Source organism: Malania oleifera, chromosome 10 (genome assembly GCF_029873635.1).
Source record: "Malania oleifera isolate guangnan ecotype guangnan chromosome 10, ASM2987363v1, whole genome shotgun sequence".
NCBI lineage: Eukaryota > Viridiplantae > Streptophyta > Magnoliopsida > Santalales > Ximeniaceae > Malania > Malania oleifera.
The window spans coordinates 92800991-92873079 of record NC_080426.1 but is presented as its reverse complement, the minus strand read 5'-3'; the positions used below and the strand labels follow the sequence as shown (position 1 = coordinate 92873079).

At 35.6% G+C, this 72089-nt stretch overlaps 3 protein-coding genes across 4 annotated transcripts in view; 1 reads left to right on the top strand and 2 right to left on the bottom strand.

Moving 5' to 3' along the window:
• The window catches only part of LOC131166887 (uncharacterized), a 10289-nt gene extending 6631 nt beyond the window's left edge, over positions 1-3658 (bottom strand). The window contains exon 1 of the mRNA XM_058125506.1: positions 3417-3658. Within this exon, the coding sequence (XP_057981489.1) occupies positions 3417-3584 (168 nt within the window). The 5' untranslated portion in view covers positions 3585-3658. The remainder of the gene's footprint in view (positions 1-3416) is intronic.
• Positions 3659-25395: 21737 nt separating this feature from the next.
• LOC131166044 (uncharacterized) lies at positions 25396-40783 on the top strand. 2 transcript variants are annotated; one of them, XR_009139720.1, is made up of 5 exons: positions 25396-25504; positions 25624-25695; positions 37083-37640; positions 37897-40199; positions 40314-40783. XR_009139720.1 is itself a non-coding variant. In XM_058124270.1 (4 exons), exons 1-4 carry the CDS (start codon positions 25469-25471, stop codon positions 38917-38919), a joined length of 1689 nt encoding a protein of 562 aa, XP_057980253.1. In that variant the 5' UTR covers positions 25396-25468; the 3' UTR covers positions 38920-40783. The 2 variants fall into 2 exon arrangements, 1 of the variants encoding a protein (XP_057980253.1); XM_058124270.1 differs by having other exon boundaries at positions 37897-40783.
• Positions 40784-64785: 24002 nt separating this feature from the next.
• LOC131166440 (pentatricopeptide repeat-containing protein At4g38150-like) lies at positions 64786-66123 on the bottom strand. Its single transcript, XM_058125005.1, has one exon. The coding sequence runs from the start codon at positions 66027-66029 to the stop codon at positions 65010-65012; it is 1020 nt and encodes a 339-aa protein (XP_057980988.1). The 5' UTR covers positions 66030-66123; the 3' UTR covers positions 64786-65009.
• Positions 66124-72089: the final 5966 nt, after the last annotated feature.

Sequence of the window (72089 nt, the reverse complement as noted above, 5' to 3'; positions counted from 1 at the left end):
ATACCTAGGGATGTTCTATAGTGGGTTTTAGAAAAAATGGTGAATGAAGTAGGTATACTAATGTCATTAAGGATATGTACGATGGAGTAATGACTAGTGTAAGGACTACAGATGGATATACTAGAGAATTTTCAATCACCATAGGTGTACATCAAGGATCTGCTTTGAGCCCTTATCTTTTTGCTTTAGTGATGGACCAACTAACTAAGAGTATTTAAAAGGAGGTTCCATGATGTATGTTGTTTGTAGATGATATTGTATTAATTGATGAAACTAGAGATGGAGTAGAGGCTGAGTTCGAATTATGGGGAGAAGCTTTGGAATCTAAAGGCTTTCGGATAAGTAGAAATAAGACAATTTTAGTAATGGTAGGAGGAATATTGGAGACAAAGTTAAACTTGATGATGAAGAAATAAATTGCACTTGTAGATTTCGATACCTTGGATCTATTATGCAAGCTGAAAGAGAAATTGAAGATGATGCAATGCATAGAGTTAAAGCAAATAGGGTAAAATAGAGAAGTGCTTCAAGTGTGCTCTATGATCATAGAATACCCTTAAAATTAATAGGGAAGTTTTATAGGACAGGTATAAGACCAACTATGCTATATGAATCAGAATGTTGGGCAACGAAAAAACAGAATATCCAAAAAATAAAAGTTGTCGAGATGAGAATGCTTAAATGGATGAGTAGTATAACATTAAAAGATAAATTAAGGAATGAACATATTCGCGGTAAGTTAGGTGTAACTCCTATAGAAGATAAGATAAGGGAATGACGACTCAGATGGCATAAACACTTGCAATGTAGGTCACATAGTGCACCAATGAGAAAGAGTGAGTTAGCTACTGTGGGAGACAGTAGAAGGGGTAAAGGCAGACCTAAAATAACTTGAGAGGAGATTGTGAATAAGGATTTAATATCCCTAAATCTGTCAAAAGAAATGGTCCATAATCACATAAATTAGCGAAAAAAGGATTTATATAGTCGACCCCACCTAGTGGGACTTAAGGCTTGGTTTTGTTGTTGTTTTATGCATGCGATAGAATGCTACTTCTTCTCGTCTCCACCCATTCCATTTGATCCCATACTTACTCTTTATCACCTTATGCCAAAAGGGCTCAATTTCTAAAGGAAATCTCCAAAGTCATTTACCACAATCCCAATGCCCAAACGCCTCAAACTAAGGTTTTCCAACCAAGCCCTAGCTAACAAGATGGTCACACCTACCTTCCCCAAGCCTTGACCAAAGGAAATCACATATCAACCTCCCTACAAATTTCGCCACTCAAGTGGGAAAACTAAACAAAGAGACGTAATAAACCGGGATGTTCGAGAGAGACACTAATGAGAGTAGCATGATCCCCAAGGGAAAAATAAGACCTATTCCATCCCTACAATCTCCTAGCCACTTTATCCAAAATAGGATCCCAAAAGGTTTCAAAGTTAGGGTTACCTTCATTTGTGTGGGGATGTGTTCTTGGATTCAATTTTGGAAAGAGCCATGGCTAAGGAATGATATTTTAACTAAATCCTTCCCTCGGTTTTTCATTCGAGCTCAAGGCAAGATAGCATGATTTTCCTTCTCTATGATTGACTCGGGCAACCCTCTATTGTCTTGGAACTTTCATTTCAGAAGATCTCTTTACAATAGAGAGTTGTTGGAACTTTCATCCTTGTTGTCGTTATTGAACAATTATCATCTTCTTCGGTTACGGATACTTAGTTTTGGGTTTTGGATCAGTTGGTGGTGTGTTCTTGCAAATCTTTTTTTTCAAATTTTTGACCCATTCCAATTCTTTTTTTCCTTTATTAATTTACATGGAAGGCCAAAGCTACCCCAAAAATTAAGGCTTTCATATGGCTACTTTTGCTTAATAAAATCAATACTAATAACCTGTTGCAGATTAAGAGACCTTTGAAGGCCTTATCCCTAGATGTTTGCATGCTATGCTATTTGAATTTTGAAACAATAGCTCACCTATTGTTATACTATGACTATGCTTGGAGAATCTGGAATAAATTATTTGGTGTGATGGGAGAATCTTGGGTTTGCATGAAGTCAGTGGAGGAATTGTTGTCTATTTCTTTTGAGGGGTTTAGTAGAAGGAAGAAGAGAGTTGCATAATGGAAATGTGGTATTTTTTGCAGTGTTGTGAGGATTATGGTTAGAGCGTAATGCACGGATTTTATCAAGGAAAAAATTGAATTGGCAGCTGGTATGGAAGTAGGTTCATAACCTGGCATATTTATGGTTTGTTGATTTCCATTGCTTTAGGGGAGTTAACTTTTCAGAGGTTCAGCAAGAATGCAGGAATCATCTTCTCTGAATATTATTTTTTTTCCAATTTTTTCATTTTATTAGTTTATTTTTTCAGGATTAATCCAGAGTTTTAATGGTAGAAATATTTTTCTCTATTTTGTAAATTCCACTCTTATCAATAAAATATCTTTTTGTTATTAAAAAAAAAAAGGGGCTACGTCCAAGGGGGAGGCCGAGATAAGTCAAGGGCCATAAAATGGACTCACAGCCCAGACTCAATTTGAAATTCTGAAGAGTCCTCTCATCCATGTTAATACTAGCTAAACCACTCTTAGACAATCTTAAGACCTGAGATCATCTCGAAGATTTTGAGCAACAATATAGCTTTCCTGAACTTTGCTAGACTGTCCTCAAGAAAAAGAAGGGAATCACCTCCACTTCCTCCCTCCCTCCCTCCCTCCCTATACACATGTAACACATGCCTCAGATCACTCCCCTAGCCTAAGCATGAAAAAACAACCTACTAAGAGTATCGAGTATCAACAGCTTAGGCGAACAGGAAAAGGCATAGAGAAAATTTCATTAGAATAATAAATTCATCGTTTCAGCTATTGAATCATTCCATTCCATTCCATTCGTATCAATGACTCAACTAATCCGCTATCAAACACATTCATATTTTGAGACAGTTGCCTCAAATTATAAAACTAATCCAGCACACAGCATCGACACACCTGTTGAAGCAGATCTGCCGCACAACCCAGCGCAATCGCTTGCACGAGTTTAAGCCTTCAATGTACAGAAGCACAAGTAGCTTTGGAATTTAAACTAATGAGAGGGTCAAAATACCCTAAAAACTAATTAAGTTAAAAAATATTTTAGAAGATTTAGAAGCTTCATATTTAAAATAAGAGGCAAAAAAGGGTTTAGCATTGCAGCTACATTTGGTGGAAAGTGCCGACCACTTCAAATCTATTGACTTCCAGAAAAATAGCTACAAATCAACACTCCAAATTGCATGAAAATTGCATATAATGAGGTAAATTCAGAGAAAACAATTGAGAAATTAAGGCACGTAGAGATCCACGATATCAAATGACAAAAAGATCATTCGAAACGTGTATCGGACAAAAGAGCAAAGAGAGAGAGGTACGAATTCTTTGACGATGCCCTTGTAGACGAAGACAGGGAGGGCGATGCCGAATAAGCCCACGAGGGCGAAGTTGCGGCGAGTCCATCGGAAATTGTGCTCAAGGTTCTCCCTCGCAGAGCTCCAATCCTCTATGAACCTGTTCTTGTGCGCTTCCATTCCTCCCCCCATCTTCTCTCTCTCTGCTCCTCTTTCCTGTCCGCCTCTGTTTTGTTAGTAGCCGCGGCCCGTGCAAAGCAAGCGAGTAAAGTATATATCTGTATGGCACGACAATGATAATATGAAAAATAAAAAGTTGGCTCTCACAGCTCCAATTTCAATTTCTGTAAATTTATATGAAATTTAGATGGTGGTTATGATAATGAAAATTTCATGACTTAAAATAAAGGACTAACCTTACTTTTACAAATTTAAATTTATATACATTTGAGCAAAACTTAATATAATTTTATATAGAAAAGTGTAAAGTGCACTCATGTTAACAATCACTAGCATTAGTAGCACAATTGTACTTGATTCCTAAAGCTTCTATTTACTCTACTTAATTGACTCATTTATTATCATCGATGAGGAAAATTGGATTTTTTTAGTTGACGAAACCATCCGTAGTGAAACAATTATGGACAATTAAAATACTCACTGCCATGACTCAATGGTAAGGGAAAGAGGTCCTCACTCTGATTCCCTTCTAGGTCTCCCTAACTTGCCTAGGGGCTGACTTATACGAGTGCAATCAGTTCCCTTTTAGGTTTTGTAAAGAGGGCTCTTCCAAGTTTCCCAAGGTATTAAGAAAAAAAATAGCAAGACACTCTTCATTATGCCTACAACATTTAACCAAAGTTCTTTCATCCTCTTTAAGAGAAAGGATGTTCCCTCTCTTCTTCCCACCTATAATATTCACCTAAATGTACATTACTCATCTCTACCAATAGAAACAATGCTGGAAAGAGCATAGCAATGGTTCGACAAGAGATTGTGATTCTAATATGTCAATGCAAAGGAATGACATCATTAAAGACATTGTAAACCGAAGCAAATTTAGTGGGACAACTGCATAAATTATAGGTGTAAAAAATACATGCAAAGAATGATCAGGTGACACAAGAAATTCAATAAAAAGACCAAGGATTGCACATAATAAAATAGGGTGAATATAATCATAAAAAAATTAGCAGGGGTAATGGAGGGGCATAGCCCTATATAAAAGCCAATAACCACACACCCCCCCCCCCAAAAAATATAAAAATGGAGGGCATTTATGCCAAAAGAAACTCACCTATATAAGAAGAGGTGGAGTTTGAGGTAAGGAGGATTCTATAAGACTCTAATAAACTTTCTAAGACTATAATTACAGTTACATATACTCAATCTAGACTTTGATTCGAGTGTTAGAGAAGGTCTCACAAAGGCTACTGTCGCTACCCATTTATGACCAAGTATATTTTTTAACTTCTTAAAATGCAATTCTTACTTTTAATTGTGCAGTGGAGAGGGTTATAGGCATTAATTTGCATTTATCATTGTTTTATTTGTTATTCTTGATAAGCATGGAATCATTTGTATTTCCAACCACCCTAAGGCTCATTTGGAACTTGAAAAATATTAGGGAAAGGAATGAAAAATATCAAGGAATCCACACTTTGATGTTTGGTTACCAAGGAAAGTGAGAAAGAAAAAATATATATATAAAATATATGAACGAAATCTTGATTTTATGCATCATTAATACTTCATTTTTCCTAACGTTTAGTCATGTTAAAACAAACATTCATTTTTAATAGTATTTTAATAGAGAATGAAAATAAAAGGAAAAATTAGTTTCTTATTTATTTTTATTTCCTTTATTTTTCTCAAGTAAAATTCTTGATCCAAACTGACCCTAAAATGATAAGGAGAAAATTTGTCTTGCCTACATTCTTAGAAATTGGAAATTTAAGAAGCCCTAGCTCCCTTATTATAAATAGGAGGCTAAGGGAGAGCGAAATGGGGCTTTCATTGAATATCTTAGGGCACACTCAAGGGGAAAGAAGAGTCAGAAACAAATCTCTCATGTAACGCCCTGACCCCTTAAACCCGGGTTTGACGCGTTATACCTGATAAAGTCCCTGATAATCTATAAGTCAACATATACGCAGCGGAAAACATAAACATAATCTCTATACAACATAATCCTATAATACCATAATTTCGTAATAGCAGAGTTTACTAATCCTATCTAAATTTCAAAATATCCATCCAACACCTGCATTTCCATAAATACACAAATCTCCAAAACATTTCAGTATATTCACAACAATTCCGTTCTCAACAGACTTAAAACATAAAGACATAAAACATAAATATTTACATTCCCCAAAGTATATCAAAATTATACCCTTTCTCTTTATACAATCCTCAAAAGGGTAAAAACCCTCGAGCTCTCTAAGCCTGACCTCGAGGATATCCTGAAGAAAAATAATCATATTCGGGTGAGACACATTTCAGTAAGAGAAGAAACATATATATTAAAACAGTGTGTGGCCAACATGAGGTATATAAATATCATTTTAATTACATTTGCAAATCATCACATAACATTGAAATCGTTTTCTAAACCTAAAAAATCACATGCAAATATTTAACCCACGAGATTACCCAAGGATAAGGGAGATTACCCAAGGATAAGGGTGATTACCCGCCCATACAAGTAGCACCCCTCTGCTCTGATACTTAGGCAACCCTAAGGTCACAACTAAAGCATACTAGGGCACTCACCTTACTCAGTAAGCCCTCAAGTGTTAACTTGATCTCGTATTCACATATTCAACAATAGTTTACCGACAAAGGCCCTAAGGATAGGGAAATCTACCCGCCCATACAAATAGATTCCCTTTGCTCTAGTACGTTATGCAGCTACTGCCACATCTGAAGCTACTAGTACACTCGTCTTTCTCAGCAAGCCCTCAGGTAAAGAGTTTGCCTCGCCCAACCGTAACATGTTCTACATATATAAATACTTCTAATATCATAATACATCATTATTTTTGTCTTTATTTAATCATACACATCCATTCATGTTCATAACTTAACATTGCATTGCATTTCACTTTAAGTGACTCTTTCCCATTTACATCGTTCACATTTGTCATTTCATTTCATGGTCATTTCATTGTCATTTCATTGCATAACATTTTCATTTCATTCATTCGTACTACAGCTAGTCTTTAGCCATCATTTGTTAGTCCACATAGAAATGCGCTAGAATCTACTACAGTTAGTCCACATAGAAATACGCTAAAATCTGCTAACATGGCTGTCTTTCAACTGTCTTACATTTACATGGTTGCATTTAACATACACAAGTAACATTGTTCATATCACATTTTATTCTCAATACTTACTTACTTAACCTGAATCTCGTACATTTTACATATATTTGCATAAAGTCTTATGCCACACAATTTAACAGTAAAATTCATATACATTCCTTACAAAATAAGTCATCCCATAATTAATATTTATATACTAAAAATACATTTCATTTCTTACTTAATTCTTCGGAAAATTCATTTCACTTTCATTCGTTTACTTTCACATGTACCTAGCTATATAAACAATCCTAGACTCAAAAAACATAAATTTCATGGTTGGCATTTTAAACTCACATAAAAGCATATATATACATAAGTAATATATAATTCTTTTTAATTTATGAAAAACATGATTTAATATATAATTTTTCCCCCTTACTTGAATTCTTGAACTACACCGACAGGAATCCCACACAGATGCCCGCGGCGCTCACCCGGACCCTAATTCAAAAACCCTAGTTTCATTAAATTATTCATAAATAAAATACTATTTAAATATTTCCTAGGGCCATAATTTTCAGATAAGTAGTTATACCCGCAAATATAACCATTTTGCTAAATTTTCCAAATCTCATTCTCGCTTTGGAGTTGGGCGTAGAAAACCTCAATTGGAAGTTTACCTACGCCAAAATGACGACAATCGCGACTAGGACCGCGTAGTGATACCTGATCGTCGATTTAGCGCAGATTTAAAGCAAAATTGAGGAAATGAGGAAAAGTTACCTTTCCTCATGAGTAGTGCCTAAGTCATTCCCACGATGAATCTGCTCCAATAGAAATGTCAGTGGCGGAGTTAGAAATCCAACGGCACCTTCTATTTCTCGATACACCGCAAACTCGTCAAGAAATTGAGAAGAGAAAGGAAAGAGACAGAGGAGATAACTGAGATTTGGAGAGGGAGCTGAGAGGCGCGGGCGAGGTCCAGAGAGATCAAGATTTCCAAATTGGAAATCTTATCCTCAAATTGCATTAAATGCAATCTTACCCATATTCCTTTAATATTATTATATTAATATTATATATATATATATGTCATTTTTTTATTTAATAATATTTTATTTATTTATTTAATAAATCCAATTTAATAATGTTTAAGTAATAATTATTATTTAATTAATTATTTAATTTATCTTAATTTAATTTTTTTTCTTTTCCACGCTATTCCTTTTATTTATTTATCTGTTATTTTATTTATTATTATTTTTTAAAATTATTTTAATCATTTTAAATTTTCGGGTCTTTAGATCTCATCTCCTACTCAAAGGTTCTCTTGACACAAAAGAGACTTGGGTTTCCCTAAATTATTCAATTCAACCTTATTTTTACTACATAAGATATGCTTTTAACCTTATTCATGTTAATTTGCCATGGATTGTTTAATTAATCCTAAATAAGATTGGACTTTTGCATGTAATCAAGCATATTTCTCTTTAGATTGCATTATTTACTTTAATACCATATGTGCCTCATGTTATTGTTGCTTAAAAAGTAGAACATGCTTGAATGCTTACTTTCGGGTGTTGTCTCTCCAAAATTATGACTTTTGTGGTATTTTGGTTTGTTGAATCTTAAAAAACACTATTTTGGTCTAACTTGAATGCATTAGGATTCATGATTCTACCATATTAGCTTGTCTTGGGGTGGATTACAACCATGGATGCACTAATAAGGACCAAGAGAGAAGCTTATAAAGAAAGATAAGGGAGAGAGAAGTATGTACTAGAGAGAGAGAGAGAGAGAGAGAGAGAGAGAGAGAGAGAGAGAGAGACTGGGAGTAGAGGAAGAAGGAGTGTGATGGTGCTTCGGGAGCTTGGAGTGGTTGAAAAATTCGTTGATGCCAGGGCGGTGAGGTCGTGGGCAGCCATGCTAGGCCTATAAGGAAGCTTAATAATAAAAGTAAAAAAAAAAAAAGGGAAATAAGTGTTTTGCACAGTATTTTTGGCAACCAAAGGTGGTCCATAATGTCACAAAACTGTGAATTGGTCGACCAATCTGCTCCTCCCCTTTTATTATTATTATTATTATTATTATTATTATATTGTAAACTCCTAATTTTGTTCTAATTGAAATTAATTGGAGAATAGAAAGAGGCTAATTGAAGTCTCTCTCCTCTTGTCCTAGGGCATTCTTTGTGTAATTCAAATTTGGGATTTTAATTGCATTTTTTAAGGCTTAATTGAGCTTTAATTTGGTTAAGTTAGAGTTATATTTGATAATGATCATCTTCTGTCCTTGGAAGAGCTATTTCTTGTTGTCGAAAGTCCATTTGAAACAAGGAACGAGTTTCCTTGTTCTAAATTTAAAAGGGCATTTTGGAAATTTAATGTTACGACAAGCTCCCTTAATTTTCTATAAGAAGCTAGCTATAGCCCTTGCCTAGAAGGAGGCACATGTTCAAAATAGAGGTACACACTTTGAACCACGTACGAAGGCACGTCCATCAAGTGGGGAGACATTCAATATAAGAATATACACATTTAATCCTAAGGAGGAGACCAAAAGAACACATGCGTCTTAAATTTCCCAGGCTAGACACGTTTAATCAAGGAGAAACTTTCAATTGAAGGAGGCACATGTTCAAGGGGGGACATTCACTCACTTTTGGAGTTGCAAGAGCAGAAACATGTTCACTCAAGAGAGTGAAGCACGAGGAGGAAGAACAACACGTTGGAGGCTTGAAAAGAATTTCTCCAAGCTAAAGACATTGTGGCCTACTCCATTGAAGGATTCAAGGCTAAAAAGAAAGCTTGAGGAGCAAGGTATACTTCTAAACACCCTCTAAATCATGTATCTTACATGTCTTCATGAATCTTTGGTGGAAAAATTTGAGAGCATGCACTTGAAGATGATGGTAGGAAACACCATGGATTCCAAGTTAATGTTAAGATTTAACTTTGATAATGCTTCAAGTTTCATTTTTTAAATGAGTTATAAAGTGTGTTGACTCAATGAAATTGTTTAGAAGTGTCTTTAGGATACATTTTCACTCTTTTAAAATTATTTTTTAGATTTAACCTATTTATGTGAATTTTATTTCATATCAGTGGTTATTAATTGGTTAAAAAAAATTGCAAAAAAAAAAAGATAAAATGCCAAAAATTTATTTGTTACTTTTTAGTTTATTTGGTTATTGGATTTTTATAAACATAGAATTGACCTTAAGTTGGTATAATAAGTATAAAAAAAAAAGGAGGGTTTGAATATGAAAAAAAGCTAGGGTTTTTAGGGTTTCTCTCGAGTGTTAATTAGGGTTTCTAGTTTTTTTTTTAAGTGGTAAAATAATAATAATAGAAAAAGGAAGTTTTTCAAGGCAAAAAAAAAAAAAAAATGAAAGAAAGAGAGAAAGTTTCCATGTTCATAAACTTGAAATGTTTCCTTATACATAAAATGTGAAATTTGTTTCTTTAACTTAGGAAATTCTTTTTAAGCATAGGTAAGTAAGATTTGTTGAAATATAACAGGCAAGCCTTTTTAAGAGAGAGAGAGAGAGAGAGTTTCTACGTATAAAAAGTCAAAATGTTTCCTTATACATGAAATGTCAATACATGAAATGTCAAATTTACTTCTTTAGCATAGGAATTTAAAAAAAAAAAAAATAGGTAAGTAAAATTAGTTGATATTGGGTAGCCTTCTATAGATATTTTGATGAATAATACATGAATTTGTTTCCTTAGTTAATGACATTCTTCTTTTAATATCCCTTGCTTTGGTAACTTTGGGTGCATGTTTTATTGCTTACCTTGGTATATTCTTCCATGGAACATCTTGTTTAGGCCTAAAAGACTTCAATGAATTTGATAATGGATTCCATAGGTGCAATATCACTCCCTATTGATTTTCTTGAGGTGAGGAAGTTTTGTGACTCACTCTAAAAATGAGCAGTTTAGAAGCTATCCAAAGTATAGGAGTTTAGTCGTGTAATAATTAGCCTAAGGGTCAGATCGTTTCCTCATGGAATGCAGTTTAATTTTAAACTTTGTGTAAACCCAAAAGAAAATAAGAAAAGAAGATTTTACTGAACATGGTTCAGATTCGGTTTCTTGGATTTACGAGATTTTTGCACTGAAACTTAAACCATAACTAAAAATTTAACACGCATAAAAATAAATGAGTAAATGTCAAATTCAATACTAGAATAATGAAAGAAATAAACCTGCAATCATTAAACTAAATAAATCTAACTATGCTAACTAATAATTAAACCCAAACTAAATAAAAGTACTAGATCTTATATTAAGATCAAGCAAAATTTAAATCCAACAAGATTACTGAATAATAAAAAAAACACAAACTTTACTATTAAAATACCCAAAGCAAATAAATTGAATACTTTTAAACAAAATTCTAAAGCACAAAGTAATTCAAAGCAGGAAATAAAAAACAAATTAAAACTTAATACTTCTAAAAAAAAAATAGTTTCAAAAAATAGAGAGAGAGAGAGAGAGAGTGATGCGAACCTCAACCGACACACGTTGAGACCCAGCAAACAATGTTGAAATGCTTGCCCAAGAAAGCTAAAATTTAGATTTTGATAGGAAACTCCGACCCAATGCTTACAAATGAAACGTGAACCGAAAGTATAAAGTAGCAAACCCCGACTCAATGATTATAGATTAATCAAGAACCGAAGGCATAAAATTTGAACGCCACAAGGAAGAGTCCTTGATAAGTTCGCAAGTTCTCTAAAGAACCAAAGAAGAAACAATTCCTCACTTTGCTTGATTTCTATTCAATGAATGTTTTTCTTACAATGAAAAGGTTATTTATAGGCATAGCCCAGGAGACAAAGCATTCAACACTTCAAACCACTCTCAACAACTCACAACAACTTACTAAGACTTCTTGCAAGATTACAAATTAGACTCAACAACTCTCAACAACTTACTAAGACTTCTTGCAAGATTACAAATTAGACTCAACAACTCTCAACAACTTACTAAGACTTCTTGCAAGATTACAAATTAAATATAACACAAAAGTCAAAGGTAGGCTCAACAATTTACTAAGACATGTGTAAGCAAAACAAGTTGTCTTGCATGATTACTAATTAAACATAACACAAAAGTCAAAGAATCAAATCCCCTATTTGAATAGCACACCATTATTAAGGAGATTAACACATTTAAGCTCCATCAAAAACTTGGATTAAGTTTAGTAGACCTTCATATTTCTTTGGGCCAAGCTTGGAGTAGCCCGTTTTTGAATAAGCTCAAATATCTTGAATTAGCCCATGAAGTGTTTCCTTGATTTTCTTGGATCTTGCTCTAGTAATAGGCCCATTTGGAACATGCAATGGATCTTTTAACGATGCTTGTTGATTCTCATCAGAGAGAATAACTGGAGAAGAGAGAAAGAAGTTGTTCGGGTTGGTGGAGAGTTTCAGCACAACAACTGTTCGGGTTGGCACAACAGCAAGCTGCTGTTCAGATTTTGACTCCTCAATGCCAGAAAGAGCAAAGATGCCAGAGAAGAACAGAGACGACGAGGGAACTGAGGGAATATGAGAGACTGAGAGAGCAAAGAGTTGAGAGATACGGCCGCCGGAACTGAGAAAGCTAAGAGCTAAGAGAGAACCGAGACCGAGAGAGATGAGAGTTGAGAAACTGACATCGGAGACGAACACCGGAGAAGACGAGCGAACTGAGAGACCTGAGACAGAGAGACTAGAGCCGAGAGTCGATGGTGGACCGTCGGAGAAGACAGCCACTGCTGCTGCCGGAGAGGTTGAGACACAGAGAGACGCAACCATTTGAGTCCTACACTAGGCTCCATGCGGTGCTGGAAACCAGGAAAAAAAGACCCCAAAACAAAGCTTTCAAAACCCTACCCCCCAAACAAAAGTTGTTGTCTCCTTTTATTGAAGACCTAGTGCCTCTCATGTGCACGGCCGAATCACATCAACCCCACATGGCTGGCCTTCTTGCTAGCTCACAACCCAATTCAATTTGAAGCCTTCTGCCCATTCATTTTAAAGCCTAGCTTCACAGCCGGCCTAGCTCTCTTTCCAATTCAGCCCAGCACGTGGTAGAGACCCCCTCACAACCCATTCACGCCTCAATACATATATATATATACACACACACACATGTATTTATTTTTCTTTTTGATTTTTCTTTAAATGTCCAAGAGGGTCTCTCTCGTAATCTCATTTGATGCTCACGTACATGACACCTCTTCATGCTCACGACCTACCTACATTCTAATCTCAAATTTATTCCCCATAATTTTTCCTATAATAATAAAATACAAAAAATCCATAAATTATTTGAAATAATATTAAATATTACAAATTGGGTGCAATGCTAAAATATTGAACATACTTACACATTTTATTAAAAATATAATCTCTAATGTACAATTTTAAATGCCTACATATGCAACTTTGAAACATAATCACACCCCCTAACTACCGTTTTGTTAGTCTCTAACAAATAACGTGAATAAAATCCAAGGCAGTATCCACAAATACTAATTTCAATGAATATTAAATGAATGCACATGCGACCCAAATATGTCATTTCACATACGGGAATATCACTAGATTACACGCAAGCTCATTCGTACACAATTCACGCAACTCCAAAGCAAGTAATTCATGCAAGTTTCATCATTATATAGTCATTAAGAACAATATACTCACATAAAGTTAACCATCAATTACAATTCAGAGTTAATGTAGTTATATAAATTTGAGTATAAGTAGGTGAAATCTAGAAGCATGTGTGATGTGTATGACTCGTTACACTTAGGATACTAGTGGACACATATAGAACGATTATTTTGACTCGGCCTAACTGGTATACCATAAAAACACTCAAAAAAGATGAGTTTACTCGTCATTTGTGAGGAGGAGTGTTATGATCAAACATCCCACATATTGCAAGGAACAAACTCTAAATGTATGAAGTGGACTAGTCTGAAAATGATCTAGCCTATTTGTGAGGTGTCGAATCCTTCACCCTAACATCTTCTCACCTACTCGCCATATCCAACCAAGACCACCCTAGATCAACTTATTCACAAACCAGACATGAATACATCTGAGGCATTAAGTGGTTGAAAAGTCTTCATATGTGGAGAACATGTGTCGCGTCCTTGATTTTTTAATTGAATTTAGCAGGTATTAATCTTTCACCTCACTCTAGTGCATTTCTATTTCTCTTTTTCTTTCTTCTGCTCATTCTTCAATTTCTTTCTTTTCATGGTTAGTTAGGACAATCATTACACTTCTTTTGTTGTCTTCACATCACCTATGGAAATTAAGCTTGAATAGGAGTCCATGAAATAATTCTATTTCTAGGGGTGGCTCAGCTTTCACATCTTGAGTAGACTACAAGACCTAGGTTTCAATCTCCTCACTAGATGTTACCTCTAGGCTAGCAAGTCAAAAACAGAGACTAGTGCATAAAGAATTATCCAGAAGAAAAGAAAACTGAGTTTCATGAACTTTGATTTGATGTTAACAACTCAAAAGAATGATAAATGGCTCAAGAATACCTCATAAGGTGTCATAGTCGTCGTGGGTGTTCTCTCAGTGCTCACAAGGAACCCAAATGCTATGAATCATGTGAATGTCTATATTCAGCCTCATAAGATACCATGTAAATACAAGAGTTTATATAACCAAATTAACACGAACAAACTACCAGTCAACCTTCATGGAGTTACAAAGCCATATAAAGAGAAACTACACGTAAATAACTTGAGTGTGTAACTCTAAAGTTATATACAAGTATGTGAAGGGTATAGGTAAGTGTTAATCATGGCATAATCATCCATCTTCAATACTCTTTTTTTTTAATAATAAAAATTCAGCAAGTGAAAGCGTACAATGTCACATGCAAATTCTCACCCCCTAACTAAAGTGGAACATTATCCTCAATGTGAAAGCATGGGGGAAACAAGCTAATAGAAAAAACACAGAAAATTGCTACCAACTAATGCAAAAGAAAAATAAAAATGCAAATAAAGAAACAAATAAAGAAAAAAAAAAAGAAAAATAAAAGTAATAGGAGAGAAAGGTCAAAAAACTCCCTTAGGGTTTTGTAGAAGCAAGACCTCTTCATTTGGACTAAAGGGAGTCATGAAAGGCTTGAGCTGCTGTCTATTGACCGTAAAGCTGTTACCATTCTTTGGATCCACAATGTCTACTGCGCCGTGAGGATGAACGTGTTTAACAATGTATGGGCCACCTCGTGGGGACTTCAGCTTCCCAAAAAACTGATGTAATCTGGAGTCGTAGAAAAGAACTTGCTGATTCGGAAAAAGGTGTTTATCCTTGATTTTCCTGTCATGCAGCAACTTCATTCGTTCCTCCGCTAAGCGAGTATTGTCAAGGCTTCCCTCCTGGATTCTTCAAGTTCACATACCTACAACTTTCTTAAACCTTTGACATCATCAAGTGAAAAGTTAATCTGTTTAATAGCTCACAATGCACGATGTTGAATCTCAACAGGTAAATGACATGTCTTATCATAAATCAACCTATAGGGAGACATCCCTAAATTTTTCTTGAAAGCAGTTCGGTAGGCCCATAGTGCATCGACCAGCTTTTTTGACCAGTTTTTTCGATTATGACAAACTGTTTTCTCAAGTATGATCTTGATCTCTCTGTTGGCTAGCTCAGCTTGACCATTAGTTTGAGGGTGGCATGGAGCAGAGACCTTATAGGTAACTCCATATTTTTGCATTAGTTTTTCAAATGGTTTGTTACAAAAGTGCAACCCACCATCACTAATGATCGCTTTGGGCATGCCAAAACGTGCAAATAACTCCTTGAGAAACCAGATGACAACCCTGTGGTCGTTTATCCTACAAGGTATAGCTTCTACCCATTTTGAAACATGATCCACAACAACTACAATATAAGAATTCCCAAAAGAGTTTGGGAAAGGTCCCACAAAGTCAATTCCTCAACAGTGAAAGATTTCAAGAGTCAAAATGGGACACATAGGCATTTCATTCTTTATTGTGATTTTCCCTAGTTTCTGACAGGTCTCATAAGTGTTACAAAAATTCTCAACATCTTCAAACATAGTAGGCCAGTAGAGTCCACTTTGTAAAATTTTTGAAATAGTTTTCTTTGCAACAATGTAAGAACACGAATCGTGATGTATGGACTTATTATGTAAAGAGGGGTAAAAATGGAATTTCACAAACTTCGTCGATGAGGCCATAATTCGTCAACTAAGGCTGAGGCTTCTCGTCGATGAAATTCAAATGTGATACCCCATAGATGAAAGACTTAAAAGGATTAGATGTTGCTATCCATATCAACAAGGTGCACATTTATTTTCGGGAGCTTTCCCATAAGAATTCCATAGTTAAGCGTGCTTGGCTTGGAGAAATCTTGGGATGGGTGACCACCTGGGAAGTTTTCTCAGGAAGTGTGTGAGTGAGGACAAAACACACTGAAAAGGACACGTGTTGGTTTATGGGGCCAGTCATTAGTCTGATAAGGCCTGCCCACTGTTGTCTAGTGTAGGTGGAGAAAGAGAAACATAGTGCTCACTCCACTATGACAAAAATACATCATAGAAGTGAATTTATCATCAGACACACATCTACGAACCAGCTGATCAAAGTAGTATTTAAACATATATGGGTTGTCAAAATAATAATGTTGTACCTTCGTAAGGAACTTACGCTTATCCTGAGTTAACCAATGTTCTAACATTCGGTCAATGATAAGGTAGTTCACAATATCAGCAAACCACGGAGTGCATAACACTGCAAAAAGATGCTCATAAGGAAAATCATCATTTAAGGGAGAAAGAGATACAAACACATCAGATTGCTGCAAACAAGAGAGATGGTTAGCTAAAACATTTTCTACTCCATTTTTTTCTCGAATAGTGATGTCAAATTCCTGAAGAAGTAGAATCCATCTGATTAATCTAGGTTTAGCATCCTTCTTTGCCAACAAATATTTCAACGCAGAGTGATCAGTAAAAATAATGACAGGTGATCCAATGACATAAGAACGAATTTTTTTTTAAAGCAAACACAACAACCAACAATTCCTTCTCAATGGTGGTATAATTTTTCTGAGCATCATTCAAAGTACAACTCGCATAATAGATGACAAATGGCTTGTTATTGATTCTTTGACCCAAAACGACACCAAAAGTGAAATCATTAGCATCAGTCATGATTTAAAATGGCACGTCCCACCGAGGAGGTTGCATTATGGGTACAATAGTCAAATGTTTCTTCAGTATTTTAAAAGCCTATTGACATTCATTAGTCCACAAGAATTCAATCTCATTTTGTAATAACGAACACAGTGGTTTAGCAATACTACTAAAGCCCTGAATGAAACGCCTATAAAAGCCAGCATGATCAAGGAAAGAATGAATATCCCTAACTGTCTTAGGGACAGGTAACTGGGAAATCAGCTCTACCTTGGCCCTGTCAACCTATATACCATGCTCAAAAACCAAATGACCAAGTACTAAACCACTACTTACCATAAATTGACATTTTTCCCGATTCAAAAGCAAATTCTTTTCTTCACATCATTTCAAAATATTAGTCAAATTTTTCAGATAGATATCAAAGGACTTACCAAACACAAAAAAGTCATCCATGAAAATTTCACAAATATCATGTAACATATCAGAGAAAATACTCATCATGCAATGTTGGAAAGTAGCACGTGCATTGCATAGACCGAATGGCATTCTACAAAAGGCGAAAGTACCGAAGGGACAAGTGAAGGTAGTCTTCTCTTGATCCTCAGGTGCTACAACAATTTGATAATAACCAAAAAATCCATCTAAGAAACAGTAAAAGACATTACCAGCTACTTTTTCGAGTATCTAATCTAGGAATGGTAACAGGAAGTGATCTTTTCGGCTAACCAAATTCAATTTATGATAATCGATGCACATAAATTCAATTTATGATAATCGATGCACATTCTCCAACCTATTACTTTCCTATATGGGATCAACTCTCCATTAGCATTTTCAATGACAGTCAAACCAGATTTCTTAGGAATTACCTGTGTCGGGCATACCCACTTGTTGTCGGAGATCGGATAGATGATGTCAGCAACTAATAATTCCAACACTTCTTTCTTTACCACCTCCTTCATGGTTGGATTCAGTCTCTGCTGCACATCACCAACCAGTCTAGCGTCTCTTTCCAGGAAAATGTTGTGAGAAGAAATTGAAGGGTCAATACCCTTGATGTCTGCAATGGTCCATCTTATCGCTCCTCGATGCTTCCTTAGTACCTGCAATAACTCTGATTCTTATTTAAGAGTAAGGTGAGAAGAGATTACCATCGGGAATGTGCCCTCTACTATACCTAGGAAAACATACTTCAGCTCTTCAGGTAATGGTTTCAACTCAAGTGTTAGAACTTCTTCTTCTGATGACTTCTGACAGGTCAATAGCTTCAAAATTTGGCTTATGCCAACTACTCATGTAACTCACATCCAACAAGTGAGGGGAACCATCTATCTTTGTGAACTGCACCTCGGATTCTGGCAACTCTCTAATCAAGGGAGCTTTTTCATCCAATACCTCAAGTTGTTCAAAAGAGTCATTCTCGAATACACCATCAGAATCAAGTACTAACAACAACTTTGAAATATCCGAATCATCTATTACATCAACTGCATGTGCTTTTGCATCATCACACCTACTCGAAATCTTGTGAGCATTGAACACGTTCATCTCCAATGCCATATTTCCGAACGTGAGCTTCCGTACTCCGCTTCTACAATTAATCAAGGCATTAGAAGTAACAAGGAATGGTCGCCCAAGAATAATAGGGGCCTGGTATATGGTGGAGACAGACTACTGCATATCCAAGACTACAAAGTCCATTGGGTAGTAGAATTTGTCAACTTAAACCAACACATCTTCAATAACGCCTCATGGAACTTTTACTAATCTGTCTGCTAACTATAGCATCATGGATGTTTTCTTTAGCTCACCTAAACCCAACTGCTCATAAATCAAAAATGGAAGCAAGTTCACACTGCTCCCCAAATCAAGTAAAACTCTCCAGCTACGAGATTCAACAATCATGATAGAAATAGTGGAAGAACCATGATCTCTAAGTTTCTGAGGAGTCTGAATCAATATCAACGCACTGACTTGCTCAGTCAAGAAGGTCTTCTTCTTTACGTTCAGTTTTCTTTTCACTGTGCATAGATCCTTCAAAAATTTTTCATACGCGGGAACTTGCTGTATGGCTTCCAAAAGTGGGATATTAATCTTCACTTGCTTGAAGACTTCTTGAATCTCAATGTGATACTTATTCTTCTGACCAAATGTCAACCTCTAAGGATAAGGTACCACATGTTGATACTTCTTAATAGTCTCATCCTCCTTATTAGCAGTCTTCTTTGAATCTGAGCTTGTTTCCTCTGATTTTTCGTCTATCTCAGTTGCAACTTCAAGTGTTGAAGTAACTGTTTGTTGATCAATGGGTATCTCTTTCCGCTCCTCAAGGTAATGACGGCCTTTTCTGATTCAAAATAATCCCCTGAAACATTATGCATTGGTTGCTGTTGTTGTCAATATACCTGGGGATTAGGATGAGGTTGTGCTAGAAATTTCCCTTTTTCTAACACATTCAATTGTGTACTCATCTTATTAATAGCGCCTCACAACTCATTTATGGTATGAGTGTTATTCTGCATAAATGGTTGAAGAATGCTCGCTATCTGCGCCATGCCTACATTAGAAGGGTTCTTTAATGGAATAGGAGTTAAATTAGGTTGAAATCATGGAGGTGCGTAGCTCTGAGAGATCTATTGCAGTTGATACTACTGTTGAGGAGCTGCAATTGGATGATATAGAAGCTGTAGAGATGGTGCATAAGACTGAGGAAGTTGCTGAAATTGTGAGGAAGATGGACCAAATTGATCATTCCTCCATGAGAAGTTCGGGTGATTCCTTCATCCCAGATTATAGGTGTTCGTGAATGGCTGATTTTGAGATTTGTTGACCCAATTTGCTGATTGCATTTGATTATATCTACTCTCCTGCAATACTGGTAAAAGTGGACAATCCTGAATCTTATGGTTAGAGGTATCACAAATAGAACATACCTCCACCAATTCCAGAGCTTTCACTTTCTCTAACTCCATAACCTTTATTTTCTTAGACAAATTAGCAACAAAAGCCTATAGATTAGTCTCCTCTTTGACCTCGTATTTACCTCCATCACTGATTGCTCTGAGAGGTTGTACTACTATTGGTGTCCAATCATATCGTGTGTTCCATTGTTGGACACTTTCAGCTAAGTAATCAAAGAATGATAGAGCCTGATCTGGTTCCTCGCTGAAAAACTCCCTTTACTCATTTGAAAAATGAGTAGTTCGGAAGCTATCCCAAGTATAGGAGTTCTATCGTGTAATAATTGGCCCAAAGGTTTGATCGTCTCCTCAGGGAATGCAGTTTAATTCCAAACTTAGTGTAATTCCAAAAGAAAATAAGAAACGAAAAGTATATTGAACACAATTCAAATTCAGGTTTATAGAATTTTTGAGATTTTTTTTATAATGAAATTTAAAACCATGTTAACCCTAACTAAAATATTAACATGCTTAAAAATAACTAAATAGATGCTAGACTCAAGACCAGAATAACGAAGTAAATAAACCCTACAATCGTCCAATTGAATAAAAAAACAAACTAAACTAATTAATAAATAAAGCTCAACTAAATAAAAATACTGAATTTAATAACAAACCCAAACAAAATTAAACAAAATAAAAATGCTGACTTTAATAAAAAGGATACTCAAAGTGAATATTTAAATCCTACAAAGATGTTTAAAAAAAAAAAAAAAAAGAACAAACTACTGAATAATCCAACCACAATTTAAAGTTCAATAATTATTTTAAAGTAAGAAAGAACAAATTGAAAATAACAATACTCCAGTAAACATTAAAGTAACATAAAAAAAGAGAGAGAGATTAAATGAAAATTAATCTACTAAAAGGATTCTCCAACAATAAATTAAAATAAACACAATAAATTAAAATAAACACTATTATTCAATCCCAACTTTAACTTTAAATAAAAAAAAATAACTAAATGCTTAACCATAAGATTAAATTTAAGGAGAGAGAGAGAGAGAGAGAGTACGAAGAGAAAAAAAAAAAAAAACAGCAGCCTGTAGCTGGCTCCTGCCCGCCCCCCAGCCAAGCCTCCTTTTCCAAAAAGAACTAAAAAGAAAGAAAAAAAAAAAAAACTAAAGAAAACCCTAGTTATACCCTACCTCCTCCTTTGATTTTTCAAAATCCAAAAAATAAAAAGGAACTCCGAGCAGAGACCAGCGCATGGGCCATGCGGCCCTCTCACATGGTCACATCAAATTTTATTTTTTTTAATATATTTTCTTGTTTTTTTTTTTGTTTCTCAGCGCGCAAGCACGATTTTGACCATACTGAAGCCCATATTTCTCAAAGTTTAAAACATGAAAGTTGTAGATAATTTTCTTAACTTTTCACAGCATTTTGAATTGTCTCGATCAGAGTTCGGACAAGAAAGTTACGCATAGATTACAAAGTAGTGTCGATTTTAGCTTCCAATGATTGCTTTGTAATAAAAAATGCCGAAAATTCATAAATTACTCAATGAAACCCAAATATTATAAATAGAACACAATTTTAAAATATTGAAAATAATTAGGTATTTAATTAAAAATATAAGCTTCAATGCATGAATTAAAATACCTAATTACAAAATTTAGGCGCGTGATCACACCCCCCAACTAACGTTTTGTTAGTCTCTAGCAAATAACTAGAATGAATTCTAGGGCGATGTCCACAAATATTAACTCCAACAAACATGAAACGACTGCGCATGCAACACAACTATACCGTTTCATATATAGGAATATAAACAAATTTCACACAAACTCATCATATACAATGCACACAACTCCGAAATAAATCATTCATGCAAATCTCATCGTTATATGGCCGCTAAGAACGGTATACTCACATGAAGTTAACTAGCAATACAATTCAAAGTTAATGTAGTCATATAAATCCGAGTATAAACCGGCGAAATATCAAGGTATGTGTAATGTGTATGACTCGTTACACCTAGGATACCAGTGGACACCTATAAAACAATCGTTTTGACTCGGCCTAACTAATATACCCTAAAAAATACTCAAAAAAATGGGTTCACTCATCATATGTGAGGAGAAGTGTTGCGATCAAACATCCCACATATTGTAAGGAACAAACGCTAAATATATGGAGTGGACTAGTCTGAAAATGATACAGCCTAGTTGTGAGGTGTCGGGTCTTTCACCCTAGCATCTTCTCACCTACTTGCCATGTCTAACCAAGGCCACCCTAGATCAACTTATTCATAAACTTGGTGTGAATACATCTGAAGCATTAAGCGGTTGAAAAGTCTTCATATGTGGAGAATATGTGTCGTGTCCTTGATTTTTTGTGGTAGTTGTGTGGAGCAGGTATTAATTTTTCACCTCATTCTGTTTCTCTTTTTCTTTCTTCTGCTCATTCTTCAATTTCTTTATTTTCATGGTCAATTAGGACAATCATTACACTTCATTTGTTGTTTTCATACTACTTATGTGAATTAAGCTCGAATAGGAGTTTATGAAATAAGTCTATTTCTAGGGGTGACTTAGCCTTCACATCTTAAGTAGGCTACAAGACCTAGGTTTCTATCTCCCCACCGGATGTCACCTCTAGACTAGCAAGTCAAAAACAGAGACTAGTGTACGAAGAGTATTCAGAAAAGAAGAGAAAGTTGAGTTTTATGAACTTTGAGCTGACGTCAAAAACTCAAAAGAATGATAAATGACTCAACAATACCTTACAGGGTGTCATAGTTGCCACGGGCGCTCTCTCGGTGCTTATAAGAAACCCTAAGTGCTACAAGTCAAGTGAACGTATATTTTCAGCCTCATGAGATACCATGTAAATTCAAGAGTTTATATAGGCAAATTAACGTGAATGAACTACCAGTCAACCCACATAGAGTTACAATTCCCAGATTAGCCATATAAAAAGAAACTACACATAAATAACTCGAGTGTGTAACTCTTAGGTTATATGCAAGTATGTAAAGGATATAAGTCAGTGTTAATCATGGTCTAATCATCCATATTTAATTTTTTTTTCAATGTATTTTCTCATCCCCCCAACTAAAGTGGAACATTCTCCTCAATGTGAAAACATAAGGAAAATAGGGAAATAGAAAAGATGTGCATGGGGGAAGTATAGCATACCTAGGTGGAAAAGTAAGGGAAAAGAAAAACTAAAACTAAGGAAAAATGTACCTGAAAATTAACTAAACATAAAATAAGGTAAAAAAAAAAATGAAAAGAAAGGAAAGAAAAACATCATAGTCTGTCTAGTGTAGGCTCTTGAGGAATTTCATTTGGTGGGTGTAGGTCTATAAATTGAATCGGCGAGTTTCCAAATTTGAGTCGCCACAATGAATCAGTCTTGTTACCTACACAAAAGTTAGCCTCAAATAAATCAATACGTTATAAGGTACTAGACAAAACATGTGCAGACTGTCTTTCTTGTTTTAACAAGAAATGATATGTATTCAACATATTTTTCAGGAAATTCACTTATTTAAGAACTGGTCTTTGAGGCAAAGTTGTCAGAGTAGTTACCTTTGGTTCTTTAGAAGCATCAACATTAAAATTTTTACTTGGTTCTTTGAAAATTAAACGTTCACCATTCTACTCACTCTCTTTATCGAGTGTACCCATCAGCTTACCACTGCGGGGATTTGCTTCAACATTGCACTCCTTGACATTTACTCTAGTAAGAGTGATGGTTCTACGGCTGTCAATCTCTGAGAGTAAGGTACCACATGTTGGTACTCCTTATTGGCATCGGTCTCCACGTTAACTGACTTCTCCAATTCTGGGTTTGCTTCCTTTGATTTTTCTTTGAACTCATCTATCTCAAGAGTAACTTCATGTGTCGAGACAACTATTGGTCTGTTAGTGAGTATCTTAGGTTGGGGAACTTCTTTTCCACTTCTCGAAGTAATAACGACCTCCGCTGTCTCAAGAGTGACGACTTTATAAACCTATATAGTGTAAAATAAAGGACATTTAACATCATTCTTTGGATAGCCATCCCCGTCTAGGCATCGAATCCCTGTCCACATGTGTTAACAGTTTGGTGACTCTGCTGGGAACCCATATAGTGTAAGCTAAATGACATTTAACAACATTTTTTGGATAGCCATCTTGTTAAATCCCAGTCGGCATGGGTTGACAATAAATATAAGGGTAAAAGACACTCACCTCCCCCGTGGTTTTGAAAAAAAGACAAGGACTTCCCCTGAGATTTTAAAAATTCCATCGACCTTTCTTGAGCTTTCAAAAGTACCACAAATTTCTTATGAGATTTGACAAAAAGACATAAACCTTCCATTGTATTTTGCAAAAAAGACAAGTCTTTTGAGGGGAGGTTTGTGTCATTTTGGTAAATCTAAAGGGAGGTCCCTAAAATTCTTGAAATTTCAAGGAAGGTTCTTGAAATTTTTGAAATCTTAAAAGAAGTCAGTATCTCTTTGTCAAACTTTAGGGGAGGTTAGTGTCTTACAAATTGATTTATGTATCAAAGTTCAAATATTGAAGTGCAAAATTGAAAAAAAGAATTCAATAAAAGAAAGTATAATATATGATATATATGCATATATGTATATGTTATCATCATTATGCACAAAAAAATGCATATCATATGTAAAACTGAATGTATAAAACATATTTGTATCAGTGTATGTGTGTGTGCATATATATTATACACACACATATATATAATAAAGGAGTATTGCGTTTTTTTTAATAAAATATTAAAAAATAAAAAAATGAATAAATATATTATATATTTCTTTACTATTTATTTATAATCCGTTTATTAATAAGACATGTTTGAATCTATAAGTTCTTTATTTAGGCCCGTTTGGTATCATTGCTATTTTATGTTTTATATTTTTGTTTTTGCATAGTGAAGAAATAGATTTTAAAAATGCATTTGTTTATGTTGTTGGTTTTCAGCTGTTTCTGAAAAAAATTAAATATCAGATCATATGATTTTTAGTTGTTTTGGTAACCTATAGTGAGAAATTTTAATGTCCAGGAATATTTATTTTAAATTAAATCATTCATTTTATACACTTTAGAATTAAAATTTAAATATAATGATAGTATAAATCTAAAAAATAATATTGAAGCCAATTATAAAATATTTTTACTATTTTTAATTGTGATGTCCAATAAAATTTTCATGGTAAAGTAAAACTTGAAAGTATAACAATTAAATAGAATATTATAATAATTTAATTTTTGTTTAGTATTTTTTAAATGCATTATTCTATAATTTTATTATTTTAATCATATTTTTGTCCTATTATGTAATTTAAAGATCAGAATGAGCATTTTTAAATAAAAGTTTTAATTTATTTTAATTTATACTAAAAATGTTATTGATTTTTGATTTTTAAATTTATTTTTTTTAATTTTTATTTTGTAATTTTTGAGAGTGATACAAACGGGAAACGGCCTCTTAAGCTTAGCCCCCGTTATGACCCACCCAAATCTGACCCGCCCACCAATTTTGCCACCCGGCCCGCGCTACTTCACACCGTGACGGCGAATTTTTGTTGGGATTGCATTTCCCAGTTTCCTCTATCCTCCACTGCGTCTGTGAGCTGGTTTGTCGCCACAATGCCTTCTTCTGCCTCTCCGATTTATTTGGAAACTGTAACGGCCTCTTGTGTCTCTCTTTGCTTAATCTTCCCCTCTTTCTTTCTAAGCCAAAAACGCTTTTATATATGACGATGGCAATGCGATATCTCACTGTTTTCTTTCTTTATGCGCAGATTTTTTGCTTTGGAAGTAGCAATTACTCTAGCTTTGGGGCTTGCAGAAAATCAAATATTTGCATCTCCCAGGTAAGCTGTTCCCGCTTTTGTACATTGCATTTTCTTCTTTGCGGTTCTTACACATTTCACTCACTCTTTTGTCTGCTGAGATTGTGGATAATAAAAACTTATTTGAATCATATGCAATTTTGAACTTCGGATAAATCAGAAAGAAGAAAAAAAAATTGGGGTAACTTTTTATATCATTTTTATTGCCTTGGAAATTGAAAATTTTAAAGCATAATCCCAGTCCAATATTCAATTTTGTGTCAGATACAATAGATTGGCATTTTCATTCTAGACGTGTCTATAAAAATCAAACCAAATTCTGGACACAATATTAACAATAGAGGATACACTGTTAGGCACCTACCATGATAAAATTATAAAATACAAATGAAAAATTCCATATTTTTAGATTATAGTTCTCACCTTCTTTACATTTTTTTTAGAATTAAATAAATGTAGGAAGAAACTTCCAATCTAATGTGATATATGCACTGAATGCACATGTGTCATGCTGAAAAATAATTAGGAAATTATTGACAATGGGCTAAAGTGCTTGAACTTGAGATGCCATCAACTTGATTGCCGTTTCAGTCTCTATTTATTTTATAGAATGTGAACTATTTGGTTTTTAACTCAATTGTGAGTGTGTGATCTGCTATAAAGCATTTAAGGGCCGGTTTAATTGGAAAATAGTTTTCATTTTTCATTTTTAGTTTTCCAAAGAATTTAAAAAAATTCTTATTTTTCAGTTTTACAACATTTGTATAAAAAAATGGAAAACACTTGCAATTTTTGGCCTTATTCACTTGTCAAAAATAGTTTTATTTTCCATTTTCAAAATTTTAAATAATTACAAAAATGCCACTTTATCTTTTAGTTTTCCAAATTTGTATAGGAAAGTTGGGAAACATCTTTTTATAGTTTTCTAGATTTCTAATTTCTTATATAATCTTTAGAAAATTGGAAAATAAGGTGTCTTTTTTGAAATTATTTTGAAATCTAGAAATGAAAAATGAAAACTGTTTGGCCAACTAAACAAACCCTTTAATTTCTAACTTCTTAATTCAAATCTTGGAAAACTGAAACTAAGGCATAATTTTTACAATTGATTTATAAACTAAAAATGGAAAAAAACAGGCCCTGAATATTTCATCTGCCCCTATTGCTTGGTAGCTTGTTTTGAATATTCAATATAGATGGGACATGAAGCCTGTTGCCTTTGCCATGCTTGTGCAAAATGCACTTGGTATTATAACATTTTGCCTTTGCTTTGTAATTTTTATTGTTCTATCGACTATCCTAAATAAATTATTGGAGTGATTTTCTCTTCTAGTCCATCCACCATCTAGTTGTTTATAGATTAATTTGTACTTATATTCAAGAATTACAAGGAGCATAAATTGTGTGTATTGTCTGTTTGGGCATTATGAATTTCCAGCCATGACATGGAATGAAAGTCCCTTTTTTACGCCTCTTTTTGAGAAACTATTTTTGGCTTTTGGAAATCGATGAATAGAGTGATGCAAAAACATGTATTGCAAAGTAATTTTTATGAATATATTCCTGAAGATGGGATGTGTTCTGCAAACATTTGAAAGATTTTAATAACAAAAACTTTTGAACATTTTCTATTTTTGAGTTTTTAAATATTTATTATGTATATTTTGAGGATTTAGTACACTTTTGTCACAGTCCCACATTGGATGTGTACTAGGGAGATCTTGGGCTTATAAGGAGGGTTTGAGCTTTAACTAAGTGAGGCGCCTTTTATAGGAAAAACTCGTGAGACCAGTAGGCCAAAGTGGACAATACCTCACTGGAGTTGAGCTTAGGACCATTGCATTTGGTATCAGAGCCTCCCTGGGGGTATTATCATGTGAGTGGATCTGCCTTGGGGGTGTTACCATGTGAGTGGATCCTACACAGAGGTGACATCAGATGTGTATTAGGGAGATCGTGTTGACAAGAACGTTAGAAATCAGACGGGAGAGCCTGTCATGAACTCACATCGGATGTGTACTAGGGAAAATCATGTTGACCAAGACGTCAGAGATTGGACGGGAGAGCCTGTCACGGTCCCACATCGGATGTGTACTAGGGAGATCTTGGACTTATAAGGAGGGTTTGGGCTCCAACTATGTAAGACGTCTTTTATAGGACAACCCCGTGAGGCCAGTGGGTCAAAGTGGACAATATCTCATTGGAGTTGGGCCCAGGATCATTACATCTCGCTACGATCGTACATTCTCATCCTTAATATATTTTCTTTTATTATCAAGAAAAATAAAACCTTTGAACAACTGAAAATATGTTGAAGACTCTACTTTAAAGTTACATTGCCCTTTTGATGCAACATGCAAGCAAGAGCTATTTTACTTTTCTAATTTTTGTTGTATTTTAAAATTTACTATTTAGGTGTTATTATTGGGATCAGATCTTTAACGTTGTTGGATATTTTTTATTTAGAAAATCAATATCTTAGTTTATTTAGAATCTTAGATTTCTAAAAATTTAATTTTCTTATTCCCTGCTTGTATGCTTATAAAAGGCTTCATATGTATAGTTTTTGATACTTAATAGAGTTGAATAACAATTATTTTTTGTTGGAAAATGATCCTGCATCATTTTTTTTATAATGAAAATAGTTGCGGCACCTAGTGTGCAAGGCTTATATGCCATATCAGTGTTTTTGGGGAGGACATGATGTACAGACTTATCTCCACAGTTGGAGAGGCTGTTTATTTATTTATCTGAATATGAAATAATTTTCATAAATTTGTTATTGAACCCTAAAACTGTTGCGCTTGAAGTGGCAAATTGATGTCAATTAATCAATTTTTACCATCTCATGTGATGGTTGCCTCATGAACTAGGATAAGATTTAGGCTGCCAGCAGATGCATGTGTATGTATTTGACGACCAGAATCCTTATTAACACAAGGACTGTTTGATGACATCAACTGGACAGTGCGCAATAGTGAAGGCCTGCAAGTACTGCCGCATTTCATTGTGTGCCTGGGTCGTAGCATCAGCTGTGAAGTTAGGTTCTCTTAAATTCATGAGAAACTCCTTGGCAGTGGCATTTAAGATCAGTTGTCAGTCATTTGCTTTAATAGATCCATCTGGCATTGGCAATGCAAGTTGATGGTGAAAAGTTGTTGCAAATTGGGGCTTGGCATTGGTTGTGAAAGGGATGACCCCAAGTCTTATGCCTATGGAAATGGCAACTTCTTGTTAAAGAGATGACAAAACTGGTTACTCAACTGAGCAAATATGCATAGCTGTCACTTGTCTTTTTGAAGATTTTACAAAAATCTTTCTCCCAGACTTCCATATTTTCTTTATAGTGATCACACTTGACACTAGAGCAACCAAAAAACATTTTAGTGCTCCTTTTTCTTCCATAATGGTGTCTGGCGGGGTAGTTTAGCCTGTTTCACTTATTCAATGCACGGACCTTTTTTGTTTTGTGTGATAGGCTGTTTGACTGGAATTGATCTATTAGAGAATCTCTATTAGACCACACAGAAGATGTTGTTTCTGATTATGTGTTTATATCTGCAATAAAAATTGCTGCTGAATTATGGAACCCTTTCTTTATGATCTCAAGAAAAGCATTCTTCTTCTCCAAACAGGTTGTATAATTGTCATCTGTTTTCCGTTTTATGTTTCTTGAAAATGATAGGGCAAGCACATTCACAGGCTCTTCTTGAAAGAACTTTTCAAATAGTACTCTCAAAGCAGGCCATTTCCAGGAAAGGATTTTTTTATTTTTTTTATTTTTACTAATTTTTCAAGAATGGGATTTGTTAAAATTGACTGACTGAAAAACACGATTTACTACTTTTTGTTATTATTATTTTTTTCCAAATTTAGAAGTGAATCCAATTTCTAAAAACAAGTTTTGGTAATGATACCAAACAGACCCCAATTTTCCTGATAATCTCTCTCGAATTGTTGTTTTAGATATTGTATGTGGTGGGATTTGATCAAATATGAGTTTTTCCACCAACTAAAGGGAGTACTTAATTGTTGAAATGATACTCAATTCCACTGTTTTGAAAAGCTTAATTGAGGCTCGTCTTAGACTTGCTTCAAGGCAAGGCATGCCTAAAATGCCTTGAGGTTCAATCTAAAATACCAGATTTTGGAAAGGCTAACGCATCTCACACCGAGGCTCATGCATTTGTGTAAAAGGCACACTTTTTGCACCTTTTTAGTAGTCTTGAGCATTTTGGTTGTGTGATTCTTAGTTAGATTTGGTTAGAAAATTTTAACTCCACATTTATATAAAAGGAACATCAAAATAAGAGTTAATTTCCAAAATTCTTGAGCCTCAATATTTCTATAATAACTGAGAGTTGCACCTTAGATCTTGAAAAGATGCGAACTTTGTTTTGTTATAGCTATCTCTTGTCATGATTTACATAATGAACTCAAGTTAACAATTTTTGAATGATCAACAAGTAGTTTGCAAATTATATTTGATTTTTTTTTTACATTATATTTGTGTTTTTATTAATTTTTTATCTTGAAAATAAATGTAATTTATTCACATATTTTTATCTAAAAATAAAATTTTCAAAAAGCTTACACCCTAACATCTTAAGGCTTATGCTTCATCTCGTAAGGGTTAGAACACCACACCTTATGCCTTAGTCTTTTAAAATGTTGCTCAATTTTTTTACTTTTATTTATTTTTGGGATGGAAAAAGAAGGTGTATTTATTGTAGAGGAAAGAATGTATGAAGAGAAGAATTAGGGATCGTTTGGAACCACTTGCGAAGAAGTGGTTTTATAAAGAAATATTGAATTTAATACGTGTTGATAGTAAGTGCCGAATGAAAAAGTGTTGAAAGTCACAAGTTCTGTCTGGATGTATCTTAAAATATGTTCTGATTATTATTCCTAATTAAATATGTGGTGTTTGGATACTCACTTTTATTATAAGCGCTATGTGAGTATATTATAATATTATTATTGTTATATTTCAACATTTAATTAATATGTCGTAATATATAACAAAATATTATATAATTATTTTAAATAATTTGATAATATTATTACTAAATAAATTATTTAATTATAAAAATATGTATTGCTATTCTCATATAAATGATATTATGGAGAGTTCTAAATATAATTTATATGTTACGTTACATAATAATGTAGTATGTAATTATTAATTGCCATAATATATCTGATCGATGCATAATATCATGAAAAATGGATACGATTCGTCGCTGAGAGTAAACATGCTGTTCTGGAACCCTCTGGGTTCTGCTGAGCAGCCTGACAATTGGCGGAAGATGCTGGGCAAAGCTGCTCACCTTTTATGTTAATAATACCATTTTCTTTCTTGATGACCATAATCTTTCGTTTAGAAGAATTTTGGGTATTCTTAATGTTTTTGAGAGAGTTTCAGGGCTTGAGATTGATATGGAGAAAAATGGTTTAGCAGCCCTAAATGTTCCTGATGTGAGGATTAGAGTTTGGGCAGCAGACGCAGGGTGTGGTTTATTGGAATGGCCCCTAACTTATTTAGGGGCTCCGTTGGGTGGGAATCCTAGAGGGGCGGATTTTGGAATCCAGTAGTGGAGAGGATTATGAAGAGATTAGACGGTTGGAAGGGTGCCCTTTTCTCTTTTGGCAGTAGAATAACACTTATCCAAACTTGTCTCTCTAGTATTCTTTTGTAATTTTCTTATCTGTTTTTAGAATTCGAGTGGAAGTCGTGAGCAAGCTTGAGAGAATTATGAGGGATTTTTTGTGGTCTGGTTTGGGGGGTCATAGGGACCATTTAGTAAAATGACCGAAGGTTAGTAAGTCTAAAATGGAGGGGTGTTGGATCTTTGTAACTTCACACCACTTTTTCAACTAAATGGTTATGGCGCTTGCCCTTGGAAGATAATTCCCTATGGCATGGAGTTATTCGAAGTAAGTTTGGGTTGGATGAGAATGAGTGGGATACCAATGCTAGCTTGAGATGTTCTCTAGGGAGTCCGTGGAGGTCTATTTCTCATATTTACTCTATTTTTACCCCTCACACTAAATTTGTGCTGTGGAGGGGATTTCGGATTCATTTTTGGAAAGACCCATGGCTTGGGAATAATTCTTTCTCCATTTCTTTTCTGCGTCTTTTTAGATTGTGCTCTGAGCCAAACAAAGTTATTTCCTTTTTGTGAATAATGGGAGGGGCTTTCCAGTCTATTGAAATTTCATTTTATGAGACGTATGAATGATAGGGAGATGGTGGAGTAGCCTTCTTTGTTGTTCATATTGAACAACTGCAAATTATCTTCGGCTAGGGATGTTCATTCTTGGTTTTTGGATCATTCGGGGGTGTTTTCTTGTAAATCATTCTTTGAATTTTTGACCTTTTCAAATTATCCCTTTCCTTTTTATTTAGTTATTTGGAAGGTTAAAGTTCCCCCCAAAATTAAAGCATTTACTTGGTTGGTTGTGCTTACCAAAATTAATACCAATAACTTGCTGCAGATTAGGAGACCTTTGAAGACTCTCTCTCTCTAGATGTTTGTGTGCTCGGTTATAGGAATTCCGAAACAGTCTCTCACCTCTTTTGGCATTATGATTTTGCATAGAAGATCTGTAATAAATTGTTCGGTGTTATGGAAGAGAGTTGGGTCTGCCCTTATTTAGTGGAAGATTTGTTAATCACTTTTTTTTTTTGTGGGCTTTGGAATAAGGAAGGAAAGGGCAGCTCTATGGAAGTGTAGTAAGTATGCAATTTTATAAGGTCTTTGGTTGGAACATAATGTGTGGATTTTTTTTGGGAAGAAGTTGAATTTGTATTTAGTGTGGGAAAAGATTCAGTTCTTGAATTCTTTATGATGTATCAGGTTTGAAATTTTTAGGAAGATAGCTTTTATGGTTTAAATATAGATTGGAGGAATTGGTTGGTTTGATTTCTGTTTTTTGATGTTTTAGTTTTTCTCTCGTTATAGATTTTTGTGGGAGATGCCTTTTCTCCCCCTTGTAAATTCTCTTCTTATTAATGAATTTCTTTTGCTATAATAACAACCACAACAACAACAACAAGCCTTTAGTCCCACTAGGTGGGGTTGTCTACATGAATCCTTTTCCTCCAATTCACCCGATCAAGTGCGTTTTTCTCTATTAGATTAAGGGCTATTAAATCCTTCCTCACTACCTTATTCCAAGTTATTTTAGGCCTACTTCTACCCTTTTTCATGCTTGAAACAATAGCTAACTCACTCCTCCTCACAGGTGCTCTACTAGGCTTGTGTTTCAAATGCCCAAACCACTTAAGTCGCCCCTCCCATATCTTGTCTTCAATATGTGCTATGCCTAAATTATTGCATATATGCTCATTTTTTACTTTATTTATTAATGTTATACCACTCATCCATCTTAAAATTTGCATTTCACCAACTTTTACTTTTTGAACATGTTTTTGAGTGGCCCAACATTCTGAACCATAAAGCATAGTTGGCCTTGTAGCTGTCTTATAAAACTTTTCTTTTAATTTTAAGGGTATTCTATGATCACACAACACACCTGACGCACTCCTCCATTTTACCCAACTTGTTTTAATTCTATGTACTACTTCTTCTTCAATTTCCCCTTCCGCTTGCAAAATAGATCTTAAGATATCTAAATCTATTAGTGCTATTAATCTCTTGATTATCAAGTTTAATCTTCTCTTCACTATTACTCCTTATATTACTGAAATTACATTTCATATATTCTGTCTTATTCCTACTTATCCTAAACTCTCGACTCTAATGTGGCTCTCCAAAGTTCTAGCTTAGATTCCACTCGGCTCCTACTATCATTAATCAACATGATATCATCTGCAAACAACATATACCAAGGGATCTCATTTTGAATATTCCTAGTAAGTCCATCAATCACTAAAGTAAAAAGATAAGGACTCAAAGTAGAACCTTGATGTATACCTACTGTGATTGGAAAATCTCTAGATTCCTTTTCTATAGTCTTAACGCTAGTCACTACTCTATCATATATATCCTTAATGACCTCAGAATATCTACTGAAAACCCCCTTCTTTTCTAAGACCCACCAAAGAACTTGTTTAGGTGCTCTATCATAAGCTTTCTCAAGGTCAACAAAAACCATATGCAAGTCCTTCTTTTTCCTAAACTTTTTCATTAAGCTTCTTAAAAGATAAATAGCTTCTGTTGTTGATCTCCTAGGCATAAAACCAAATTGAGCTTTTGAAATTCTCATTTCTAGCCTTATTCTATGTTCAATTACCCTTTCCCATAATTTCATCGTATGACTTATAATCTTAATTCCACAATAGTTATTACAATTTTGAATATTGCCTGTGTTTGTATAAAGGTACTAACGTATTTTTCCTCCATTCTTTTGGCATTTTCTTGGTTGTTATAACAATGTTGGATAGATTAGTTAACTAAATATTTCCTTTATCACCTAAACATTTCCAAACTTCAATTGGTATTTTACCTAGTCCTATAGATTTAATACTTTTCATATTTTTTAATGCCATCTTAACTTCAAGAACTCTACTTTTGTGAATAAATCTCCTATTTTTAGTCTTCTCATTTGTCACTTCCAAGTTCAATCTTTCTTTTTGATTTTCATTAAACAACTTATCAAAGTATCTTCGCCACCTCCATTTAATTTCTTCTTCTCTAGTTAAGACACTATCATTCTTGTTCTTTACACATTTTACATCACCTAAATCTTTGCATTTTCTTTCGCTAGCTCTAGCAAGTTTATAAATGTCTTTTTCTCCTCTTTTGTATCTAGTCTAATATATAAAGTATCGTAAGTTCTATGTTTAATTTCACTAATAGTTTTTCGTTTGCATTTTTTCTCTTCTCTTTATATTTTTTCAAGATTTTGTATATTTCTACAATTTTGCCATATTTTATTCCAAATTATTTTTTGTTTTAACGACTTTGGACTTCTTGATCCTACCACCAACTTTCTTTACTATCCAAGTATCTGTCTTCGGACTCACCTAAAACCTCTTTTGTTATCTTACAGAATTAGCTATTTTATTCCAAACAATATTTGCACCTATCTTATCCCCTACAGTCCAATCACACTCTTTAATCATTTTATCTTTGAATATTATTATATTATCTCCCTTCAAGCTCCACCATCTAATCCTTTTGTGTTTATTTATGTTACTCATTTTCTTTCATTTTTTTTAATGTGTATCTAATACTAGGATTCTATGATGTGTAGACAAACTTTCACTTGGGATAACTTTACAATCCTTACAAGATAGACAAACCCCATTCCAAGTTAAGAAGAAATCTATTTGAATTTTATTATGCCCACTCTTGAAAGTTATAAGTGTTCTTCTCTTTTTATAAAGCAAGTATTCAATATAACAAAATCATAAGACATGGCAAAATCTAAGATTGTATCATTGACCTCATTTTTATCTCCATATCGGTGGCCTTTATGTATCCTCTCATAGCCTACATTATTCTTTCCAATGTGTCAATTCAAATTAACTTCTACGAATGTCTTTTCAGACATTGGTATCCCTTGTAAAATACTATCCATATCTTCCTAAAATTGTCTTTTAAGATTTTCTGCTAAGCCTATTTGGGGAGCATATGCACTAATGACGTTCACTGTTTCCAGACCTAGAGCTATTTTGATTTTAATGACCCTATCCTCTATTCTTTTAACATCTACTACATTATCTTTTAGGTCTTTGTCTACAATAATTCCCACCCTGTTTTTTTGCTTCTCTTTTCCAGTATACCAGAGCTCAACTCCTGATTTTTCAATTTCTGTAGCTTTCTCTCCCACCCATTTTGTCTCTTGAATGTAGATTAAGTTAATTTTCCTTCTAAATGTTATTTCCATACTTTTGCCCATTAAGAATTCCTATATTCCAAGTTGCTAATCTAATTTTAGTTTCCTGTGCTAACTTATTAGCCCTCTCCTTCTATACTAATTCGGTTTATTCCCTTGACCTAGGTAAATTTGGTAAGTATTCATGATAATAACACCTAACAAAGTTTTACACTGACTATCAGCTACCTAATACGACTTTGCTCCTCCGGCCTTGGGACTGGCTGTGTGTACAAAAAATTTGTGTTACTCACGAGAAGTACACGTTTGAGTTTTTTTTTTTTTTAATGCAAACTTATTTCACATAGACAATTTTATTAATCACACCTGACAACTAGTAGAAACCACACAAACAACACAATGCATTTAAAAAAAAATCTAAAGCATACAATTTTGTGTGTGAATTGAAGCTAGATTAAAATATAGAAAAAAGTGCAATAGTACTAAATATTTTTCATATTAAAAAAATATAAATTAAATTAACATTTTGATTCAATATTTTTTCTTTCTAGTTAATACAATTTAGTATTGTTTCTAACATAGTTATAATAACAACAACAACAACAAACCTTAAGCCCCACTTGGTGGGGACGGCTATCTAAATCATTTTCGCCAATTCTTCTGATCGAAGGCATTGTCCTTCACTAGCTTAAGAGCTATTAAGTTCTTCCTCACTACCTTATTCCATGTTATTTTAGGTCTATCGCTGCCCCTTTTACTCTAAAAAAAATAACTACCTCACTCCTCCTCATAGGTGCGCTGCTTGGCCTGCGTTTCAAAAGCCAAAACCATCTAAGCTGCCCCTCGCTTATCTTGTCTTCGACTAGTGCTGTGCCTTTATTTTGCATATGTTCATTCCTTTATTTATCTTTTAATGTTATACCACTCATCCACTTTAACTTTTGTCTCTTGGCAACTTTTTAACTTTTTTGTATATGTTGTTTCTAGTTCAACAGTATGATCCATAAAGCATGACTGGCCTTAGCCATCTTATTGAACTTTTCGCTTAATTTTAATGGTCTTCTATGTTTACACAACACATTCGACCGCAACTAGTGGGACTTAAGGCTTGTTGTTATTGTTGTTGTTGGCTGTAGGGTATAATGGGTACAAATTTTGAAAATTTTGTGAAATCTCGTTACAAAACTTTGAATATTTTTCTCTAGAATTTTCTTTGGAAATAGTGTATGACTCAGAACAGAAACAAGAGAGAGTAATGATTTAATTTTGTTGCTGCTGTTTTTTTTTTTAATTTAGTCTTTAATTTTTATTTTTTTTATTTTTCGGATGCTATAGGCAACATGTATTTTATATTCAATAAAAATTTAAAACAGAGCAAAATACACCAAAAAAGAGGTATCAAATTTAGAAACAAAGCCTAACCCATGAGAAAAGAAAAATTGAAATGAAAAAGAATCAGGTAAAAGAGATTTGAAAACAAAAACAATAGCTTAAGAGTTTTTTGGCTCAGTAATTTGCTGGCAGTTGCCTTATTGCTTTCATTTTTCTTGGAACAAATGCTTTTAAGTTAAAAGCTGTTTTTTTTTCTAAATGTCACATAGAAAAGGAGGACTAAAGAGCCAAGGAAGCAGCAAGATGAGAGAAGAATGATAGGAAACAGAAGGTTGGCTGCAAGGAAAGATATGCTAACACCTAGTTCATTGGTATCTCCAGAAGTTAGTCCTCCTCCATTAGTTAGTGCATTAAAGGTTTCAGCTGAACAAAATGTTGCTAGCTTTCACTTCCCTGGACATAACAGAGGACGGGCTGCACCATCATCATTAACTCAGCTCATTGGTACAAGACCATTCCTTCACGACTTACCAGAGCTTCCAGAGCTGGACAATCTCTTTTCTCCAGAGGGTTCAATTTTGGAGGCACAGGCACTAGCTTCCAAATTGTTTGGAGCATCAGAGACATGGTTTCTTGTTGGGGGTACCACTTGTGGAATTCAAGCTGCAATTATGGCTACCTGTTCCCCAGGTGACTCTCTCATACTCCCTCGGAATTCCCATATATCAGCAATGTCTGCTATGGTATTATCTGGTGCACTGCCAAAGTTCATCAGCCCTCAGTATAACTTTGACTGGGACATTGCTAGTGGTGTCACTCTGTTACAGGCAAGTTTTTTATTCATAGTTCTTACAGCAGAAAGTCCACTGTTATATTCTGTTTCGAGGGTAAAACGTAGATTTCTCTTGATATGATCTTACTAATAAAATGTTCATATTCTTAATACATGATTAAAACAAAATAATGAGAAGTTTCATTGATGGTAAGATCTAAAGATTTTATGAATGTTTTGTATTTCCATTTGGTAGTGTAATAGCATTATATTTCTACATGATTTCTAATTTTGGGCTTCTCTCTTCACAGGTGGAGAAAGCAATCAAGGAGTTGGAAAAGGAAGGTCAAAAAGCTGCTGCAGTTTTTGTCACTTCCCCTACTTACCATGGAGTGTGTAGTGATTTGAGTAGGATTTCTCAGGTGTGTCATTCTCATGGAATTCCGTTGATTGTTGATGAGGCTCATGGAGCTCACTTGGGGTTTCATCCTAGCCTGCCCAAGTCAGCTCTACAGCAGGGGGCTGATCTGGCTGTGCAGTCCACGCACAAAGTTCTCTGCTCTCTTACACAGTCATCAATGTTACATATGTCGGGAAATATTGTAGATAGAGAGAGAATATGCAGATGTCTTCAGATGCTTCAAAGCACCAGCCCCAGTTATCTGCTTTTAGCATCATTGGATGCTGCTAGAGCTCAAATAAGTGATAGACCTGCAATTATTTTTGACAAAGCAATAAAATTGGCTGTTGAAGCAAAAAATGCAATTGAAGATATTCCGTGTATTTCAGTACTTGACAATCTAAGCTTCTCTGATTTTCCTGTCATTGATCCCTTGCGACTTACTATAGGTGTATGGCAACTTAGCTTATCTGGATATAAAGCAGATGAAATCTTAGATAGGGACCATGGGGTCATCTCAGAGCTTGTTGGGACTCAATCTATTACATTTGCAGTAAATCTTGGAACCTGTAGAGATCATCTTCAGAGGCTTGTCTTGGGAATAAATTGTTTATCTGCAAGTTCCATTCCAGCTAAAGGGGTGGAAGAGAGGATGGAGGCCAGTCAGTATGTCCTTTTTGCTGATGTTAGCATGAGCCTGAGTCCAAGAGAAGCTTTCTTTGCGAGTAAAAGAAGAGTGAACATTAGAGAGAGCCTTGGCGAGATATGCGGGGAGCTGATATGTCCATACCCACCAGGGATTCCTGTTCTGATGCCTGGTGAAGTTATTACAGAGAGAGGCTTGGATTATTTGCTTCAAGTTAGAAGCAAAGGTGCTCTTATTAGTGGAGCTTCTGATTCTCTACTCTCATCTATAGTTGTCTGCAATGTGTAATTCATGGTTGGGGGGATACTCATGAAAAAAATGCATCTGGACTTTCAATTCATTTAGCTCAATTAATGGAATAAGAGCATCATATAGGAAGGTATGGCCAAGTTTCTTTGAATATGTACAGATATTGGAGAAGTTGGCAACTGCAAATATACAACACCAATTTTTACAACCTTCGCACCTATTCCACACACATCCTGGAGATGGGAGATATGTATGGGCTTTCTTAGGGCTCTAATCACTAAAGCTTCACACTGGTCCATTGCAACTTCCATGGCTAAGCTCCAACTCAATGTTGGTAAAAAAGGGCATCCCTGTGCACAAAGCTCCAACTCAATGTTGGCAAGTAAAAGGAAAATCCCATAAGTAGTCTTCTGCATTGCAAATGTTGAAAATCACTCCATGGTATGCAAGAGAAAATTACATGAAAAGAGTCTTGCCATGGAGTTGAACAAATTCTGGTTGAAATTTATTTTCTCAATCAATGAGATCATGGACAACAGCTGCAGAACAAGATATATGGTATAAATCAGAGCTTTATCTATATGTGGTAGTATATGTAGGGGAAGAGAGCTAGCTATGGAGCAGTCAATTGCCACCATACTTGGTGCGATCTCAACTCCATGGCTGGCTACTTTTTTGTACTCCACTCTTCCAATGCCAATTGATTGAGGGCAAGTTTAGATACCCCACTATTGAAATCGGTAAAAATATATGATTTACTCATTTTAACCAGTACATTCTCTCTTCAAAGTATTGTGGGCTTTGGATTAATAGCATGTTCCATTTTTCTTTTGACGTCCCATTTTATAATGCTTTCTTAGTTGTGGGGAGGTGTTACCGATGGAAAGATCTGGTCAGTTATGGTTAAACCATTATGCAACTGCTGTTCTTTGAGGGTTAGCTTTGAGATTATTCCTTTTATGTATTTTTTGGTGTTGATGGTCATTATTGGAAACTCCTAGTGTGTGCATTCAAGTACGAGCAGCACGTGAAATGTCAGCTTAAATATTCTATGGAATCGGGAATATTGGGATCATTGATACATCTACGCAATATGGACAATATGATAAAGGACAATGTCTACAGATAACATGCAAATACTGACAAGTCCAAGTTACACCATTGGGAAAATACTGATTGGTCCAATTCAATATTCATGAATGATGCAGATTACAATAAAGGCTAATCATGGACCTTAATCTTTCCATGCACCAGGGAAATTTGGGAAGAAGTGGTTTAAGGGCCCGAGGTGACACCAAAAACCAGTAAACTGGCTGGAGGTAAAACTTTTGGGGAGCCAAAGCCTCTACTGCTGATTACTTAAAGAGTTGCTCCTGGTCTGCCAGCACCCAGAAGGTATTTCTTGCTTTTGACAGTTTTACCTCTTCATGCAGATATATCTAGACATTTAATGCTTTAAAGTGAAGTTCTACACATGCCAATGAGTGAATCCAGGCATGCTAGTTCATATGGATCCTGTGACACAAGTGCTAAGCTGCTAACTGACCTCTTCATGCTGCCTCTACAAGTTTATGCTCCTAACGTGCCTGCTTGCCTGACCTTCATGCCAATGTTGACCTGCCAAAGCACTTCAAAAGCTCTAATCCATTTTTATCTATCAAATTTTCATATGGCTTGGATGCTTATGTACTTGTGTGAGAAAGAGGGGTTTGATTGAGTTTAGATGCAGAAAGGGAAGGATAAACCTAGAAAAAACTTGGATTAGGGTATCAAGAAAAAGAACATTACAGTTTTCTACTTTGGAAGTTGGTTTTGTTTAAGGAGAAAGGAGGATTTTCAAGAGGAGCATCTGCTGACAACTGAAATAAATTATTTACTATTTATCATTTTCTTGCTTTTCTTTTGTCATTTCTTGCTTCTTGTTGCTAAACTAAAATTCATTGCCTTTAAATTATAGACCTCCCCTGCAATGTTTTAGTTGTAAATAAATTCCTAAACTCTCCCCTGCAATGTTTTAGTTGTAAATAAATTCCTAAACTAGTATATGTAGTAAACCAAAGGATTGCATGCGTATGTCTATATATACTTTGTTGTCTTAGATGAAAATTTTAAATTATACAATCAGTAGCTCAACTAATAATAAAAAGCAATGTTATAGCCTTAGTGGTGTGTTGCTATCTTCACATGCACGTATGCTAGAACTCCTCTGAGCTGCGCTCTGCTTTCTTTCATTTCAGTCCATGTATCTAGATGAAGTCACTTTAAACACCATGAGTAAATTGCCGGCTAACTGTACCTATTCAAATTTATTGTCATTGTTTGGATTTGCATTATGTGCATTTTCCATGGTCTAATGTATCTTGACCATGGACAAAATATTCTAATATGGCCATTTTGATATCTATGGCAGGGAGATCAACTACGAGTATTAGTGGAAAAAGTTTATGGAGAAGTAGAGGGATTTGCTCATTGTTACTATTGACATGGAGAAAGCCTATGATGGGTACTTAGGAAATTTATAGGGTGGGTTTTAGGGGAAAGCAAGCTTGTTATAGGTACATTAACATCAATAATGGGCATAATGACTAGTGTTAGGAATACAGGTGGAGGGTCTTAGGTAGTTTTTCTGGGAGTATGAATTTTAGGTCTTGGATTTGGAAGAAATTCAATGCAATTTTGTGCTATGTTTTGTCTAAATCCACAAGTCCAAATCCAATGCTCAAAATCCATGCTCCCAAATGTTGGGCTAAGGAATTTCCAATCACAATGAGGGATAAGGGTACACATCAAGCGTTTGTTTTTGAGTCCTTTATCTATTTTGATTTAGTTATAGATGATCTTCCTAGAATATTTTTTTTAGATAAAAAAAAGAATGCCTATTAGAAAAGAAAGAGATTACAGCTCATTAGAGGGCAAGGTATACTCTCAATAAAAAAAAAAAACAATAAAAAACAAAACTAAAACAGCAACGCTTTCCAATTATGTTGCAAATCAACGAGCCGTATACCCACTAGGAGTACTACAAATGCAAAATGTCAAAAACAGGGAAAAAAATAACCTTACTCCATTGGGTTTTTTAATCCATCATCCTCCCCTTGAAAATTCTGGAATTATGTTCTAGTTAAATACTTCACATGATGGCAAAAGTCATTTTCACAATAATTTTCCTTTTGAGAACCAAATCACTTGAAACATTGGAAAAAAAAACTTTACAATGTTCATTGCAAACCGAAGACTCCCCAAACACACTAATGAGCGAGCACTAGATGTTCCACGAGAAAGGACATGCTGAAATAAGTGAGCATTCATTTCACTTTCGATAGTGAAGGAAACAAATTTGATGACAAGGCTTTCAAAAGGTTCCTAACCTGGAGCCAATCGTTAGTATTAATCTTGTCAAGAGTTGTAAGCCCAAATGGCATGACAGCCAATTGGTTGTGGAAATTAGGTATGCAGAAAGTTGTCTTGGGACTATCATCTGGATGGATGCCTAATTGCAAGAAGCCCGCTTTCAAGTCAAACTTTGAGAAGATTTGGGCCTCTAATGATTGTGAGAATAAGCTGGCCTAATTTGGTAAAGGGAATTTGTCATCAGCAAGAAAATGGTTGAGGGCTGATAATTTATGAGGAGTGAGTTTTCCCTGAGCTTGTTCAATCCTCTTGTTGATATAGAAAGCTTCACAAGCCGTTTGTGACTTTGTTGGTTCTATAAGTCCTTCTTCTTGCAGTTGGGTCAGCTCATTTTGGGCCAATGAATAGTGTCTGGATTCATTCCCTTATGGCTTGCCTTTTTTTGGGTTGATATCTTCATTCTTCTTGAAGGGAAGGCTGACAAAGAACTCTGGATTCTTCCATAATGGCTTTGAAAATTTCTTAAAAATTCATTGTGGCTGTTCGCACAGTGTGCTTGGATTAATTAGGCCTTAATCTCTTCCAAGGACTGAGTGATCTGAAAGAGATTAGGGGTCTTGCCCCTTTTTACCACCAACTTCTCCTTGAGCATGGAGTGATAATGCAATTCAGATTCTTTGAATGTTCCACTCTTGTATCCACAGACATGCCTAGCCCCATCTTCTTTTTCTTCAATTAAAGTTGCACCCAGTATTTGTCACTTGCATTAGTTTGCAGGATACTTTTTCCCTTGTTAGGAATTTAGAGAGGTGGGAATTACATAGCCATTCTTTTGAGCGACCTTATTGCTTCGGCATGTCTAGATTCCCATGGGGGCATATCTTTATTTTTTAATAAATGATGAAGTGGTGCTGTATAGACTGCCAGCTTTGGGACAAACCCTGCCATGTAATTGAAAATACCAAGAAATATTTGCAGTTGCTTTGTCATCATTTGAGTGTTTGGAAAAGTGCTGAGATGTGCTCCAATGTGTGGCTATGATTCATACTTTCCTTGACTTATCTTCATCCCAAGGAAATCAATCACTTCAACACCAATTATCATCTTTTCTGATAGCATGATTCCATAACGTGCAAAAATCTCCATGAATTGATTTAGGAGCTTAGCATGGGATGTTATATTCTTTGAAAACAACATAATATCACCAATGTAGATTAGGGCATGATGGAGAATGGGTTGGAAGATCTTAATCATTGCCTTTTGGAAGATGGATGGGGCCACCTTAAGCCTGAATGGCATGATAATCCATTGGTAGTGGAAATTAGGTATGCAGAAAGCTGTCTTGAGCCTATCATTTGGATGGATGCTCGATTACCAAAAGCTTGCTTTCAAGTCAAACTTTAAGAAGATTTGGTGCTATGATAATTATGAGAATAAGCTAGCCTGATTTGGTAATGGGAATTTGTCATCAACAAGAAAATGGTTGAGGGGCTAATAATTTATGATGAGTTTGAGTTTTCCCTGAGCTTGTTCAACCCTCTTGTTGACGTAGAAAGCTTCACAAGCCCATTGTGACTTTGTTGGCTATAAGTCCTTCTTGCAGTTGGGTCAGTGCTTGGATTCATTCCTTTATGACTTGCCTTTGTTGGGTTGATATTTTCATTCTTCTTGAAGGAAAGGCTAACAAAGAACTTTGGATTCTTCCATAATGGCTTTGAAAATTTCTTTAAAAATTCATTGTGGCTGTTTGCACAATTTGCTTGGATTAATTGGGCTTTAATTTCTTCCAAGGACTGATTGATCGGAAAGAGATTAGGAGTCTTGGTCCATTGCAAAAGATATGACCTGAATTTTAATCCTTGTTTTGTCCACTAAGCCTTTTTTAAGTGCTGGATGATGTCGAACCCAATGAGGAGATCTTCATAAAGAATATAGCCTTAATTAAGCATTCTGGATGAAACTTAATATAGATTGGTACTCTTCAATTTGACCAGAAAATGGTCTCCATTTGCCGCTTTGAAACCTTGATTACATGGCTTCCATTTATATTTCAGAATAATGCTTGGTTTTAGGAAGTTGCATGCTGCTCCTGTGTCAAAAAATGCAATAGCTTTGATTGGCTTTGAGTAATTATTAGCTAATACCCAAACTAGAGCAGAGGGTGAAACAAAGTCTCCTCTCTTGAATTGCGCTGACAATGATTCCCGAATAGAACAGAGGTTGTGAACCTCTTCCTCTGTGGATATTATTGGGTAGCATTCATTGTTAACGGGTTGAATATGGAACATTCTAAATTTGGATTGACCTAATAGCTTTCGAAATCTTCAACTTCTTCGTCCAAAGAGTCTGATAGGTCCATCTGCTCGCTTTGTTGAAAAGCGAGGATGGAATCTTCATTTTGTTGATCATCTATAGAGAAGACAGATTTGATGTCATCGTGTGAATCCCAATTTGAGACTTTATGCAACATCTGAATCATCTTAATTCTTTTTTGTTTCTAAGGGCACCTCTTTGCATAATGCCCCTTTTGATTGCAGATGTAACATCGATGATACTTTGGATCTTTCCCGTGCTTCTTCTTTCTAAGATATTTCCCTCGCTTCTCTTTGTGCTTGGATTTTTTGGACTTCTTGGGAAAATAGACATCCTCCCGTTCTCCCATTGGATAGGAGCATTGTTTGTTTCCTTTGCATTAGATGAGGAGATCCTTTGTTTTGCATTCTTTGGTTATCTTCTTGTCTGCTTTCTCGATTTTGCTGTACATGTCATACTTTCTACAAAGTGCATCCAGATTCATAAGAGCACTTGAAGCTCCTCCCAGAGTTTTGGGTAACCAAGTATAGGTAGCTGCATCAGATCCCTAAGCTAGTCATCCTCCATGGACCAGTTTATAAAACTATGAAGAATGGCGACATTCATATATCCTTCCTAAAGGATCAAGAATCCCCGACAAGCTAGTCTTCTTAGCATGTCTTTCTCACCTTGATGATTCAATCGCACCACACTTCTGAAAGAACAGAGGGTAGTAATCAGATCTCCAACTACTTCCATCGAACTAATTGATCTAGCATCTTTGGGATCTCAGGTTCCGATCCTATATTTCAAGGGAGATGGCTTTTCGGTCTACAAACCCATGACCAAATCTGGCCACAAGTGGTTGGACGTTGAATGTACCTGTGATGAATGCCTTAATGATCCAATGTATGACTTTGATGAAAAGAAAGTTAGAGGTAAGAAAAAGAAGAAGAACCTTGAGTAGAAACTCAAAAAGATTATGAAGATGGAGATTCAACAGTCAGCTTGTTGGGAGAACCATTAGGGAAATTTGACTACTATGTCAAATACGAAGGAAAGAAGACACAGAATGATGATCTTCCCCAAATTAGCATGCTAAGACCTTCAAACTATGATGGTGATTTTCCACCATTAGAATACGAAGATGTGAGGTCTTGGACAAAACACTCCTGGAAGATTAGAGATCCAATTGTCGTCAGCCTAGACGGATCTACTAAGCATATGTGTCCAGCGGAGGCAGCTCTCAATTGGAATTTAGAGAATGCCTTTGCCTAGAATAGAATGCTACAACAAATTGTTGAGAATCATAGGGAGTTGGCCAACAAAGTTGAGAACAAGTTTGACATCACATCCATACTCATTGATGAATGCCAAAATCACATCCAAAGATTGCTTGAGGAACTTATGCAAATGATCGAGCACATGTTGGCATTATCTTTTGCTTTCAAAGAATTTGAATTGCATGATCACTCCACGTTCAAGGAGACCTTGGCGGTAAAAAGGGGGATTGAATAATTTGAGTTCCAACTAATTGGGCATAATTTTACAGTAGAGATGAACATGTCATCTTTTCCAAAAATGATACAATTCAAGAAAAATATCCTCCAGCGAGGACAACTTCTTAGATGGGCTAACTGGTTCTCACAATATAAATTTGAGGTGAAGCACATCAAAGGAAAGCACAACATCCTTAGTGGCTTTCTTTCGAGACCAACAAACCTCCAAGTTTTTTTCATCATGGCATCCTCATCTTATTCAAGCTCATCTAGCTTCACAAAAAGAATCCAAAGTCTCCCAGTGAAATCAAAGACAATATTCTTTGTCATACCATTGATAAGGGAAACACTAAAATGATTTAAGGGCTCAGTGAGTCAGTCTATACTTCTTTCCAACTATGGTATGGTTGACGCCCTGCTAAAGTATCTTGACTGGCACCTACTCTGTTCCTACCTCAATGGTCTATGGGCCCTCACCTTGTCCTATATTAATTTCCCTAAAGAGGCATTCCTTCTCCGTTGGTATCTAGCCAGATCATATCATATTGCCATGGTCTTACACAAGCCATGGGCATGCGCCTTCATCACAAATAGAAGGAAAAGGCCCCAACAATACATCTATCTAAAAGATTGGTTCCTATTTTTTAGAATTGAAGAATAGTGGGTGAATTGACTTGATTTTATGACAAGATTCCTATATTTACTTGTCACTTGCCATCCTAGGGGTGAAGTCCGAACTCAAGGAGGGGAGAGAGATGTCAACATCTTCCCTATATGTGAAAGGATAAGAAGTTTAAAAAAAAAATCCATTTCCAGATCCTCACCTATCAACTTCCCATTGGGTTTAAACAAGAAAAAGTATGTGTCATTCTAATAATGTTGATCTAGAGAAACTGCCACAAGATCTGTTCAACCCAGTGCATTACCAAGATGATGGAATAGCCAAGTCCACCCATTACTCAGTCCTGCTCCCCCACTTCTATAAAACCCATATAACAAACAAGTTGGCGCTGTATTATGTGGACAAAACAGGCAATAATGGAACTATTGACAACTCTGAAGTCATGGTCCTCTATCTAGCATAGGAAGAAGAGGAATATAAAGCAAGATATGATCTATAAGATGCCACGACAGCATCAACTCAGCTCTTTGTCCTCTTGTTTCTTGATCACATGTTTTGAATGCTTCTGTATTGTCAACCTCAACTTGAAGTCATTTTTCTTGTATTGTCAGCTTTAGCTTTAAAAAAGTAGATTTAGTATATGCCACATGTATTGTACAAGAATATGCCATAGCTTATTCCCTTTCTTTACTTTATATAAGGAGTCTTCTAGCTTAAATAGCGGGAGAGCAAGCAAGAACTAGGAGTCTTTTGTAATAGTTTCCTTGCCTTCCCCTCTAGTCCTGTATTCAGTATGTTTGATTAATGAAATACCTCTCAATGTGTTTCCTATTCCATTCCTTCTCTTTCTTATTAGCAAATCCTTCACCGAGTGCCCAATTGTTATCAGAGCCATGGTAGCTAAAATACTCCTTCGGATCCTCCATCACTCCTTGACTGATGGATCTCTTCACCCATAACAAAGTTTATTGTTCTAACCTAGTGTGCTTTGTGGTTGCCACATCCCATGTGGATCCTTCACACCAGAACAGTGATGAACAAATCTTAGACTGAACATTTCGTTCCAAGGATCCCTTTTCTTTTGAAGTCATTAGAGAATAAGACCTAAAGTGCCCTTGACTTGTTGAAAGGCCATGGAAGGCTGTGTTTTGGTCAGGCAGAGCTGGCTTCTCTGGTGAGTGATAGGGAACATGAATACTTTGATTGATTCTGTGTTTTATTGTACAAGATGGGCAAAAGATCTGTTCATTCATAGGTTTTGAGAAGAGGTTCAGAACATATCAATTAAGAAGCCATGTCTTCTAGAGCTATGATCACTCTGTCCCTATCCTTCAACTCTTCTTCTATATCTTCATCTGCATTTAGATTAAATCGTTTTGATTATATGTATGAAGTATATTATGTACCAAAAGATGGTCTTGTCCCTCAAACCAAAAACCCCCAAATTACAAACTCATATTATTTCTATGACAAAACCAAGTATCCTTTAAATCTCTTGAAGAAAATCATTGGCAAAATGGCTATGCGGAGAGGAGTCAAAGAAATCATCAAGGCTTCACCCTTCAATTCTCACTAGCTCTTAGGAACTGAAGAAGAACAGTTTATCACCCTAGAATTCTCCCTAGATCTTCCCCGAAAGTATCTCAACCAGGGATTTACCCATATCCATATTGGTGCAGTCAAGTTGTACCTTACCTTCCATGGGAGGAAAGGTCTTCTTGTTTGCTCCAGGATTGCTCTCCTTGATTCAAAGTTCTATAAGTACGAACATGCTTGCATGGCCACTATGGAAACAACGTTGAATGCGGGAATGGTTAGCTTTACAATTTGATCCAAATATGAGGATTGCTTTGAAAGTCCAGATCCAGATTGTTAGAGCACCCCAAATCTCTAATTCTATGGCAGCTACTCTTCACCATCAAATGGTCTATAGACTTCAGAACCATTCCTTTGCTTTGGCAACCCCTCGGGAAAATCAAGATGCTCTCCTTGTCAATTATGATACTAATCCCGAGCCATGTCCACATCCCAAGAGAAATACTAGAGAAGAGCTCCTGAAGCTCCTCCTAGAGTCTTGGGTGACCAAGTATGAGCAGCTGCATCAGATTCCCAAGCCAGTTATCCTCCATGATCTAGTTATAAAACTATGAAGAAGACGATGTTCATATCTCCTTCCCAAAGGATCATGAATCCCTGACAAGCTCTTCTTCTCAGCATGTCTTTCCCACCATGATGATTCAACCGCATTAGGAGTCCTCGACACTTCCAAAAGAACAGAGGTTAGTGATTAGACCGTCAGCTACTTCCATCGACTTGACCAATCTAGCATCTCTAGGATCTCAGGTCCTGATTCTATATTTCAAGGGAGATGGCTTTCCAATCTACCAACCAAAGACCAAATCCGGTCACAAGTGGTTTGACGTTGACTGTACCTGTGATGAATACCTTGATGATCCAATGTATGAGTCCGATGAAGAAGTTCGAGAGCTCCACAGTCACTGCGTGGCTTGTGAACTCCATGAAACCTTCAATCGGAAAGACCTATTTGTTCCTACCGACGGCGAAGGATGTTTGGGATGCTGTCCGAGAGACATACTCAGATGTTGAAAGTTACTCCCAAATCTTTGAGATTAAGACTTGGCTATGGCAGATGCTGCGAGGAGAGAGAGACATCATTGACTACTATATGGAGATCACAAATCTCTGGAAAGAACTTGACTTGAGCATTGAGGAAGAATGGGAATGCCTTGGAGACAGTACCCAATACAAGAAGAGGCTCGAGAATGAACGAGTCTTCGAATTCTTGGCTGGACTCAATCGAGACTTAGACAAGGTGCGAGGGAGGATTCTTGGCCGACGTCCTCTGCCTTCGACTCGGGAAGTCATCACAGAGGTGAGGCGAGAGGAGAATGGCTGCAAGGTAATGTTGAAGGAGCCGAATGGAAATAATGGGCGTAAGATGTCTGCCCTAATTTTGAGAGCTTTTGCAGGTACAAGCCAAAAGGTGCAGAAAGGGAAACCCTGGTGTGAGCACTGCCGCAAGTCGGGCCACTCAAAAGATAATTGATGGAAAATACATGGGAAGCTCGCAGATTGGAAGCCAAGACAGAATCAAAAAAATCGTGGCTACCAAGCTGCTGTTGATAACCCAACTGAGAAACCACAAGGTGAGAAAAATAACAATTCCACTTCAAGAGGTGCATTCAGTCCAAAGCAGTTGGAGCAACTCTATAAAATGTTCTCTACAATTCAAGCATTGGGTCAGTCTTCCACAAGTATTCCTTTTGGTTCTTTAGCCTATCGAGGTAATTTTTTAACGGCCTTAAATACCATCTCTCATTACAAATCACCATGGATAATTGATTTTGGTGCCTTTGATCACATGAATGATTCTTATCATTTGTTCTCATCCTACTCACCTTGTACTAGAAACTTGAAAGTTAAAATTGCAGATGGATCACTCTCATTTGTTGTAGGCAAAGAAAGTATTCGAATCTCTGATTCTATAATTCTAAAATCTATCCTACATGTCCCTAGACTGTCTTGCAATTTGTTATCCATTAGCCAATTGACAAAAGATTTCAATTGCTTTGCTAAATTCGTTTCCTCTCACTGTGTTTTCCAAGACCTATCATTAGGGAAGACGATTGGCAGTGCTAAGGCGTGTGAGGGACTTTACTACTTTGAGGAGGCAAATATGACTAAACAATGTAAAACTGCTATTTGTGATTTTGCATCTGTTTCTAGGGATAGTGAAATTTTGTTATGGCATTCTAGGATGGGTCATCCAAATTTTCAATACTTAAGACATTTATTTCTTTCCATTTATTCAAATAAAACGTCTTCTGAATTTTAGTGTGAGATTTGTGAACTTGCAAAACACCAGTGTAATTCCTTTACAAAATCCACATACAAACCATCCAGACCTTTTACTATGATTCACAGTGATTTATGGGGTCCTCACGCTCTCTTAATCGCACTCACACGAAATGGTTTGTTACTTTTATTGATGATCATACTCGTATTTGTTAGGTTTACTTGTTGAAAGATAAAACTGAAGTCCATTATATTTTTGTCACATTCTACTCCATGATTCAAACACAATTCCAAACTCACATTCAAATTTTACATGTACATATTATTTCAATAATATCTTGGAAAATTATCTTTAAGAAAATGGAATCATTCATCAAAGTTCCTGTGTGGATACCCTTCAACAAAATGGGGTGGTTGAATGCAAAAATAGGCATATTCTTGAAGTAGTTCGGGCATTGATGTTCACTACAAATATGCAAAAATATTTTTGGAAATGCTTGGGTGATAACAAAATTATATGGTTAACTAATTTATTTAATACAATTGTAAAAACTAAGAAAATGCTAGATGAATGGAGGAAAAACACTTTAATACCTATATACAATAATAAAGGAGATATTCAAAATTGTAATAACTATCGTGGAATTAAACTTATGAGTCATACGATGAAATTATGGGAAAGAGTAGTTGAACAAAGATTCAAGTTAGAAACGAAGATCTTAGAAAATCAATTTGGTTTTATGCCTGAGAGATCTACCACAGAAGCTATTTATCTTTTAAGAAGATTAATGGAAAAGTTTAGGGAAAAGAAGAGGGACTTGCATATGATATTTATTGACCTTGAGAAAGCATATGATAGGACACCTAGGGAAGTTCTATGGTGGGTTTTAGAAAAAAAAGGGTGTATGTTGTAGGTATACCGATGTCATTAAGGATATGTACGATGGAGTAATGACTAGTGTAAGGACTATAGATGGAGAAATTAGAGAATTTCCAATTACCATAGGTGTACATCAAGGATATACTTTGAGTCCTTATCTTTTTGCTTTAGTGATGGACCAATTGACTAAGAGTATTCAAAAGGAGGTTCCATGGTGTATGTTGTTTGCAGATGATATTGTATTAATTGACAAAACTAGGGACGGAGTAGAGGCTGAGTTAGAATTATGGAGAGAAGCTTTGGAATCTAGAGACTTTAGGATAAGTAGAAAGAAAACATAATATATGAAATGTAATTTTAGTAATGATAGGAGGAATATTGGATACAAAATTAAACTTGATGAGATTTCGATACCTTGGATCTATTATGCAAGATGAAGGAGAAATTGAAGATGATGTAATGCATAGAGTTAAAGCAGGTTGTGTAAAATGGAGAAGTGCTTCAAGTGTGCTATGTGATCGTAGAATACCCTTAAAATTGAAAGGAAAGTTTTATAGGACAGCTATAAGACCAGCTATGCTATATGGATCAGAATGTTAGGCGACGAAGAAACATAATATCCAAAAAGTAAAAGTTGCTAAGATGAGAATGCTTAGATGGATGAGTGGTATAACGTTGAAAGATAAATTAAGGAATGAATATATTCGTGGTAAGTTAGGTGTAGCTCCTATAGAAGATAAGATAAGGGAGGGACGACTTAGATGGTATGGATACTTGCAACGTAGGCCTTATAGTGCACCTGTGAGGAAGAGTGACTAAGTTATTGTGGGGGGCAGTAGAAGGGGTAGGGGTAGACCTAAAATAACTTGGGAGGAGATAGTGAGTAAGGATTTAATATCCTTGAATCTATCAAAAGAAATGGTCCATGATCGCATAAATTGGCAGGAAATGATTCATATAGCCGATCCCACTTAGTGGGACTAAGGCTTGGTTTTGTTGTTGTTGTTGTTGTTGCCATTTTAACAGCTACATATCTCATTAACAGAATGCTTAGCTGGGTTCTTTCTTTTGCCACTCCTCTCCAAAAATTCTAAGAATGTTTTCCCAACTCTCGGCTCAATTCCAATCTCTCCTTGTAAATTTTTGGGTGTACTACATTTGTACATGTTCATGCTCACAGTAGGGATAAATTGGAACCTCATGCCATTAAGTGCATTTTTATTAGTTACTCTCATACTTAGAAAGACGACAAATGTTATGATCCTATCACAAAAAAATTGTTTGTTAGCCTTGATGTCACGTTCTTTGAAACCACTCCTTACTTCCAAAAACCCTCTCTTCAGGGGGGAAATTGGAGTGAATATCGGTTCTTTGATTTCCCTGTCGATGAATCTGTACCATATACTGAGTCTTCCATTACATCATTTCCTGACCTGTCACGTACAAAAGATCACTTTCGCTCAGGGGGAGATGCAGAAAAACAAAATAACAAAGAAATACTTATTTACTCAAGAAAGCCGAAAACAAAGAACAGGGAGAATCTCACTTGAGGCACCAAGAAAGTTGGAACCGGTGATAGCTCCAAGCAACCATAAGTCCATGCCCATTCTCAATCAGGTAATAGATGGCCATGAGCTTCCTTCTGATAAGTCTGCACTTGATGACATCAATTTACTCATTGCAGTCAGAGAACAAACTAGGTCATGTACTTTATATCCTTGGTCAAAATACATGTCTTATAAAACTTTGTCTACAGGGTGTCGTGCTTTTACTTCTAACCTTGACAAGATAAAAGTTCCAAAGAATATCCAGGAAGCTTCGGAGATTCCTGAATGGAGGGAAGCTGTCATGGAGGAAATGTGGGCCTTGGAAAAGAATGGAACTTAGGACGTTATGAATTTGCTGAGAGGGAAGAAGCCAGTAGGCTGCAAATGGGTTTTCACAGTGAAATATAGAGTTGATGGGACAGTTGAATTGCAAAAGGGTTTACACAGACCTATGACATTGACTGCACGGAGATGTTTGCACTAGTGGCAAAATTGAATACAGTTCGGGTCCTCCTATCCTTGGCAGCCAACTTGGATTGGCCACTACAGCAACTCGACATTAAGGATGCATTTCAAAATGGTGTGTTAGAAGAACAAGTCTACATAACGATACCACCAGGTTTCACTAAGAAGGGTGAAGAAAATAGAGTATATAAGCTCAAGAAGTCCCTGTATGGACTCAAGCAATCTCCTAGAGCATGGTTCGACATATTTGCGAAAGTGATAAAGAACCAAGGATATTGACAAGGGCAATTAGATCACACTATGTTTTTCCAACAGTCTGAAAATCGTAAGAAAACAATTTTGATTGTGTATGTTGATGAGTTGATGATATAATCCCAATTGGAGATGATGCAGACGAGATGGAAAGATTGAAGAAAGTTCTAGCTGCTGAGTTTGAAGTTAAAGACTTGGGACGAATGCGGTACTTCTTAGGAATGGAAGTCGCTAGATCAAAAAAGGGTATCAATGTCTCTCAGCGAAAGTATATCCTTGATCTCCTAATCGAAACTCGCATGCTTGGATGCAAACCCGGTGAAACCCCCATTGAAGCAGTAAAGAGAGTTGAAGATTGCAGAATATCAGTTGAAAATGGGAGGTATTAGAGATTGGTTGGTAACCTAATCTATCTATCACATACCAGACCCGACATTGCATTTGCAGTAAGTGTGGTGAGCTAACACATGCATTCACTGAAAAAGACTCACCTAGATGTTGTGTACAAGATTCTCAGGTATCTCAAGGGCCCTTTAGGAAAAGGACTCTTCTTCAAGAAGTGTGAAAGCAAGGAAGTAGAAGTTTTCAAAATGCGGATTGGGCAGGATCAACAGAAGATAGAAGGTCTACCACCGGATATTGCAACTTTGTATGGGGAAATTTGGTGACCTAGAACAGTAAAAAACATAATGTAGTGGCTTGAAGTAGTGCTGAAGCTGAATTCAGGGCAGTTGCACAAGAGATATGTGAAGGACTGTGGTTACAGAAACTCTTGGAAGAATTACTGATTCCATTGAAATTCCCTATCAAACTCTATCATAACAAAGTAGCCATTAGTATCTCTCTCTATCCAGTTCAATATGACAGGACTAAACATGTAGAAGTGGATCGACACTTCATCAAAGAGAAGATTGAAGAAGGAACCATTTGTATGACTTATGTACCGACCAAGGAACAAACAACAGACATTTTTACTAAAGGATTAGCCCGACAGAGTTTTGATGATTTCATCTGCAAGTTGGCTATGATCAATATTTGTGATCCAATTTGAGGGGGAGTGTAGAAATCCCTAGTATCATGAAGTGATTTAGGGGGTATTTATGTAGAGGATTGTATATTATTAAGAGAGGTTATTTTAGGAGATAGTTACCATATTTAGAATACATGATTATATTATAAGTATTGTGTATTGGCTTGTACAAAATTATTCAAGAAATACAAAAAATCAATTTTAATTTCAGTTTTTTTTTTTTCAAAGAAAGGGCAAAAAACAGCTCAATTTTGAACTTGCAACATCAAGTGGTCGACTGTCTGTAGAGGGCGGTCGACCAGCATGTGATGAATTTTCTTTCTTTCATTTTGAAAAACTTCGAACTTTCTCATTTCTTTTCCTATTTGAGAAGGCTTTCGTGGAACTCATGCAGAGGCAGAAGCCCCATGGAAATTCTAGTACTTCTTGCCTTATCAAATCCTCTAACAAAAACATATAAAAAAGAACAAACAAGATAGAAGAAATTACACAAGTAGAGAAAATTATAAGTTTTGGTTGTTGTGGTTGAATCTACTATGGTAGACTACCCTACATATCCTGCAATGGAGGAATCAAGCCACTTATAGTTCCAAAAATGTTTTCAAAATAAGTTTTAGAAAACATTTTTTGTGAATGTCTTGAAAAATTTCTTGAAATCCTTTTGAATAACTTGGAACCTCTATTGAAAAATCCTTTATTCTTTGATTAGAAAATTGATTTTTCAATAAATCCTCTGTAGAAATAGAGATTGAACAAATTTTAACTTAAAAATAAAATAAAATCATTTTTGTATACCCTCAAGCCATTTCATGGGTCATTACTTTGAAAGAATGATTTTTAATATAAAAAGTTGAAATTTTTATGGACTTTTGGTGGGAGAACCACAAAACTGCCTTGAAATCTTGTGTAAAAACTTGGAGGACACCCAAAAGCTGCATCATGGGTGTATGACTCCCAAGTATTTTTGGAAAATTTGTGAAAAACTTGAAAGTTTTTGATAAACATGGATGAATTTACTTAAATCATGAGAAAACTTGGTTTTTTTTTTTTGATAATATCCGAAGAAGTTAGAGTAAAAGTGCAAAAAATGCACTCTCGTGATTTGGCGGTAGACCACTTGAAGAGGGCTGATCGACTGCCTAGTAGCCAAAGGATGCAACTTCAAAAAAGATGAAGGCCGGTCGACTGCTTGAAATGCAATTTTTACTAGAACTGTCCCCTTTTAAAAAAAAAAAAAAAAAAAATCTTTTGCATGCTTTCTTTCATGAAATGGAAACACAAACATTCTAAGACTTCTACAACATAAATAATAGCACAAAATTGTATTGAAAAGATGGTAGATCACAAAAAAAAAAAAAACATGGAAATACTTCTAATTACCATGCATGCAAATCTTCATGAAAATGAATTGAACTTGAAAGGGAGAAAGGTTAGACATTAACCTTCTACAGAATTACTATTATGTAGATTAAGTGAGAACCCTTCTCTCTCTAAAACACACCTCCAAAGCCTTTTTCAAAATGAAGGAAATAAATTTCCTTCTCTTTTTCTTTTTCAAAACAAACCCCTTTTGAAATCCGAAATTACTTAGAAAATGCTTCTTTGCCCGTACTTGGACTTGCCTAAAATTCTCCCTAAGGATGTCCTTTTATAGACCTCCAATGGCAAGGAGGGAAAACCACTTTAAATTTGAAAAATAACCACTAAAAAACTTACCAACTACCAACTGCCATTGTTGGAGGTTGACACGTGACGTCAAAGAGGCACGTGACAAACCCAAAATACCCAACCAATCACAAGCAAACAACTCAAAAACTTGAATTTTGGCAAGGCTAATTGACCGCCTTTATAAGACGGTTGATTGCCTATTGGGGCGCCAAGCAATTTGATGGAAAAAAGTGTTGTTGATCGCCCAAAGTGGATGGTCGACTGCTTCCCGCTTCGGTTGAATTTTCTCTCTTTATATTTTGCCTTGATTTTATTAATTTTTGGGTATATTCAAAGTAATCTTTGCTTTGGAGGATAAAAAATAACTTACAACAATAAGAAAGTCTTGAACTCTTTGTCGATGAAGTTCTGCCCTTACCCCCTGTTTCAACCTCAATAAAATAAAACAAGTTGTCCTTACCTAACATGTCCCATGTATCTAACATTGAAGTAGAGAATTGTTTCACATACTCCCTGACCATTTTAGTGCGGTTGACTTCTCACAAATTGTGTTGTGCACTGTACTCAGTGTTCTTAGGAAAGAATTGGGCCTTGAGCTCTCTCTTCAAGTTTTCCCAAGAATCAATTATAGATCATCTTGGCATTCAAATCATTCATTTGGATCTATGAATCTTTTAATGTAGCATGGAAGTCTTTGACATTTCCACCTATTGATGTTTTTGTGATCCCTCCAATACATCAACATGTTTAGCAAGTTTGGCCATCCCCATAGCCAAATGGTTGGTTGACTCAGCTTGCGCCCGTAGCACCTCAATTCTCTCAATAATAGTTGGTATGGTCTCTTACTGATGCTTAACACAATCTCACAATATGAAGACAACTAAGTTCACAAAGCAATTAACCAATCTCTGATACCAACTATTATTGGCCAAACACTTCACACCTTGTGAAGGGTTGTGTGGGACAAGTTAAAACACTTCTGCTTAGCTACTAGTTTGCTGAAAGTATACTGCGGTTTACCATAATAACACACTCACAACCATCGAATGCAAAGTAAGCAGAAGCATTAAGCATGTAAGCAAATGAGAATCATGTGGTAAAGATTAAAGCAACGTAATTCATTAACAGCACCTCCATAGGCAACGTGTGTATAGTGAGGAATGCAAGTAGGCTCAGTACGTTTTTTGAGTGCTATTGAGTTTTACAATGATTGATGAATACTCACCCGCCCCTAAAGATCTTTATATGCTATTCTAGCTTTGGCACTAGGAAACATAAAACTGACCGAGGAGTCAATACTCCAATTTTACCATAAGGCTACACACTAAATGAATAAACCATATACTATAGTTTACATGATGGTTACCCATCCAAAGCACACAAAGAAAGCGGTTACATGCAAACATAACGCCCTAACAAGCTGGCTTGTGACACCTGGCACAAGGCGCATTGAGGCGATGAGGCTTGTGCCTCATATGGGTTGAGGCTAGGCAATCTTCAGGAGGAGCACAAGGCGCAAGGTGCACTGTTTGCATGATGACCTAATACTTTGTTTTCTTTTCCCTCTTTAAACCTCAGCCATCTGATTTGTGTGTATGATTATAGAAAGGGATGAAAAGCACTGGATAAAAGCTTATTTTATCATGTCTCAACTCTCAGCATGTTAAGATTCTCTTGAAAAACAATTCTCGGCATCCCACTTGAAAGGCAGAGCAGCGATCATAGGCCAACCCTAGATTCCCAAGGTCAACTCTCAAGCTTTGATTGAAGGCCAGCTGTCATTCTTTCCTTCTCCTCCTCCTCCTTCTTCTTCTTCTTCTTCAAGCAATATCGGCGATTCTGTTGCAATGCTCTGACCCTCTCTCTCTCATTTTTTTTTCCCTGTTGCCTGAAATTTCTGTTGTCTCAGTTAGATTGTCACTTTACCCAAAAGCTTTAGCAGTTAGATTGTGGGCCAAAAATGTATATCAAGCCTTATCACTTTGCTGTGCATGCAGGGCAATTGCATGTGGAGAGATAAACGAACAATAAACAATACCTATTATGGGGAATAAGATAATCCTTAACAAACAAACAATAAATGCAGGCAACAAGACCAGATACCATGACTGCTCTGCTGCAGTCAGTGAGAGTTGCTCTGAGCCCCCTCTTGATTTTTTTCCCCCTTTCGTTTTGCTGTTTTATTTGGAAACTCTTCTGCTTTTTCTGGAAGCATTTATTTCTTTTGGAATTTATGCTTTGATTATCTGAAATTTCAGACACAAACACCCAGGCTGTTTTGTGGAATTTTTCACTAAGAGCTGCTATACTGCTGCTTTTTTTCCTGCTACGAGCTTTTACTTTTGTGAAATTTATGGCATGAACATTGCATATTCTATAAAATTTGTAAAATAAGAGTTTATTTATACTGTAATTTTGAATATTTTCTTTTTTAAAATCCAAATATTAGTGTTGCTTTGAAGTCCAGAATCCATTATATAGGACATTTTTTGCAATTTTAATAAATGTGCACCTCACAAAGGCTTTGGTATCCTTTTGCAGCATGGTGTGCGTTTGACTACGATGCACACTCATTTGAAACCCAAACTGAACTTTATATGAGAAGGCGGAGTAAAGGCATTGAACACCCCACGAGAGCGTCAATTTCCTAGCTTCCCTTGCTCAAATTCATCCTAAAACAAAAATCCCAAGAGGCTAATATACCCTGAAAAGTCAAAAATTTAGAAATTGCAGTGTTAGTACTATTTGAGAGACAGTAAAAGCTAGGAAATGCAGATAAAAAAGTAGCTGCCCCAATCCACAAGTCCTCCCCAAATTGCACCCTGTCAAATTTAGTCAAATGAAAAACAAAAATGCAAAATTTGAGAAATGAATTTCTAGGAGCTTCCAGAGTAGCATTAATCCTGATTCTGGAGTCCTTCCCATTATGTTGGATTCCAAATTTATTGCAAACAACTTCTATGCCATAAAGGTCCAGGTTTCAAGGGAAAACGCCACACCAAATTACCCACAAAGGCAATGCTCTTAGAAGTTAGGATTTACAGGTCCAGGCCATGGACTTTTGGGTCACAAACTCTATCCCAGTTAACCATATGGTCTCTAGCACCCACTCCCACACATGACCAAAAAAATCTCATCAAAATTTCTAATTTCCAGCAACATTAACTGGGACCCTAAATAGGGACGAAAAGTAAAGAGGGATAGAAATTAGAATACAAAGAAGCCCCAATCGAACTAATGGAAAATAGATGCCCCCTTTCAAGCATCAAATCTCCTTGGTACCTTTTCCACTACTCGATTCCAAAAGACACACTCCTATGGTTACCACCTAATGGAACTTCTATATAAGAAATAGTCCAATTATGAATAACACTCTACCACAGCTGAAAACCTACAAATAACACCTTGCTCAAAATTAATACCAAGTTACCAACTAAGCCCCATTTAGGAACACTTGGGAAGTTTAGCTTTTATCCAGCAACTTACTGAAACTTGTTTGGAATATCCAAAATGAGTTCCATGATGCGTGGTTGCACATGATATTGTCTTAATTAATAAAATTCGAGGTGGAGTAGAATCTAAGTTAGAATCTAGAGGTTTTATGATAAGTAGAAGCAAGACAATATACGTGAAATTTAATTTTAGTCATCTTAGGATGAATACTAGAGAAAATATTAAACTTGATGGTCATGATATTCTTAGCACTAGTAGATTTTAGTAACTTGGATCTGTTAAGAAAGCTGAGGGAGAAATTGAGTATGTTAGACAGACTTAGAGCATGTTAGATAAAATGGGGAAGTGCTTCAGTGTGTTGTTTGATTTTAGAATACCATTTAAATTAAAAGTGAAGTTTTATAGGATGGTTATAAGACCAGCTATGCTACATGAGTCAGAATATTGAGCAACTAAGTGGCATTTCCCAAAAGTGAAAGTTTCAAAAATAAGAATGCTAACATGGACAAGAGAAAAATAACTCTAAAATATAAATTAAGGAATGAGAACTCATGTTTGTTACGCTAGGTGTACAACTATGGAAGGTAAGGGAATAAGATAAAATGGTTTGGGCACTTGCAACAATTGCTAAATAGTGCATCAATGAGGAGGGATCAGTTAGTTGTTATTGATAGGAGGGGAAGGGTAGATATAGAATAACTCGGACAATGTAAGGGTTTGATAGTACTCCAACTTTCTGGGGATATTGCCCCAGATTTTGCAAAATGGTAGAAGAGGATCCATGTGGCTGACAACACATAGTGGGACTTCAGGTTTGGTTATTGTTGTTGTCTATTGCCTCCCTGATATCCACATTATCATGATGGGGCATGAAATGTTGCTAAGTGGGAGCTTCCATTAAATGGGCACTAAATTATACTTGAGCACTATTATATGGCATGAAAGTTGTGTTTTAACATTTTTTTTGTTCAATCTTGAAGCTATGAGAAACCCTGACTTGTGTCAGATCTTCCCTATCTATAACTGAGGCTGTTAAACTTTCATCTATAATTTTTTTAAAAGCCTAAATAGCTGTGTATGCTCTTTGTTTGTGTGTTTGTATATATGCATATATTATATATGTATCTATTTCTGTATGAGTGCAGCCTTGTTCAAACTTCAGAGTCTTCTGGAGTGTTGGCAGTGCAGATTATGGATCCATGAAAACAGGTATCTTTTTGGGTTGAAATATGATAAAATTTTGGCATTCACAGATTGCCCTGCTATTCAAAAATATTATCTCTCAGGAAATTGAAAATGATGGTAATAAATTATGTGAAGCCGAGGCTTCATTAGATTGTTTATGAAGCCTCTCCCCTCACAGGCCCTTTTATTTTCTTAGGCAGGGTATACTGTCCAGGATGGTGAAAGAAACATAATCGATGAGAGCTAAAACTTCTTTCATATGCTTTCTCATTTTTTGGGCCACTCCTTTTGCAACATTCAATGTTACGATAATTTTTCCGAGTTTGAAATGAGGAAACCATGCAGGTTTATGTACAGATGAATTAAGATAACTATGGACAGTATGAATTCCAGTCTCTGGTCTTCTCATGTATATTCAGTATGATTGAACTTATATGAGTTCAACATGGATATAATCAAGGATATGTTTGGGCTTCTAGAGATGAGCTGTTTATTGAAATTGACAAATGTGTCGAGAAGTATGTTGATCACGATTTGGTCATCACATATCCTAAGCACATTTGTGTTGTGGAAGCATCCACTTGGTATCTTGTGTATGAGAAATGCCTAGTTTAGCAACTCATATAGATTAATGGTTGTATCTCAGTCAGATTAGGATGTGTTTTACCATGCAATTTATGAAATAAATTTCATAAGAAACAGTTGTGATGATGCATTTTCTGACCTCTCTCATATATATATATATATATATTTGTATATACATTATAATTTCGTTTATTTTTTTTTCTTCTATATAATATTAGCAGAAGATCCATGCTTGAGTCGTTTCTTCAAACACAGATCTGACTTATATATCATCAATTTTTTTCTTTATTTGCTTTATTTAAGCTCAAAACACAAGTGTCCTTTTTATGCAGTGAATGAACTTTGGGAACTTTCCTATGTGAAATTTCAGTCAGTGGTGAGCTTGGTCACGTTCATTATATAGATATTAAGTCTTTAGATCAACCATGAAATTTATACTTTCAGACGCACACAGATATATCCCGTCTATTTTGGTGTTCTGGCTCTTGTTTTTACTTTTTTAAATGGTGTATGGCAAGGTAAAGGACAATAATTCCTACATTTCAACTACAAAATAATTCAGATATGGCAATTATGAACTCATATATTGGTATATCATGCAATGCAACTTATTTGGGCTTAGTAATTACGTCATGTTTGGTTCACAAGATGGAATGGAGCCGGAATAAAATGAAAATTTGAATGGAGAGTATGATCAAATTAAGTGATAAATTTGATTCAATTCTTCCTAATTTCATTCTATTCCTATGCACCAAGCGTATAATTAGAGGAGATCTTTGTTCATGTATGATTTTCCTTATGCATTATTTTCCCCCCTTTTTTGTGTTTGCCCATTGGAAGGATAAGATGAATCAATTTTTTTTTTTTTTTATCATTAATGTAAATATATTGACAAAAGTGGATATGTACAGATAAACTGGGCATACCCAGGAATAGGGGGAACCAAATCCCACAAGCAAAAACATAGTATCTGGGCATTCTCTGGGCCAAAAAGGCTTGACAAAGCAAAGAACTCCATAAAACCTATCAACTAAACAAATGCAAGGCTTGGGGATCAAGCCTCCTAAACAGAAACAAGAAATGCACAGAAAACTGGGCATACCCAGTGCCAAGAAGGCTTCAAAGCATTACCTCTTTAAAACCTATCAAAATAAAGGTTAAAAAAAAAAAAAAACCAAAGGCCAGTGCAAGCCATCTAACAAAATAGTTACTGAACTTCCATTCTAGGGTCCTTCCAAACCGAGAGGAATGGATATTTGTTGTACATCTTCTTGTAGGTATGAGACTAAATTGTTTTGATTATTGCTTCTGTAGGAGTCACTTTTCCTTCAAATTTGAGCTTGTTTTTGAAATGTCAAATGAAGTAGATAGTAGCAGCAAAACAAGTCTTCTTAGAAATAGCTTGAATACCGGTCCCTCCTGCCTCTCTATGAAGCCATTTAAGAGCTACTTTAATGATTGTCATCTTCCTTTTGATTCCTAACCAACTCCTTAGAAAGCTCCAAACTGAATCTGATAAGGTGCATTTGAAGAATAGGTGATTAATAGATTCCACTTCAGACCTGCACAGGGAACAAACCTAGTTTGAATCAACCAATTTATCGTTAGTTAAAAGTTTTCCTTTGATCGCAAGCCAAAGAACAAAAGCATATTTTGGGTAGCAACTAGATTTCCACACTTTTGCCTTCCATTGGACTCTCTTTCTTTGTCACTCCAATGGTGGTAGATCTTTTTACAACAAGGGTTATCGTTCTCATGCCAAGTTCTGAATTGGTTATGAGCAGCAGCAAGATCAAAAGTCTCCTTAATAATTAAGTTCTTTATTTCCACCATATTTTTATATAAAGGAGTCATCATGCTTACTTTTGGTTTCCCAAATACTTCTTCGCTTCAAATAATTCTGGTTTACCCATTTAGACCACAGAGAGTCTTCCTTAGCCTGAACATTCCACAAGGCCTTCGCCAGAAGGGAATTGTTCCAGGTGTTGAGCTTAATCACTCCCAAACCACCTTTTTTCTTTAGGGAGGCAAACAACTTTTCAAGCAACTAGTGGCTTTTTTCTCCCACCCCAAATGAAAGCCCTGCATAATTTAATTATGTGGTTCACCACAGCCTTAAGGATAGGCAGAATGGCCAACCAGAAGCATTCAACTCCTTGAATAATTGAAGTAACAAGTTGCAGTCTACCTTGTGTGCACAAGATAGAGTATTTCTTCGCCAAGAACTGAATAGATTGCCAATTTTGTTTATCAAGGGAGTATAATGCATAACATTCGACCTGGTGGAAGCAAGGGAACCAAGATATCTAAACAGAACTCACTTTCAGCAAATTCAGTAAGCTCCCTAATCTCTGGTATGTCTTGAAAATTAATTCCAACTTCTAGTTGTTTGCTTTCAGACCTGAGCAAGTTGAGAATTTATGAAGATAATCCATGATCAAATTGATAGAAGGAATATCACCCTCGGCAAATAAGATCAGGTCATCCGCAAAGGCTAATCTTGACGTCTCCACATTTAGGATGGAACTTGAGACGTGAGTTACTTTCAAGGCCTTTAAGAACAAAGGGCACGATGACCAATTTTTTTTTTTTTCTAAAAAAGAAACTTCAAACTAGAATTTAATTAAATAGATTAAAGAAATAAACAGTTGGGTAGAATGGCTATTAAAATGGAGAAACAGAGCAGAGGGAATGGGGAATAGATTATATTGGGAAATGGTATGCTGCAAAAATTGGTTTATACTACTTGACAATTTGTGTGTAGGGTCCCCATGGATGCCCACAAACGTGCTAGATTTGAACAAAAAAGGAATAATTTCATGCTTGGTACGGTAGGAATGAAATTAAATTAAAAAAAATATCGAATTTATCACTTAATCTCATCATATTGTCCATTCAAATTCTCATTTCATTTTTTTGCTATCTCATATGACATAAAGAAATGTTAAGTTCCCGACATCTTTTAACATCATGGAAATATAATATCTATGACATCTTATTTAACATTTATTTAGATACTAAAATCTTATATAACAGAATATCTTAAGATTCTTAAGAACATGAACGATTCTCACTAAACATGGTTTCCGACATTTGGAGTATAATTATTGAGTTTGAATGCTTGCACAAGATAATTTTCAATATTTAATTTCTTCTAATACACGCTATTCTTAAATGATGGTTAAAATAAATACAAAATAAGTCATTCTGAGAAATATAATTATTGCGTTTGGATGCTTGCATAGAATAAATGTCAAAAATTTTAGAACCAAAATTAAGACTTCTTTGTTAGACATTCACCAAAACCAAATCCAACCTTAAGAGTATAACTTAACAAGTAGGAAAAGAAACTTCTGCACTCTACAGTCCAACAAAAGAGGGAACAAAGCCGTAGCATTCTGTACTGCCTGCCCAGTAACAGAAATACACGAAACAAAGCAGCCATTTTCAAGTGATTAAATTATTGTGACAGAAACAAAAGTAACTACTTGGGGAAGAGAAGGCTCATCACACTTCTAGACACCGGACCTCTCTTACCCTTGAGCACCTCCCGGAGATCCTCCTCCTTGGGCAACAATCTCTTGGCCTTGATCTGCTCCACCAGCTGTCTCCCCTCCTCCACCTTCTGCTCCCTCACGAATGCCTCCAACACCGCCACGCACGTCGCCGCGTCCGGCCTCATCCCCTTTCCCATCATCTCCACCGTATACTTCCTGGCATCCCCCACCTTCCCCTCCGCCGCCAATCCCCTGATCAGTACGCAGTAGGTGTAGGTGTTGGGCTCAACTCCGGCGGCCAGCATGCGCAGGAACACTTTCAGGGCCTCCTTGCCCTTGCCGGCGTTGGCATAGGCCTCCACGACGGCGGTGTGGGCCACCACGTCGGGCATGTGGCCCTTGTCCTTGATCTGGGAAAAGAGCTCAATCGCCTCGTGGGTGCGTCCGTCCTTGGACAATGCGTCGAACATCTTTACGGCATTCGAGATCAGACCTTCAGTCTTCATGTTGTGGAAGATCTCTTGCAGGTTTGTGGGGTCCCTGGGCTCCTCGATCGCCGGCTTCTTGCTGAAGGGATCGTAAGGCGGAGGGAGTTTGCTCCTGTCGATTTCCTTGGGTTTCTGCTTCTGGGTCGCCTCCGAATCTTCGTTCTCGGACTCGGACTCGGTTTCGGACAATGCGAAGTTGGTCTTTGCGGCGGCGCTGCTTATCCTGCTCCTCCGGCGTGTGGCGGTGGCAGTGGCAGTGGCAGTGGCTTCGGATTCTGATGAACTGAACAATCGTCTTTGGAAATGCCTGTTTGCTGACAAAGACAGCGAAGAAGGGGAAGGAAGGGTTTGGTTGGGCAACGGGGGGAACACTGCTGAAACTGAAGGTAATAAATAGGAACGGAAGCGATGAGTCGCGCGGAAGAGACGCGAAGCCTTCCGGAAGAAGGGGAAAGAGAGAGAGGATGAAGATATCTTGTTTGAGATAAAGAAGCTCCTAAAAATGGCCGCCCTCGCCATCTGCTTCTCTGTTACTCCTCTTACCAATTCCAATTTCCAATTTTATTGTGCCCTTTTGTACAGAGGCCGCGAAGCTGGGAATTCCATTTAGTTGCGGGAAGAGTTTTTATTTTTTATTTTTTCGCTTTATTTTTTAAAATAATTTAAAAAATATCAGCTTATTTTGGAATATCTTAAAATTTTTTATTTAAGTAAATAATAAAAAAATGTTTTACAGAAAATAAAATGTGTGTTTTTTTTTTCGTTTCTAAATTCCAAGTTATTACAAAATCATTTCTAATTACCTAAAAGATATTTTATAATTTTTAATACAAATTTTAAAATGAGGTTTCAATTTTACAATCATTTAAAAAATTGAAAATGTAAAATAAAATTATCTTTTACAAGTGAATGATATCAAATTTTCTCTTTATTTTCTAGCTTTCCATACAAATATCATAAAATTGAAAGCAAGCTCGTAATTCTTTGAAAAATTAAAATAAAAAATAAAAACTATTTTTCACAAATAAATAAAGCCTAGAGTTTTCAACTTTACCTAACTTGTATTAATGATATTTTAATTTAATTCAATTATTTATATTAATTTTATTTTTTTTGGTTTGAAAACTTGTATAAAGATTGGATGCAAATCCATCTATTGAAAAAATCATCAATTTCATCATTCGAGAGATCAAACATTACCTTATTTGGGAACTTACTCCGGAAGCCCTTGCATCAACAAATCTAGTCAAATAGATCGAGATTGAACAACTCCTTCTTTCATAGGGAGATCAAAGATTAAGATAGATTTGTCTTCCATGGATTATTAAGAAAATCTACCACTACTTCAATTGGAAACACGATCTAGGAGCCCTCGAATTGGCAGATCAATATTCAAGGGGATCGAATTTTAGGACATTTACTTTATTTATTGTAAAAATACACAGAGATTGTATCCAATTTTTTTTATTTAATGCAAAAAAGAAAAATTCTTTGTACTAATTTCCTACTTTAAATTTCAAAGGTATGAGTTTTGTCATTACAAATTTTTGGCACGCTAATACGATGACTTAAATTCTCATCCCTTTCTTCTTTGCAAAAAAAATTTCAACTCCACATCATTAAATCCAATAGCTCCCATGAAGAATCAAACCAACAAAAAAGCCACAGCCACTTTCATGGCTTTGAGATCTGTCGGCAGTTATGACAATGTCATAAACAACTCCATTTTTGTAGATCCACTAACTCATAGGAAATTAAGGGCCCTTGGTCTACAAAGCCCTCAACAAGTTTAAGGAAACCAAACCCAAGCATACAATAACATTGAATCTCCTTTAGAGAAGATGTCAAACTTGAAGATTTGTTTCGATTATCTTTTTTACATTGAGCTTTAACTTCTTGTTAAAGTCTCATGTAAGTATTTCAAATTTCAATATTCATGATTGAAGTTCTTAAGATATATTATGGACTTAAAGACCTATTTTTAAACATGGAAAATATTTTTATAAAGTTTAAAATAAGTTTTCCAAGTGACAAGTTTAAGTTTTGGAACCAAAATTTGAAAAAAAAAGAGTGGCCAAGTGGTCAAGCGATTGATGTTAAACCATTAGATGACCGATGTGCTACTAACTTTTGTTAATGAATGAACAGAATAGAAGCAAGTGACTGAATTATTGGGACCAGTCGACTGACCTAGTACTGACTTTCTGAATGCACTATTTTTAAAAGAGCTCTGACGACTAACCCTCGGGCTTAGTCGATTGATGTCTATGTTTTAAACTTTTATTAGGGTTGATTTTGTTTCCAAATTTAAAAAATTGGTTTCCAAACTCAGAGAAAACTTAGGGAAAACGGTGAGAAACCTTCTTGCTATATATATAGATTATATTTTCACAAATTAGGTTAACTCATACACACATACGAATTCAAAATATTGTGTTATACTGCTGAAATTTTTCTAAAGAGGTTGTTGTGTTCTTGCTGAAATTTCTCATGAAAATCTGATTTGATCTTTTGAAATCCTTACTCTTTCATTAGATTACTAGTGAAATAATCTCGAGCTTCATCTCTTTATTGATTTTATTGAAGTATATTGTGATTCTAACGTGTACAAATCTATTCTAATTGAGTATTTATTGTACAAACAAAATTGTTTCTTATTTTGTTATTGACGATTCAGGGATTTTGAATTGTTGCCTAGCGAGAGGGTTGTTCTAGTTAGAGAGGCGTCTCCACCTTGAACAGAGAAAGGTTTGCTTCACCTAGTAACGAAGTGGAAAGGAAAATCCTTAAAGCGGGTTGCTTGAGGCAAGGACGTAGGCTACTGGCCGAACCTTGTAAAAAATTCGGTGTTCGACTTTTCTTCCCTTACTCTTTAAATTCTTACAAGATTATAGCCTGCATGTATGTTTATATATTCATTGAGTACTTGCTGAATATTGGGAACTTCCTGAATATTGATCTTGATTGTGATTAAATCAAAGTAATATATTAGTTGTATGGTTGTGGTGTTGGGTTGAAAATTTAAACAAACATTAATCTATGAATTTTGGTGTGAATTTTCTAAGGTAAAGGTATTGAGATTAAGTGTTTGATTGCAGCAAAGATATCAAAATTATTTAATTCATATGATTGATTTGGTGTCTTGAGAAAATTGTTAATTGTTGCTGGAACTCTGAAGTGATTTTTGAATATAGTTGAAAAATCTTATTTTGATACTTGACTAGCTGAATTAATTGAAGGATAAGTTTGATGGGTAGTTTCAACTTTCATATTCATATATATATTATTTTGGTATAGTAAGGTCGCTTATTAGATTCTTGTGTTTGTGTGATTGGCAATCTAAACGAAAAGGGAAAAATTAACCTAATATTCTGTTAAGAAATTTTAAATACCCAATTCACCCCCTCTTGGGAATACATCTTTAATTTTAGTACACAATAAGCACTCTAATACACTTAGAAGATATTTGCTATGAAGCTCGAAGAGATTAGCTAGGTTTGTTGGTTTTGAAAAGTATAAACTTGAAAGAACAAGTCAGAAAAAGCTTTCAACTATGAACAACGCAAATCAAACTTTGATGTTCAATAATAAGTGTAATATCTTGCCCTAACACAATTAGGGTTAGCTATAAATAGCTAGGTTTGAATTATAACCGTTGGTGCAAGTTTTGGTAATATTATATTTGAAAATCAGAAAGATTTTTGGCTGTTTGAGAAACTTATCATGCGCTTTAGTTGACTAAGTTGGGAGTTCGGTTTCTTGAACCAATTATAATTTGAATTTCAAAATTGGTAGTAGCCTTTTGGTCGATTGAATTCTACATTCGGTCGCTTGAACATGTTCAGTTGACTAAACCTTAAGTTCGGTCACCCGAACCAACACTGTCTGGAACTTTATAATGGAAGTAGCCATTCAGTCAACTGAACCTTTGGTCAATCTCCTAAACTCTCTAATGCCAGATCAGTTTATTTAAACTTTTGCCTTCAGTCAACTAAGCACTTGCCTCAGGCGCCCGAACACCTTGAAATTCAATATTCCTTTATCTCTTTTATAACAAAACTTAATTTTATCCTTTTGAAATATCATTTGGACTTTGTAAAAATATTTTCCAAAAATTGAAAAAAAAAAAATCTAAGTCCAAGTAATAAACCTTATATAGATTAGGAAAAATTCTTAACATTTTCCCTAAGTTTGGAAACTGTATCTTTCAATTTTGGAAAGAAATCAATGTTGTTCAAAAGTTTAAGACACATATTTCTGTCGCCCGAACCATATGTTCAGTCACCTGAACCATTTAAAATATGCATTCCAGAACTGGCAGTAATAGTTCAGTCGCCTGAACTCAAGAGTTCAGTCACCTAACCTCGTTCTAATTTCTTTTTACACTAGCAATAGCACTTCAGTTGACTGAGAAGATTTCCTCAGGTGCCTGAATACTATATAACTCAGTGTTTTTTTTTTTTTTTTTTTCCATATTTTGATTCCAAAACTTGTTTGTATTTACTTTGTAAGTATTTTGGACTTTGTAAATATATTTTCTAGATTCTAAAGTAGGTCTCTAAGTCCAGTATTAATTCCTAAGAGCTTCATAAACAAATTGAAGTTTAAGAATACTTACATGAGACTCTAAAAATATTCAGATATATTTAAATCCTAAGTTTTCATGTTGTATCACTTTAATGTTGTCCAAACTTGACTAATACTTCAGTGAACTTGTATTCTTCATGACTTGTGAACTTAAGGTGATCTTTAATCAATCTTTACTAGGTTTATCCATTGTGTTTGTGAAATATATTATACCTGAAATATAACTTGAAAGCACAGTTAGTATCCTTAATTTGTTATCATCAAAACGAGATTAAGCCTTGTTAGGCCAATAATCTTTCCCTTTTTGATGATGACAAATAAGGAGCAAAATGAGGTAGCCTTGATAAGGCTCCCCCTCACAATAAGCATGAAATACAAAAACATAATCAATATACACATACTTGTTCAAGCTTAACCATGATTTGGTGTTTCTCCTTTTCAAAAAGATTGTCCTCAACAAGTCATTTATAAAATGTATTTTCCAAGAATAACATATTTTATCATGTATTCCACTTACACATGTATTTAGAATTTCAACAAAGCTTATTTTAGAATTTCAACATGTATTCAACATAACGTAGCTTACTCCTCAACATATATCAACTCAAAATAACATAGTTTACTCTCCTTAATATCAACAAAGCTTATTTCAGAATTTTAACATATAACATGTCAGCCCAAGAGTGTGTCTAAAGGGGGGGGGGGGGGTTAAATAGACAACTTTTGTGGATAGTGTATTTTTCTACAAAACAATAAAGCTTGGCAAGATACAAGTGATTTTTATCATAATTAATTGCAAAGTAAATAACACAAGCAAATAAAGTAGATGAGAGAGAGAAGAGCTTGACACTGATATTTTAATGTGGTTTGACACTTAACCTACGTCTACGCCTTGAGACCAACTCAAGGATTGCAAAATCCACTATTCAATCTCCTTTCAAGACGAAGAAGCCTTTACAACCTGGGAACAAATCCCAGCTGCTCACCAAGAGCTAATATAAGGAGTTTGTAAGGATCCGACCCTAGAAATGTGAATTAAACAAATAAGAAAAATAGAAGGAATTTAAAAAGGTGAAAATAGCAGGGCTCGTTAACGAGGTTTCTTCTCTCGTTGACGAAGTCTCTTCTATGGCTCATCGGCGAGGTTCAAAGGATTGTCGACGAGTGGATACCGAGAGATTTCTGGAATTTAGGAATCTTAGGCTCGTCAACGAGGCCAACTCCGTCATCGACGAACACCCTTCTTCTACTTGTCAACGAGCGCTCCACTTCGTCGACGAGTCTGGTCGGGCCAACTAAATTATAAATATCTATTTCATTTCTTCATGGTTAAGAAACTCTCTCTCTCTCTCTCTCTCTCTCTCTCTCTCTCTCTCTCTCACACACACACACACACACACACACACACACACTCTCTCTCTCTCTCTCTCTCTCTCTCTCTCTCTCTCTCTCCCTCTCTCTCTCTCTCTTTGATCCTTCGCTGTTCGTTATCCGAATCCATGATCCAACGTTACTGCGTGGATCAGGGGGGAAACCTCTACGGTTATAGCGGATTAGATCTTCGTTTTGAGAATTTTTGGGTTTTATCTTGAAATCGAGGTAAGGGTCTAAGTTTGTTTTTGCTTCGGTAGATCTGTAGTAAATAGGATTGTGTTGAAGTACTGTTCTTTGGTTTATAGGTTTTGAGAACTCGGTTCGTTGTTTTGGGAGCCGTATAGTTCGTGTTTCAGGTTCGGGGAAATAGGTAAGGGGACTTGGTTACATCAGTCATTTTAGAAAACTAAACTGCTAAAAAGTTAGTCCATGTTTATATGCACGTATTGACTGCTTATTTGCAAAGTTTCACAGGGTAAAAATGCTGGTTTTACGATTTTATGGTTTTGGTAAAAATGAGAGTTTTGGCGTATGTTCTCCAAACTTTTCAAAACATTGTTATTTGCAATAAACTTAATGTAGGAGATGCTTGAACCCCTTATTTTCCATTTAAATGTT

Bases quoted from the DNA above. Each gene is read 5' to 3' on its own strand.
- LOC131166044 (XM_058124270.1), top strand. From the start codon at position 25,469: ATGCCTTCTTCTGCCTCTCCGATTTATTTGGAAACT. The intron at 25,505-25,623 runs GTAACGGCCTCT...CTTTATGCGCAG, and splicing joins CTCCGATTTATTTGGAAACT to ATTTTTTGCTTTGGAAGTAG. The intron at 25,696-37,082 runs GTAAGCTGTTCC...AATGTCACATAG, and splicing joins CAAATATTTGCATCTCCCAG to AAAAGGAGGACTAAAGAGCC.
- LOC131166440 (XM_058125005.1), bottom strand. From the start codon at position 66,029: ATGGCGAGGGCGGCCATTTTTAGGAGCTTCTTTATCTCAAACAAGATA.